Raw genomic sequence first — 71,497 nt, forward strand, 5'->3', positions numbered from 1 at the left:
AATTTTACGCAAATAGAGGTAAAAAAAAACACTCAATGGGCTTTTAAAAAAATGTTTTTTCCACTGGTCTGAAAGAAGACATAGCCCAAACACATTTAAAAGTGATGCAGCATGAACAAGTTCGGTAGAGTTAGAAATAAATGATATTCTTACCTGTACGGTCAGTAGATGGGCTTTCCTTGAACATTCAGGCTTTTATTGTGAAAGACCTAACGGAAGTTGGTCTTACTCATAATGTGCGAGCTTGACCCGGTCATAGCTTCAGTGGAGGAACCACACATTACTCACACATAATGACTATTAAAACAGCACACTGCTGAATCCACGCAGACACCCATTCCGCCAGTTTGGATGACTACCTGAAAACTCGTAAAACGTTATTTATGTAGACGACTGAGTTGCGCGTGCGCCGTGATCCTACGTGTCCCCCCAGCTTGAGGTAACGCTATGTTGCTTGGCTTTAAAACCAGCAGCTGCACCAGGAGCAGAGGCGCAGACCCAGTGCAACATCAGAGCCAGTCACACGGGGAGGACAGCACCACAGCTCCGGGCAGGGGATCGTAGCGGGGCTCCAGGCGAACATGCAGCCATTTCTGTAGAAAAACGACCTTTGCGTTTTTTATATGGAGGGCGCACTCATGTGGATGATCTCCCACAGCCAGGTCCACACAGTGTGATGATCTATTTTTGTGATGGCGAAGGGTCTGTTTCCACGGGCTTGGGTGAAAAAGTCGTTCTACTTCCAGGTAATGTAACTGTTTGATAATTGATTTTTGATTCGGTTTATGTGTGGGGGGTGTTTGCATTGAGATCCTGTGTATAATGTGGGGGTCTCATCAGACTGACAGCTGGCAGCAACTCCTCCCCGGGCCGCCCTGATGCCTGGCTGTTTGAGCATACCTGAGGAATGTGTCTGCTTATTAAAGCTTAAGTTGACCGTCTCCCTGCAGAACCTGAATGGTGAGTGCATAGCAGAGCTCAGGCCTGCCACTGAGGGTGTGAATAGCATGTGAGGAGGAACTGCTAATCCATGCCAACACCACTACCCAGGCCTGGGAAGGATTTCTGTTTGCATGACTTTATTTTATTTTCCTCACAGAGAAGATGGCCAGACTTCCACTCACAGTTGTTTCATCACCTCTGATAGTGCCAGAGCAGCAATAATCCCTTTTGGGTTCCAGTGGTTTACTGCCAGCCATTCCTCCAGTACAGTAAGGAGATTATGAATGAGTACATGGTTGCTTTTGTTCTAGTGAAAGTAAACATATTGCCACATTACAACATACAGTACAGACTGCACACAACTCTGTGCCCGGTCTAAAGTCCATGGACTAGTTCAGGAGGTGATGGCTGGGCTGATTGAATCTGGCTTCAGACAATATTTAACTACACCGGCCAGGGTTTCAATTAGGCTACTCTACTCTGTACACAGACACACACAAACACACACACACACACACACACACACACACACACACACACACACACACACACACTCCTTACAGAAGTGGTTTATTTGAGTCCTTTCTATACATAGAAAAAGCATCACTATTCTTTTTTTATGTTGCTGCGTATTTTCTTAGGGTTGTTTTCGGTTCCTGTTTTGGTGCAGAGTATGTAGGACAAGGACACATCTGGCTAAGTATATTCAGTGTTGATATAATATTTGAACAAAAGTGTTTATTTTTGTTCCCTACTGACTTTTAAATCAATATTAAGACAGTAAGTGCCGTCATATTGAGTTAAATAAATAAAACAAATACATTATTTTAAGTGACTCTGGAATAGATGAAAGGAAAGACCTTTAAAATCTATTTGAGTAATAGAAATACAAATAAGGACCTTAATAAAGTATAAGGAAATTAAACTCTAAGCCAAAGTAATTATGTAAAATACACATTACTAGAATTGAAATAGGATGCAATAAAAGATGGATATTGCCCTAAGGATAATGTGACGTAGGTTTTAAATTATTTGCATGTTGTTCCATGTCAGGTACATAAGGAAGAAAAACTGTAACCAGCACCTGCAACACAATCCAAACATTAGAGAGGGTTCCATAAACTGCTGCTGAGCTTGTTAGACGTGCTGGTTAAGGGCAACACACCAACCTGTGTTTGCAGAGGAGGAGTATCACAGTGTGTTCAGGGACATGGTCGACTCTACAGGGTTATCTGAATCACTGTGCAAAGTAAAACACAGACCGTTTTATTTCCATTATCTGGATTTCATCAGGTGTTCCATGTTTTATTTATACTAACATTATCTATTTTCGCCTGCATGTGTTGCCTACAACTTATTTTCAGGACTAAACTCTGCGTCCCCGTAACCTCTGAACATTTGTCTGACTCAAGCAGGACAAAAAGGCATTTGATTTCCACAGTTCTTTTATAGTCCGGGTTTGATAAGTCACATGAAACTACTCTTACTACAACTACGGGTTCTGCTTCAGCTACTATTACTACTACTTCTACTGCTACTGCTACTACTGCATTGGCTTCAAATAAACCAAACATTAATAGCAGAGAAGTGAGAATTGGTATTGGCCAACTTGCAAAACGGATGGGTTTTCACTCTGCATTGAAAATATGTAGACTTTCAGCTGTCCTGTTATCAATGGGGAGCTCCTTCCACCATTTTGGGGCCAGTATAGCCTACAGGTGTTTTTGTTGAAAGGGTACCTGGGTGCCACTCGCAGTGAGGGAGAAGCGAGCCGATTGGCCAATGAGGGCTGTGTGCACATGCTGGAAAGTATGGTTCCACCATGTCCTGGATGTTTTTAGATGGACTTCTCTATCAGTGCTTCTCAATGTGGGGGTCAGCAGGGCCGGTCTTTGGCACAGGCGACATAGGCGGCGCCTAGGGCGCCAGATCTGGGGTGGCGCTGCGCTGGTAGTTCTGGGAGGGAAAATAAATGTTTGACTGTTTGGCTCATCCTAATTTTCAGCCTTGATGTTCAACATTCATAATTAAGTCAAGGTAACACCCTTTTCTCCCCGGTTACACTTTTCATTTGCCATGTACGATGGGCGAGCAAGAGAGAGAGAGAGAGGGGGCGTGCATCGGTACCGCGGATTGTTGTTGGATTTAGGCTGATAACTACAGCTCAGTGAGGTAAAGGACTCTGAGTGTTTAGATAGTTCACTTTAGTCTCAAACGGTTTGGTCACAATTTATGTAAACAAATATTTCCAAGGCACTCCTTTTATAATGATTAGCAGTGGTGGCACCAGGGTATGGCTGGTGTAGGCTACAGCCATACCAAGAAATGGCTAAGCCCCACCTTAGCCCCACCATGAAAAATTATGTTAAAGTAAGCAAATTAAATTAACCTGTTCTACACCGCCCCCCCAATACAGGGGGGAAAACCGCATCATCTGCAGGAAACAGCGTCTGAGTGCATCTTAATATTCAATAAACTATGAATGTTTTATATCCATGTAACGGGAAGAAACTCAGCTAACTGATTTTTATTTTATTTTTATTTTTTAAAACCCCACAAAGCTAGCGCTGAGCCTATGAATTAGCCACGAGCGAAAAAATGCTAATGCATTACTGCACAGAAACTCACTCATAATCAGTGTTGTGCTAATTACTGAAAACCAGTAACTAGTTACCATTACTAGTTACTTCATTACTTCAAAAGTAACGCTTTAGTTACTTAAAAAAAGGGCTCCCATTAATGCCCTTATAGCCTTCCTTTCAGTACTGTTATTGCATTAGAGAATAATACAATCTGTTGATCAACTTGACATGCATTATATGCAATCTGGATTCCATCGATATTAGCTGGCTTTCCATTTTTGTATATTCTTTCTCCAGTTAGTTGGAAAAAGTTTTCCGTCCCATGTGCCGTGTGCCGCCCGGACATGGTATCATGCTAACTAGACAATGGCTTTATCGACTTTTCCCTGGCTAGCAGTCCCTTGGTTAAAATCCAGCCGCTGTTGCTTAGGTGGAGGTGGAGTGGCGTCGGCTGAGTCTCTGTGGTCTTAGCTACTAGCTTCGTCCCAGCATGTTGTTTTTGCAGATGTTTTAAGAGATTTGAATTACTGGTTTGGGCAGTAGATAGGATCTTTGACCCGCCAGGACACAACTTACATTTAACAGAAACTTTCTTTTCTTTGTGCTCGACAAAAGTGAAATAGTGAGAATATCTCCAGGTGGAGAAACTAGACTTGAGCTCCGCCGCCGCCATGATAGTCTTGTTAGTAAACAACACAAACACGCCCACAGCCCGTCTCCGCATGTGACACAGGAAGTATCTAAGTACATTTACTCAAGTACTGTACTTAAGTACAGTTCTCATCTCTGTTCGCCTGGCTGTTGACTATATAAAAAAACTAACGGAGTAACGCACCATGTAGTAACGGTAACTGAGTTACTGAATTTAAAAAGTAATGCGTTAGAGTACTAGTTACTGCCAAAAATAACGGCGTTACAGTAACGCGTTAGTCCCAACACTGCTCATAATACCCTTATTACTTATCGTAGCTGCATGTCCAACCGAACCGCGTTAACCGAATATTTTCCGTCAGTGACGGATTTTTTCTAACGGCCCGTCCACACAACAGCTTTTGGCGATTTGTCCACCGCTTCCAGCGCGTCTCCGCCCATTGACTTTGAATGGGGATGACGTCACTTTCCCTCGCTTGTCGCCGAACTGCATTGTGGGGGGGCGAGGCGAAGATTTCCAGGATTTCCAGGATGTTCAGGATTCCAAAGTTGAACATTGTTCAACTTTTGAGGCTGAGCTGGAAGCGACAGCCAATCAGATCCGTTTATGCAAATCTGACAGTTCAAGCACTAGCCAATCAAACCGCGTGCAAGCTGGGAGAACGAAACCCGCAGTTCATTTCTATATTCCACAAAAATGGAGGAGAACTTAGTTTTTGCGGTAGCAAATCACCCGGTTCTTTATGACCAGTCCCTATTTACTTACCGGGATACAAACCGGAGGAACCAGGCATGGGGGGAGGTGGCAGAGGCTGTGGGGGAAACTGGTAGGTTTTCGCTCGTTTGGGGATTTTATATCCAGTTTACTTCGTTGCTAGTTTACTTCATTGCTAGCAAGCATAGACAGTATCATTAGCCAACATGGAATGTAGCATAAAATAGCACCATAAACATTAATCTCATAAATGTTCAAAATGTTAAAAAAATAAATGTTCATCATAGCCCTTCCTATTTGACAATAGTGTAGAAGAACTGGGTTTTTTTGCTTTGTATGTCGGGGGCGGGATATTCATGTGATATTCATGTGATTGGTTGTTGGTTGCGAAATCCCCAAGCTGTCAGACACGCCCAGCTCCAGGATTTTCAAGATTTGGTCAAAGCTGCTGTGTGGACACACCGTAACAATGACGGAACAATCTGAAAGCAATCCGTCATTTTAACGGATTAGAACACAACTCGGAACAGCGCCAAAATGTCCACCAACGGCCCACATTATATTACATCCTTAGTGGCCAGGTAGACTGAGGGCGATCTACTGGACTCTACTGTAGTCTGTAACTAACGGCTTTAGCAATCGCAAAATGTCACGGCAGCTGATCGTCCGAAGCTTTTTTTAATAAGCCCAGTAATTGTGATGGTGTAGATAAACGAGGTGAAAAAAGGGATTGATGTGGTGGAGGATGAAGGACAAGCCACTAAGACTGACAACGTTCAGCCAGCGGCAGAGGGGCAAGCAAGTGGCAAGGAGTTCAAGCGGGAGTACCAGGTTCAGTGGGAGCAAGAGTTTAAGTGGCTGAGGAGGGAAGATGGTTCTGCGACATCTGTAGAAAAGCTAAGATGAGTAACGGATTTGTCTGAGGGTGCACGACGATGCAGAAATCAGCGTTCAGGCTACAGCAGGTCAATTGAGTTGTTCTTGTAAATGTTTTGTTCATATTTTGATTGTAATTGTCTCATTTAAAACGATGGCATTGTTCATATTAGCCTGTTTAGGCACAATGGTCGTGGTGTTTTTAGCGGCCTCTGCCCCCCTCTGCTGTGCTGTCAGTGCAGGAACAAATAAATCATTCATGTTCGTGTTGACATGAAAAGTGACCACACGGTCGGTGTCTCTGTTCATCTTTTTTTTTCTCCATGCCCTTAAAAGTTCTGTATGAATCATTAAAAAATAATGAATGAATGAACATTTGCTGCTCAGTACCCAAACATAAATATTAAATATGTCTCATCTCATCATTAAAACATGAAAAATAAAATGACGGGTAATAATGGATTATGAGGGAAATTTTACGATCCTGTCTGTCAAAATGACGGACAACGAAAAAGTCTAACGCAACCACTGGTCATCGATCTGCATCGTGAGATGACACAGAATCGATCGGTACATACATCATCACTCCATGATAAGAACTCGCGAAGATATTAACAAGAACAGACATCAAAACATGTGGCGCTAGGTAGATAAAAACAGCAAAATGGCTCACCTTTGTCGTTGTCTGGTCAAAGGTGGTCTTCAATGGCATTAAAACAATAAAAACGCTGCTGAAGTTAATCCAATGTGTCTGTGTCACTTTGAAATGATTTCTGATAATCCATAAGCAATAAACCTGCTTTTCCGTTTCCAGATGTCAGAGCGAGAGATAGGTTCGCTCTCATGCAAAACTGTGTATGCATAGCTCTCATTTCTCAATGGTAAGGTGTGTGTTTATGTGGAAATCCCCCCTTCGATTCTATTGGCTCTAATGGTCAAAAAGAGATGTCAATCACCAAAATCGACCAATGGGTTCCAGAGAAATGGTAAAAACGGCCATTTCCACCCAAATCACCTCAGAGGTGGAGTTTTTTTTGCTAAACCTCTCTAAAAATGTCAAATGTCACTTGTTGTGTTGCATCAATCTTGATGCAGGGTACTTATTATATGTTGTACTTTGGATTCCTAAAGCTTTTAGTCTACCTTACCATCATCCAAGGGTAGTTTTTACTATAAGTACAAAATAATTTTTGGACGGACACTATAATTTACAGTTTTTTACTATGTTCAATCTGAATTTTCTTTAAAATAAAAAACATCTATATTGATTCTGACTTCTCTACATCCAACTCACAGGTTTATCATTACTTTGAGAAAAAAGATTATTAATTTCCCCCTTTTTAGAAGTGTAGTTATGGTCATTTGTTCTGGAAATGTCATTTTCGAGCCTGAGACCTGAAAAACAGGCTCAGTGCTTAACAGGTTAAATAATTATGGATATTTTACAAATCACCCTTTTAAACTTTATTCTTTTTTTACTGCCATACAGTATTTCATACCTGTTTTTCATGTATTCTCTTATTATTTTATAACTATAATGATCATATAAACGTGTGCCTCGGAAATAATTGTTTACATTATTAGTGACCAAAACGTTTGAGACCCACTGAGATAACACTGAGAGTCCTTTAGCTCACTCAGTCTGACAGGAGAGGACTCTCCTCCACTTTGTTGTTGAAAAAACTCCTTATATCCATTAGCGTAGCTCGCTAGCACCAGAAGCTAACAACAACGATCTCCGGTCCCGGTGCGCTCTCGCTCGTGCAAAATGGCTGGTTTCACACACACACAGAGCCGAGTTTTAATGAAACACAGAGACCCAGACGTAATAGTACTGTACTGTATCATATTATTTTCGAATCAATAATTTTTCAAATTATGATTTATCTTTTTTTTTTTTTTTAAATAACCATTTTTCCTCCTGGTCCCTGTCATGCCTCTGCGCTTCCCAGGGGGGGCGTGCCCCCCACTTTGGGAACCACTGGATTAGACCATTCAGGCTTATGCTAGAAGAGGGGTGCAAGGAATAGTCTAAGTAGTGGGGGAGTTTTATACACTAAAGGTGTGAAAATTACAGGCTGTTTTTAACATTATTCAGACTCAGCTTGCTGAACTTAAGCTTATTTTAAATGTTGATAAAACCAAGGTAATGCTATTTTCAAAAGCTAAAAAGACACCAGAGCCTGTTTTGGATATTGTTACTATGCAAGGACAAGTACTTGAAGTGGTTACCAGTTATAAATACCTAGGTATCTGGCTTGATGATGGTCTTACTTTTAAACTTCATGTCAATAACCTGCTTAAAAATCTGAGGGTTAGACTAGGTTTCTTTTTCAGAAACAAGTCCTGTTTCTCTTTTGAAGCCAGGAAAAGGCTAGTCACTGTGACCTTTTTACCTGTGCTGGACTATGGTGATTTGTTGTATATGAATGCACCTGCCCATTGCCTGAACAAGTTAAATGCTGCCTATCACAGCGCACTGAGATTTGTCACAAATTGTAAAGCACTTACTCATCACTGTGCCCTGTATGCCAAGGCAGGTCTGCCATCACTTACTGTAAAGAGGCTCAGTCATTGGTACACGTTTATTTATAAAGCTTTGGTGGGTAAACTCCCGTATTATATCTGCTCTCTGATAACACAGAGAGTTGCAAGCAGCTATTGTCTTAGATCGCATGATGTAGTATTGTTAGATGTGCCAAGAGCAAGGACTGTCTTAGGTAAGACAGCTTTTATGTGCGCAGCTCCACTTGCTTGGAACAGTCTTCAGCAAGAATTGAAACTGAGCAATCTCATTCCTCTGCATGTTTTTAAAGCTAGGCTAAATGAAATGCTTGTTGATACTATGGCCACTTGTAAATGTCTATAACTATGTAAATATAATGTATGATGTCCTTTATTGTTTTATGTTTCATGTGGAACCTAAATGCTGCAGGTCTCCCTTGAAAAAGAGATCTATGATCTCAATGGGACCAATCTGGTTAAATAAAGGTTTGAAATTAAATGAGGGGGGGGGTCACAAGGTCTTGTTTATCCTGGGTAAATTGACCTACCTGTTGACAGATCGACAGTTTGCCCCACAGGCTTTGTGCTATGTGGGCTTTGCACATTTAACTCAATGTTAACATTCTTCCTGCCTGCACTAACAAGCTCCCTCTATCATCAGTGTTATTATCTGCTCTGCTGCCTCAGCTGTGTTACTGCTCATTTACTTTAGGGGAAGAGGTTTTGTTGTTCAAGTATTCCACTTTTCTTAAATTGTAACATTTCTATTCCTTATAATAGCCTATGTACTTGACCTATTCAGTTCAACTTCTGGGCCATTTGTATACACTTTATATACTATACTTAGTATTAAACTGCTATTTTGACCCTTCAATCAGGAATCAATTCAGTTTATCTAATGTTATCTTATGGCGCTTTTCCACTGCAGGACCTAGAACGGCTTAGCACAGCTTGGCCTTGGTAGGCCAGGCTCACTTTAAGCTGCGTTTCCATTACAGTTTAGTAACTGGGGTAGTTACTATGGTAACGCAGTGTAGGCCCTAGGCGGGACGATCGGCTGTTCGGCGGGCGGAGCGACGCTGCGTAAAACTGCTGTGACGTCATCTTCAATGTGAAACACAAAACCAACATCAGCCGTTAGCTGTTAGCACTCAGAGCTCATATCTGTTCAGAAACTAGACAGAAGTTAAACGAGTACAAACCACAGACTGTCTGTGTCATGGCGGATACAGTCGCTGGTTTATTTATGTCTGTAGGCCGTTGTTGTGAGTGTGGACGGAGCATATACTGCGTTAGCTTAGCCTGATCAATCCGATCTCCATTCAGAAAACACGCATTTTAAAAGGTTTTTCAACTGCCGTCTTGTCTGCAGACCGGTATCAGTATGTTGTTACTTCGGCATCATTTTGAAACGTGTATTACAATTAAATCACGGTAAAATATGTTCATTTTGTTGTAGTAGTAGCCCCCTTGCCAGCTATTCTCTCTGACCATTTAGCAGTCGAGAGTGTTTACATCACTAGTTTAGCATATTCAGCCCGGTTGTTGGCCCGGTAAGAACCTCGATTTTGGAGGGGCAGAAAAAAGGTGAAAAAGTAGCCCTGGGCCGGAACTACCCCTAGTGGAAAAGCAAAAAAATACGTGCCGGGCCGCTACGTGCTGCAGTGGAAAAGCGCCATGAGTTAAGACAAACTTTATGTATCACGTAACATGGAAGAGGACGCAGTGTAAATTACTAAAGTGTTGCTCAAGTTTCACTTCTTTAACTCGGATGCTTTATCATGGGTTTGCACAACCATGCTGAGACACACAGACAACATGTACATGTGACTTTTACCCCACCATGTTGAATGTGTGTGTTCGTTGTATGCATGTGGCACCTCCATGCATACCAGTGGAGTCAGATCTGATGTGTGTAGTTGTTCTTTACTGCCCTGATACTCCTGGTCCCTCCCTGGAGGCCCACTGTTCATCTCTTCAGGACAGACGGTGTTAAAACTCCAGCAGCTTGGCTCTAACACAAAGCTGTTGTTAAAGCTATAACAGAAGGGCAGTTTGATGAAAAGCAACAAAGGGAATTGGAAGATTCTAGTTCTCCTGTGTTCTCCCTGCAGCTCAATGTGGTGATGTGCAGAGTTGTGAGGGTTACTTTAAAAAATGTGTTCAAAGAAAAAGCAACCTCTTAATCCAGATATCTTGCCATGACTCGCGCATGCATGCATGTGCACGGTGTGGCATGAACACCAAAACAGAAAGATATTGACACAAGATGTGTGCAAATGTATTTAGTTTCCTATCCATGTGAACATGATTTAAGTGTACCTAACCTCCTCTAGGGGGGTCCGGGGGGCATGCTCCCCCGGGAAGATTTGTTTTTAAATGTTGAAGTTAAAAGCATCAATCTGGTGCACTTTGAGAGCAACACTAGGAGATCTATGGATACATCTCTCAACATCCATATGAAACAGAACTGTAAACAGATTTTCTTTTTCTTTATGGATATTTTACAAATCACTCCCCTTTCAAACTGTATTCTTGTTTATTAATAACAACTTTTTTTACTGTCGTATAGTATTTTATACCTGTTTACTTTATTCTCTTATAACTATAATTATCATATAAAGATGTGCCTTTACCTCACTGGTTGTAGACAAAGCTTCTTATATTCGTTAGCATAGCTAGCTAACCAGATGCTAATAACAACAAAGTTATTGACTGTATGATCAGTATGACAGATGAGCAGATCGCCAATGGTCTTACAACTAAAGACACAGCCACGCAAAACCTGCAGCATGTGTACGGCGCCTTATGGGTACTGCAATTTTTGGAAGTGCCGGAGCGGAGCTGCGTTCTGGTGCTCCCCGTCAGAACTACACCCCTGTCAGAGATACCAAGTGATGACATGTAAGGCTTGTGTTGTGTTCAAGGACCCTGACCTTGGCCAGGAAAAACAGGCACTCACTTGTTTAATTATCTAGATTTCTTTAATTTTTTTCTTTTTTGCGTGTGTTTATAAAGTACCTCGAGGGCCACACCAAATTGTCTCGCGGGCCGTATACGGCCCGGGGGCCGGAGGTTCCCCACCCCTGCCTTAGATAATGACAGTAGCCTATATGTTTACGTATTTTTCTATGTAACTGTAGGGGAATACAGTTAGCCTACCTTTTTTTGTATCATGTTTGCGTAATCTCATTATATGTAATCCGTTGCTCCCTAAACCTGGGTATGTGTTCCAAATGTGTTCTGGACAAATTCTATGATATGTTTTTTCATAAAGTTTCAAACCAACAAGAACTTCACAATGGTAAAATAATCGATGACGGTAGATAGAATGTCTGAATATGTCTCTGTCACTTTAATATTTGGATTTGGATTTGAAGTCGCACATATATCAGAAAACCAGAGCTGTTTACCAAGCGCAGTAATCACAGCACATCCAAGATTACAAAAAGAAAGGCTTGTACTTGTTCCCTGCGTCATTGGGCCATATTTCGTTGGGATTTGGAAACTGTGCTTGGTCTGAAGTGAGTGGAACAGCAGGCTGCCAAAATATACAGAACATAAGCTGTTCCTGCCGTGTGATCAGAGCGAGAATCAAATGACTTTATCCTCCCAAGTGCAGTTACAGTCCTCGGAGAAAAGCTCTCTGCAGTTCAGTTTTAAGTGAAAGTCTAAGACTGTGGCTGACACAGCAAATCTGACCCACATTCTTCTTCACTGCTCCTTCCAACAACGTTCCTTCTTCTATTTATTTTTACTTGCTTACGTTGTAGACACTTTCTGATAAACTGATCATTGGGATTTGTCAAACAACGGAAAACGTACTAAAAAGTAGTACTTAAAAACAATCCTTTTGGTAATTCAATTATAAAATTCCAGTAAAGACACATTGAATGCAGCTCTTATCTGTGTATGTCTTGTTCTGTTTTTTAATTGTGTTCTATAAATCTTCAGATTTCTGTTGTCACTTTTTCCAAAGTGTAAATAAGTCTATGTTTTTTTCACTGCATGCCTGTGCTTTATAACTGTGGAAAATAAATCACATACCGCACTGAATTAGAAGCATCTCTGTCTGCAGACATACTGTGGGACATGTGATCATGTGTGCATCCTGAGACACGGCAGTAATTACATTCATTCCATTAAGAGGCATAACTAGAAAGGCATGTGACACTGTAGCAACTGAATTAGCACCTCCAAAGAATGTTCCAGCTTAATGAGCTATTGTTGCATATGACCACCTATCAGCGAGCCAGGGACTCGTTATGGGATAACCCCATGATGTCACCGTGGTAACCTACTATTTACAGAAGCGTTTAAGGCCCAGGCAAAAGGGGATACATTTAGTTGTTTCCTAAAAAGGGGCCCTTTTTAATGCTCATTTTCAGGTTCACATCTGTATGTAGTGCCTCTACTGGGACATGTCTCCATGCTTTAAAGTTCAAAAAGCTCTTTATATTTCTCATACTGCCTGTGCTGCAGCACCTCTTTTCACCCTCTGTCTGAAACCAGAGCCCAGTCTGCTCTGATTGGTTAGCTGGCTGTGTTGGAGCCTGGTTGGAGCGTGTTACATAGTGATGGCACTATGTTACTGAAGAAAACAAAGGGATTTTTGCCTATGAGGACAATTTACATGCACAAAAACCTATACAACACATCCAAAAAGCATAATGTGCTTAATGATGTTAAAGATGTCATTAACTGTTAATGACCTGTGATGTGTTTTTGTGTTCCTTATGTTTGTTGTGTTTATGTGGAAAGGGTGTTATGTGTGCATGAGTATTTGTGTGTAGACCCCAGGAAAAACGAACGGGTTTAATAAAGACCTGAGATAAAATGAATCGGAGGAGAATAAATGTTTTGCATTTGCAACAACACATTTGCCATGTGAAGATCAAAGTCACATTTTAGAGACATAATCAAAGTGCCAAGTGCATTTACTGAAAGTTTGACTTTACCCGCAACAATTCAAATGAACTCTAGAAATACAAAAATAAATAGTGTCCTATTTTTTTCCCCTTATTCCAGGCCACGGTTTGAAGAGATATCCCTTTTGGTATTACGTTTCTCCAACATGATAATACATGCAGTGCATCTCCGTCTGGATACATAGATCAATGCACATTGAAAAATGACTAGATATGTTCAGGATTGCACAGCAGGCTGAACATTCTTATATACATTGTTGGACTAATCTCATCTTGACTGTAAATCAGGCTCTTTATTTAATTCTAGTTTCTGTTTGTGCCCCCCCTCCGCAGGCTCGGATCTCCTTCGTGCGGGTGAAGTATCTGTTCCTGACCTGGCTGGCGGTGCTGGTGGGCAGCTGGGTGCTCTATGTGCAGTACTCAGCGTACACAGAGCTGTGCAGAGGACACGAGTGCAAGAACGCCATCGTGAGTAATGGCTTTGTTTGTTTCCACCCTGTTATATCGATTATTTTGTAATGGACTTTTATTTTGCAATTACCACTGCAAGGAACACCTAGTCTGAGGTCGAGGATGTTTAAAGGCCAACCCCATGCATTTATCTGGCTTCTGTGTGTGGCAACTAAACATTTTTGTGAATACTCCTTGTCTTGTCTTTTGATAAGATGGAGAAATTAAATAATCCTGCTCTCTGATTATCAGACATGCACGATGATAACATTTTCTCTTTTTCTCCAAGTGTGATAAATACAGGAAGGGGATAATCGATGGGTCTGCATGCAGCAGCCTGTGTGACAAAGACACTCTCTACCTGAGCAGGTGTCTGTCAACGCTGGCTGATAACCAGGTAGGAAGCTCAATTAGGAAACTAAGTTGTAACTCTACTTCTCGAGATGTTTCAGCTTGTTTACTATGTGGGTAAATGTTCTCCAGGTGTACACAGGAAGCTGGGGGGACCACGATGGGATCATCCGCTGTAAGCTGGGGGAGGTTGTGCACTTAGAACTGGGCGAGGAGCCGGAGCCCCGGAGAGAAACCCCCGTGTTCGACAAGCCCACCAGAGGCACCTCAGTGGAGAAGTTCAGAGAGATGGTCTTCAATCACCTCAAGGTAAAGGTCTTTCGTATACAACCAAACATTCTAGTGTGACGGGACGACCCCCTAAGTTTCCGCCCCTCTCTTTCCACCAGTCCAAGCTCGGAGAGCAGACTAACCTCGCCAGCCTCGTCAGCCAGATCCTCACTGTCGCCGACGGCAACACAGATGGACGGGTGTCACTACCAGAAGCCCGCTCTGCGTGGGCCCTCCTGCAGATGGATGAGGTAGAATAAGAAGCCTCTGAAATTAGCAACTGTTATCTGTGGCACAAAATATGGTGTTTTTGTATACAATTTCTTAGCATGGAAAAGTGTCAATGTTTTGGTGGATCTTTGAAAAATATTCAAATTAAAGGTGGGGTAGGTAAGTTTGAGAAACCGGCTCGAGATACACTTTTTGTTATATTCCATGGAATGCTCTTAACATCCCGATAGCAATGAATATCTGAAGTGCTTTGACAACAAATCCATAAAAATGTCATCTGTGGAAGCCGTGGCGCTGTAAAAAGCACGACCAATCATCTGAGCCGGCCCGGCTAAAGTAACTGGATGGCCTACCTGCCTGTCAGCCTTCCATCTGTGCACAAACCTATCTCGTGCCCTCATTGGTCATGTGCGCATTCGTGTGTGTTGGAGGAGGGGCTCTGTAAGGAAGTGGCAGATTTTTTTCCGGCTGTGTATTTTCAAATTCTAGCGCACTCTAGCTGGTTTCTCCAAAATTACCTACCCCACCTTTAATGTTTAAATAAGTTTTAATATGTTTTAACAAGTCTGCAATAAATCTTTAAAAAGTCAACATGCTGAGATATGGTGGGTAGCATTTCGTTTTTTTATCTGACATGCAATTTAAAAATCTCCCAAATAATTGGTATCTTCTTTCTCAACACAATTTACAGAAAGCCTCACACAGCTTTATGTATGATGATCCTCGTCTGCTAGTTACGGCAAAATGGTGAAGGGTCGTATCTAGACTGTAATTCTCATTTAGCAAATACACTCGCAAACTTGCTTCCCAACGACCTCTCGTAACCTTTACCATTAATGGTCATTGCTTCACCTCAAACATCACCACACGACTGAATGTGCAAATGAGAAAGTGCAAATTCAAATGAATGTACCAGTATTCAAAGGCATGGCTTAAACCTGTATTTAGTGCAGGAAGTGTTTTTTAAGTTGGCACGATGAGAATCAAGGTAGTGGAATCCAAGATAATGAGTTATCGTGAACTTGATCTTACATTCCATTTCAATAAAAAAGTATTTAGTCTTACTTGCCTCGATCTGTACTAACCCTAATCTGCAAACAAACAATGATTCTAGCTCTTCAGTGAGACCCATTCCTGCCTTGTTTCCAGGTGCTGCTGGGCCTCCTGCTGCAGGACCGCGGTCACACTCCTCGCCTCCTGGGCTTCTGCGGGGATCTGTACATGACGGAGCGCGTCCACTACGGGCCCCTGTACGGTTTGTCTCTCCCATGGCCCCTGGTGTCCTGGGTCCCCAGTAGCATGCAGCGCTCCATGGACCAGTGGTTCACCCCCTCATGGCCTCGCAAAGCCAAGATCTCCATGGGCCTCCTGGAGCTGGTGGAGGACCTCTTCCACGGCACCTACGGAAGCTTTCTGATCTGTGACCTCGCTGCAGCGCACTTTGGTTATACCGATCGACACGAGCTCCGTCTGACTGACGCCCGGGCGGTGGTGTCTGAGGACGAGTTCAAGCGCACCATGCGGGCGCTGAAGTGCGAGACGGACGCTGACTGTGTGTACGGGGTGGACTGCAAGACCTTGTGTGATTTGTCGGAGAAACGATGCAAGGAGGAGCCAGTTCAGCCCAACCTGGCGAAGGCGTGCGGCACACTGAAGGACTACCTCCTGCGGGGGGCGCCCTCAGGGATGAGGGAGGAGCTGGAGAGGCAGTTGTACTCCTGCATGGCTCTCAAAGCTAGTAATGCTGGACAAATGAACATGGAGCACTCCCTTATTCTCAACAACCTGAAGGCTCTGCTGTGGAGACAGATCTCGCACACCAAGGACTCGTGACAAGGACGGGAAGTCACCTGAAGTTGGTTCCTCACACGGAGTATGAAAGATGCTGTGATTTAGGAATAGCACATTTAATGAAGTAGTTTTTATTTACTCTATAAACTCTTGAACGGTCAGACTGATGGAGACTCTATACACTCTTGAACGGTCAGACTGATGGAGACTCTATACACTCTTGAACGGTCAGACTGATGGAGACTCTATACACTCTTGAACGGTCAGACTGATGGAGACTCTATACACTCTTGAACGGTCAGACTGATGGAGACTCTACCTCCTCTCTCCGAGCGTCAGAAGTTGGGCCTGGAAAACAAGGCTAAGAACTTTGAAATACTAAACTCGACTGAATGTTTGCATGTTACCATCAGTTATACTTAAAGCAGATCATGCAGCCACACTATATTGTATTGTATTGTTCACCACAGTGGAATGTTTTTGGGGGCACTGCTGGAAAAATGAAACGTCTCGCGCTGGGAGACCAAATTGCTGTTTTTGCCACTAAATCATGCAGGTATGTATGGCCTGAGAAGGATTTAAAATCACGGTGTTGTACAAAGCCCCAGTTGGAAGTGTAATGACACCATTATAAGATAGGATCCTTGACTTTGTTATGTTGAATGGGACATATCATGAACATCTCACTTTCCTATTGCTTCTGCACTTAGAGTCCATATCAGGAAAGCCTACCTCTGCACAAACTGAGAAATAAGATAACCCAGTTAGATTCAACAAGTCATTCAGGTTTGGCTTCCCTTCGTATGTCACATGTAGCCTCATTAGAATATACTCCCTCTCCAGCTTTACAAGTACCTTTGCAAAGTTGCGTCATATTCTTTTCGCAAGCCAATTAAAGCAGACTTGGCTTTTTCAAGACGAGGTCTTAAAGAGACAGGCGCTCAAACGGACTGTTTTGGACAGACACTGAGTAGAGAGTTATTTAGAGTGACAGAATGAGAAAAATAATGTGTTTGTTGAACATTGAAGCATGAAAAGATGATCGATTACAACCCATAAAACAAGTAAGAGCCTGAAAATGAGCATGATATGTCTCCTTTAAAGTTGCTTTTGAGCACTATAGCTTAATCAGGGAGTGTACCTAAGGTTAAGATAAGGCTGGTGATATTCCATATTTTCGTTTTACAGAAAATTCTGTTAAAAGACCAAACAAAGGTTTATTTGTTAGTACTACGCTGTCTTAGAGTACGACTTGGAGTATAAATCTTTATAAACGGCTTGCAAAATTGTACTTTCCCTCGTTAAAAGAAAGTGATTTTGTTTTTCTTGTAGACTAAGCTGCAGATTAATTCAAATTTGGTGCATTAGTGAGTATTGAAAGCAGCAGGACAGTGTGTGGCATTGACCAAAATGAAACCCAAGTTCATTCAAATGAAGGTCACCCTGCTGAAGTATTTAAGACTTCCACTTTAGACTTGGCTACAAAGATTGTACAGAATGATGAACTGCTGGTTTTCAGGGGTTGTCTTTACAATAATTAAAGTATAGAATATCACAAGACTTCACCTTTAACACGTAGCCTACAGATAAGTGAACATTTAAGGGAAAAATGAAAAGATTTGTAGCAAAATTAAACAAAGGACATGTCTTTATACAGGGTACAGAGTAGAAGAGGGTCTATGCCAAGAAGCATTGAAGCTTTTCCTAATTGTCACTCATCTGCATAAGGCCGTTTATTACATTCAAAGTGGAAAACTTGAAGGATATGTCTGTCAGTATTCCACCGACAACATTCTGTATGTCAGTGCACTTCACTGCTGTACATTTCTCACCTGTAACACTAGTGACAATATTAATGTATTTCATTTGTGAATGTTATCTACTTGTATTTCTCACTACAAAGAGCATTTGTAGTATTGTGCTGTATCACATTTTTGGGGATTTCAGTGCCATAGAGATCATCCTGAAATCATTTACGAATGTTTGCCAACTGTGATGGTGGAGATCTTTATCAACGTGTGGTCACATCTGAATGCTGTACAAAGAGGATTTTTCATGATCCCTTCTGGAAGTTGTGAAGCTGCTGAGACCGACTCAACATCCTGGCTTGTGTAACCACTCTAAATACAGACATGACCTGTAGCATGTCGAGCTTGTGGTCAACGCTGCTGTTTGAATTTTGAAAATGTAAAAAAAAAGTTGACTTATTGAAGAGACCAGCATGATTTGCACAATTAAACTACATACCACTTCACTGTGACCGTTTTTTACTTCAAGAGGCCTATCCTACTTTTGGGGGGTTTTCCTTCTCCTGTATTATACTGTAGGTTTTAGTGCATGTAAATGGCTTGCAGAGGCTCAAATCTCTGTGTTCCCTCCTGAGGGAGTTTCTCTTACACACTCCCCCCTCTCTGAAAACCCTCCATTTGACTCCTTTATTCACTTCTATAACATGGTGATAAGGGGCCAGACATCTCTAAGCGGTTGACCAATCCCAACAGAGCCGGCCAGATAACCAATCAGAGCAGACTGGGCTCTGGTTTCAGACAGAAGGTGAAAAGAGGTGCTGCATGAAAATGAGAACAAGTCCTCTTTCGAATGTACCTACTACCAACTACTTCCACTTTTGTGAGAATTCACTTCACACATTTTTTTGTGGGCAATAATTGTTGCTACATGCCTCGGCTGGCTTTAATTGATAGACATGATTCAAGATTCTATTGTCATGTGCCCATTAGCTACAGTGCAGATATGGCAATCAAAACTTAAGTCACAGGCTCCTCCAACAGTGCAACATGAATATATGACATAAAAAAAGATAAAATCATGCAAGATAATTTTTTGAGATGTGCAAGTAAATACAAATGAAATAGTGCAAGAAGAGTCTATACAAGTAAATGGAATATGATATATAGATAAATAATTTGCAAGATGCAAACGGATGAATGTCCGTGGATGTTCACTCAGGTGTTTAATAGTCTTATGGCCTGTGGAATGAGACATTTGAAGATAATGCATACACAGGGTTCCTGCAGGTTTCGCCTACTCAAATTTAAGACTTTTTAAGACCACTTTGAATAGAATTTAAGACCTATTTCACGGCAATAAAGTATGAAGGAAAATTGCTATGAAAGAAGAAATACGTCCCATAATTACTTACAAAGTAAATGTATTCATGTTCAACATAAGAACAATGACTGAACATAACAGCATAACAGTACACAGAACTGTGTTAGCGTGTTAGACAAAAAGTGTGTGTGTTAGGGCTGTGCAATTAATCGTATTTTAATCGCAATTACGATTTTGGCCTGCCACAATTACGAAAACAACATAATCGAAAAAAACTGAATGTTGCTTTGCTTGGTTGTGCACTACAACATATTTGATCTAATTAATTTTAGTCTAATTTATTTATCATATTTATATGTTTAGTAGATTGTGGAAGTGCCCTCCAAAATATTTGTTGATCTTGTTTATTGGTATTTATTATTTATATTTTAAGTTAAGAGAGAGAGAAGCTATATTATATACAACAAAAGGTGGAGCGGGCTTCAAACACATTCCCCTCCACTGGTTTCAACCAAATACGGTTGAACTTACTCACACTTCCCCATATTTATTTGTAAGTAGGTTCGAAGATACATGAGTTTCTGACTGCCGCGAGCTGATGCTTGGTTGCTAAGTTACTAGCTGGGTGTTCTCCGATAAGGGGCCGGGGAAACAAAGTTAGTGATTACTGGTTCCATGTTGATTTATTTCAATACAAATTGTTGGGGGGAACTGAAAGGCTATTACCGGTTACTTTGCAGCCCGGACATTTCCCCAAAAACACATTTTAGACGCGATCGCAACACAGAAGTCCCTTTCAAATCCCATCATTTTTAAGACCTTTCTTATTTTTTTGTCATATTTAAGACCTTTTTAAGGCCTTAAATTCAGATTATCAAATATGACTTTTTAAGACCTCACGGGAACCCCGCATACACTAGTTCTACATAACCTCACAAAATGTAATGCATTGCTGTTTTACAAGCAGTTCATTATGGGTATTTTAACCATATCAAAAAAGAGACTGACCCAAATGTTTCTTAAATCTCAATCTCTCCATTCCAGTGTCGGTTGAATTCCAACACAGAAATGTTGTCAGTACTTTAGGGCCTCTTTAAACTGCACTGAGTTGTTACACTTTGAGCATGGTTTCCACACAATTAGAAAAATCAAGAAATTGAAATATATTTGTTTAAATAAAAACATTTAATTCATATTTTTTAACAAGAGAAAACCTAAGTTCTAGCTCTTTAACTCCTTAAATCTGATATAGTAAATAAAGCTCTGATGGAAAGGATTTAAGTTTTTAAAATCCCAATTCAAGCTTCCCATTTTTAACCTTTGAGCTTCCGTAAAGCCTGATAGTTCTCCTTGTAAAAAATGCACTATGGTAACAGTAACTTATATTGTTCCATGTCTAAAAATATGCTGTGTTTGGAGCTTGAATTGGAGCCTGTATAGTCCTTGAAGAACCTTTGGGTGAGTCCCATGAATAGATTAAAGATAATTACTGTAAATAATATTATATATATTATTCATGGGTGTAGTTTAAACAGTCAAGGGCAAAGAAAGCCCTATTAAAAAGTACAAACAACCACTCAACACAACACACACATGACTCATTGAAAAAATAATTGCCAAAGACAAGAGCTTGAGTTTGCAATAAATGTATTTGTTTGTGATTTGTCTGTGATTTGTGTGGAGTTTTTTCAGCGGGGCTCCTAACCGTCCCCTTCTTCTTGCTCTTGCGCTCGTAAGAAGCTGGCCTTTTTCTGGGCGACGCGGTCCTTCCTCTGTGCCAGAGATAACTTGGCGCGATTCCACCTGCCGGAAACAAAACACAACAAGAGCCCCATTAACATTCAGCTCAGCAGAGAGAAGTGTTTGTCCGCTCAGCACTGGGAGCTCCCCAGTACAGAAAGCAGGGGTCCTGCCGCTTTCAACAACTCAAATTTAAGACTTTTTAAGACCACTTTGAGAATGTAAGGGTGCATTCACACCTAATAGTCCTCTTCTCTGGTGCGCACCAGACCACAGTTTGTTACATTGTTTCATTTCTCAGAAGGTTCGATTTGCGTTCACACAGGCAAAATTCAATCAAAACTCAAATGGACTATAAACTTTAAACACAAGTCATGTGCACAGAAATGCTGTTCAACCATTGGTCAGACATTAAGGGGGTAAAAACGCAAATCCCAGCAATTTCTACCGGAGCCTCCACCATGGAGCATCAGCACTTTCGGCAGGTTATTCTCATGCTGCTGTTAATCTGGAGATCAACAGACACTAGCGGCCCGCGCATATGATTATATAATCAGACAACGTCCGTTAAAAAACATTATAACACATATAATGAGAGACGTTCTGCAGTAAGGAGGGGCGTTTCACCGACGACAGGTACAGGTACTTTTATGTAGTTGACGGAGCATTTTTACTTTACACGACACTGTTCAACACTTCATTCACTTCACTCTTTAACTAAACAACCGCGGATGTCTTGAAAGACTCTTTCGCTAAAGATTTTGAAGACATCCGCGTTCTTGTGACACGTAAATACTACGCTTCCTATGTTTTGGTGCGGACTGCGTTCACACCAGCAATGAACCGCTCCAGAGTTCGCAAGCAAGTGTTCCGAGACCACCTATTTTAGCGGACCAGAGTCCGGTTGTTTAATTCACTTAAGAGGTCTCGGACTGTGTTCACACCGACCCAAATGAACCGCACCAGGGTTCGATTCAACCGGACTATAAAAGGCTGGTGTGAATACGTCCCATAATTAGTAAATGTATTTATGTTCAACATAACGATGACTGAACATAATAGCATAACCGTACAAGAAATGTGTCTCTGTACTCTCTGTCTCTGCATGTGTGTGACAAGAGCTATCTTCTGAGCTCTGCTGCCTTGGCTACAATCGTTCATCGTTGCTGTTGTAGGATTGGTGTTTAGCTACAGTATTTAGCGTCCATAGCAGCTCCGCTTTTAGGGTTGACGTAGACCCAAACATCACCCGGAGGTTGTTGCGGGGGAGATGCTGCTAGGGATGTCCCGATCTCATTTTTTAGCTTCCGATCCCGATATTTTCATATAGGTTCCGATCCGATCCCGATATTTCCCGATACCGGTTTTCCGATACCCGATATCACTTTTTGTGTTGGCAAACAGCATTTAATTTCGTATACATTAAGAAATAGACAGGCACCCAAATAATTTATTAGACGACAAAAACCGGAGTTTTCCACAAGTGAAATTGGCTGGTCGTCCCCTGCTATGCACTCCACAATCAGCTCAGTAATCTTGCGAAATCTCTCGGAGTCTCGAGGAAGTAAAGCCTTTCGTTTCAAGCTGTCCCGCAGTGTTTGTTGATGGAGTCCATCAGTCGCAGACGCTGTCGCTTTACAGTATTTTAAGATGTTTTATTAGGTTTGTGGTGTTGTAGGAGACCCTGTTAGCACCAACTCGTGAGACTTCCACACCACAGACTTTGCATGTCGCAGTCGGCGACTCACTTGTAGTTATTTTAAAATGATGCCAAACTGCAGACATTTTAACTAGCTAACGATATGTGTCCGTTCCACTTTTCCAACTCGATAATGGCGGCTGATGCAATAGAACAACAACGACAAACAACGTAACAACGGAATCATGGGAAATATTAACTATGGATCGGCCATGACATTTAATTGGATCTGCCGATCCTTAAAACCCAGTATCGGGGGCCGATACTGGGTTTACTAACGCTACATTTGCACACAAAAAACGCTACATTTCTCTGCAAAAGGTGCAGCGGGCTTCAAACACGTTCCCCTCCACTGGTTTCAACCAAGCACTAAATTCGATGTTTTCCAACCAAATACGGTTGAACTCACACTTCCCCATATTTATTTGTAAGTAGATTCGAAGATACCCGAGTTTCTGACTGCCACTAGCTGAAGCTCGGTTGCTAGGTTACTAGCTGGGTGTTCTCCGATAAGGGGCCGTGGGAAACAAAAAAGTTAGTGATTATTGGTTCCATGTTGATTTATTTCAATACGAATTGTTGGGGGGAACTGAAAGGCTATTACCGGTTACTTTGCAGCCCAGACATTTCCCCCAAAACACATTTAAACACAGAAGTACCTTTCAAATCCGATCATTTTTAAGACCTTTTAAGGCCTTAAGGCGAGACACCCCAGGTGAATAGGGTAATTTTTTTAACTTAAAGGTATCAGCTAGAAATTTTTCCAGTTAATTACTTGCAATAAGGCAATTGTTTTTTGTATTACAAGTTTTCTGAAATAGCATGTTTAAATATGCAAATTAGCCCTTATCTCATTAAATATGCACATATTTTAACAGGAATCGAAATCTGAACTTTGGATAAAGCCAGGTTCAAAATTCTTGTTTCATTTTGTAGTCATATTAGTATCTAAGGCTTTTACAGAAGGGATATTGGATATCTCTTTTTATCACTCCATAAATCAGAAAATACTGTCAACAGCCCTAAAATATCAATTTTCACCATGTTTTTAGGTATACAATGTTGTATAATTCAGGCTATGAATGATATATGAACAAACCCTTCTGTAAAAGCCTTCATAATATTGATAGGAATATAACTGGAAGGTTTGGTGTATGTACGTGCTACTGAAGTTGACATTTCAAACTCAAGAGTAGGAGAAAAAACTCATTTTGAGAAAACGACCTTTAAAGATTGCAGTGAGGCGCTAGCTAAACCCTCCTGTTCTTTGGATGACAGCTTGCGCATCGACGCACTCCGTGAAGGTATTTCATGTTCGGGGTCATTTGTATAACCTTGCTTCGTGCAAGTGACAATTGTTGTCGTCTTCTCTGTGAACGTTTTTTTCGCCGTTCTTTTGCCATTTTGAGATTTTAATTTCTAGCGGAAAGCTAACCAGGAAGTGTTTTAGCACACCACGTGACGCATCTGAACGAATCACGTTGTCAGAAATTGACACCAGCCAATGAGATTTAGTTTCTTGGTTTAAGACCCCTTTGTGCTTTCACGATTGGTTGCTGATACAAAGGCAATGACCATATTTGGATCTGATGAGATTGTGCAGGAGAGACGGAGCTTTCCAGCGATACCTCTGTTGACATGGTGCACACAGCGGTCGCGGTACTTTATGTTACGTTAGAATGCTAACTTTTGGTGAATTTAGGAGAAATCTACAGACGCAAATAGACAAACTATAGTAAAATAAACACTTAAATGTGTATTTTGTACGTTTTCCTTCCAAAAGCCTGAAAGAAAACATGTTATAGAATCAAAATAGCACAAAATCTCAAAATTGACCAGTACTTGCCTGCCGTGTCTCGCCTTAAATTCTGATTATCAAATGTAAAACTTTTTAAGACCCTGCTAGAACCCTAAGAAAGGCAATACCTAGACAGGGTTTTTCCGAGGGTAGCAGTAATGGGACAGGGGTTCTTTAAAGGTTGTATGGTGGATCTAGCTCAAAGATAGAGGAAATTCACCTTCTAATTGAACTCATGTTTAACCGCATAATTAAAGAAGAAAAAAGCAAGTAACAGATGGAAATAAGAACCCACCTCTTCTTCTTGACGTCTTTTAGGGGTTTCTTTTCGAAGACGGGATTTGCTCTGATGCCGGCGTGTGCTTTTTTGTACATTTCTTCGACCTGAAAAGAACAGAAACAAGGAGACAAGTGTTAATGTACGATGTCTAGATCGAGATTTGACTTTGTGCATGATGGTTCGTCTCGCTTCTCTCAGCCCCGTCTTGAAAGGACAGTAAACATCAGCTAGTGCATATGAAGGACCAACTACATTTTGCTCAGTGAGATTTGTAACATCATCAAGAAGCAGAGAACCAGCTAACACAGAAGTCAAAACACTGAAAAATGTATGTAGCCATGCAATGGCTGATGCAATTGTGCCAAGAGACGTGTTGAGCACATTCAGAGTGTGGGTCTACAGCGGTCACCTTAACTGTTGCTATGATCTTGTAAATACTGAAATCCGTTAACCTTATTTCCTGATCCTTTTTGTTTCATTACATAAATGAAACATTTTCAGTATGGCTCCCTTTAACTCCATATTTTTGTTTTTAAGTAAACCCTTGACTGCTCTCTGGTGGACAAATTATGTAATTGGGCATTTTTTTGTTAATTTCTTATTGAGCAAATTGTGATATCTGTAAATGAATATTACAATTGTTCCTTTTTATGCATTAACAAAAAACATGACTACAAGTAGGTTACCATTGAACCAATCACATTCCCATATTTACTAAGGGTGTTATTTTTAGGGATGGTATTGTGGATACAAAATATGGCCAAAATGAGGTACCAAGTTGTATAAAACGTCCTTATTCAAACTATATTTAAATCCATTTTTTTTTAATTACATATTGTCATATTTTTGGGCGATTTCATATAAAGTATTATTAATATGTCGTAATACATCTATTTATTTTCTTCTCAGAGTGTACCAGAATGGGTAGTTTATATGTTAGTATTTCAAAAAATCTCCTGGGGGAGAATCTCCCCAGACCCCTCTTCTGGGGTTAGGTTTTCAGCACGTGTGCCTTTCTACAATTCAGATTTGATTCCATCATCTCATTAAACCTTATTTAAAAGCATTATTTTGTTCTGTGAAGGGATATGTACTGTACTTCACTTTAATTAATATTGTATGCTGCAAAGTGTATATATTACTGCAGGATTTTTTTGTTGAATAGAGTGGTTCAAAATTTCAGGTCGCAATCTATTGACTAAAAAGTGGGTCCCGAGGCCTGACCAGTTGAGAACCACTGGTCTACATTGTGTGTAGCGAGCCTCCATCTTACTGTGTCTGGCGTGACTCCGCTCTTGATGAAGCGAGAGAACTGTTTCTTGTAGGCGTCTTCGTCCTCCTCCATCAGGTAAGACATGTAGTCGGCCACGTTCATGCCCATGATGTGTCTCCGATGCACCTCTGCGTCAAATTCTTTGCTCTCCGTGTCGTAACCGGGGAAACGCTTTAGACTGGAAACAAGGGAGAGCAGAGATCACGTTATTTGTATTGCCAGAGTAGGACTATTCAACATTTACACTTTCCATTTGGTATGTTTTTCTTCAGGTCTCTTGTTATATTGGCTATTCTCCTAACACCCTCTGCCAATTGATGACAGACAGATGTTGGCTGTGGTTCGTCTCGCTTCTCTCAGCCCCGTCTTGAAAGGACAGTAAACATCAGCTAGTGCATATGAAGGACCAACTACATTTTGCTCAGTGAGATTTGTAACATCATCAAGAAGCAGAGAAGAACCAATAGCCACCAGCTGGACCTGTCACCAACCACAGTGGGAATGATAAGTGATATTTATTTGATACGGAAGTTTTATTAATGGAATAATATCGAACCTAGCTTTGAAGTCAATCTCATTCAAATATTAATCTTTGTACATTTGTATTTATATTTTGCTTCTAGGTGACACACCGTAACAAAGAATGGTGTTATTTAGCTGAAAATATTTGTACATTAGCAACCATGTAGCACAACATGAAAGTGAAAGCAGTGATTTGTTTATTCAAATGCATAACAAATATTTTGGCCCTTAAAAGTCTATTCATATTCATGATCTCCTATCATGTGGGCGCGCTTCATATTGGTTGCTGCAGATCTTTATTTGATGCTCTTTGCGCACCTTCAAGACTTGCTTAAAAAAGGGAAAAATAACCTACAATAAAATGCTTATCGGAGGTTGTAATTTCCCATAAAGTACTGACCTGTGAGGAATGGCCAGCCCTCCGTCGACGGCCCCCTTCAGCGCTCCGAACACCTTGTTTCCTGTGGTGGTCCTGGCGAGGCCTGCATCCAGGTAGCACGTGAAGGCACCCGGCTTTCCGTCAATGCTCTCTACGTTGAATTCGTCTCCCGTCACCTCCACCTGGCCCTCGTACACCTGGTCCATGCCAAACTTGTTCAGCAGCTAGGGAAAGCAGGAAAGTACAAAAGAGGATGTTAGAATTAGGGATGCTCCGATCGCCGGAATCAGTATCGGCCGATACCGATCCGATCAAGTGGGCGGGGCCTATGGGGATCTTCCATTTAAAGTGATGCTTAAAACTCAGTTAATGGGGCTCATTCACTGGAGCTTCCACAAACAACCACAAACATAATTATTACATTCTAATGAAGTACATTATTCAAGTTTACATTCACTTTGGATAATAACACGGGAGAAATGAGCATGTATAACTAGTTTAGCTAGTTCCAGATGTAGATAAAATAGTGAGTAAGGTCTCACAGCGGGTGGAGCTGCCGGATTTCTGCCATACCGCTATTTTATTGTCATTTTCAGACACCTTAAAATACTGCCAGACCGGTGAAGCTATTTTGGCACGCTTGTTTTGCTGCACACAGAAAAGTGTCATGTATTTTACGCCATGTGATCAGCTCTCACGATCGGCCTTTATAGAGAGCACCGATCGATCGGCAGAGTGAACATCGGCCGATCCCTAGTTAGATCACACTCTTACTGATTTTGAGGCAATAAATCAGACCTTTCAAAGTGCCATATCAGCAAAAATAACAGAAACAAGTGTTAATAGACTAATTAGACTTTGTGCATGATGGTTCGTCTCGCTTCTCTCAGCCCCGTCTTGAAAGGACAGTAAACATCAGCTAGTGCATATGAAGGACCAACTACATTTTGCTCAGTGAGATTTGTAACATCATCAAGAAGCAGAGAACCAGCAAACAAATCTAAAACATGTGCCAACACCTGCAACTTCCTGTGTGTATGTGCTCTTACCCGGCGAGCCAGCAGCAGGCCCGTGCAGTAGGCCGCAGCGTAGTTGGTGAGGCCTACACAGATGCCATATTTGGGCAGCTCGTGAGAGTAAGCAGCACACACAATCTGGTCTCCTTCGACCTTTGCATAAGCAATCTGAAAAGAGAGAAAAAGTGTTGAGTCAGGGGGTCATCAATAAGTGACCACGTGGGGCTCAGTCTCACATTAACTGACCTGGCAGCAGATGTCCCTGTTGGAGAACCTGAAGATGATTCGGTACTTTGGTGTGTTGTACTTGTTCTTGTCCTGCACAACCAGACGCTTCCGGGCGAAGAAGTCCGTTTTTCCCTCTATAGAGATAGCAAGAAACAATGGTTACCGAGGCACAATTTTTATACATTTTAAAAAGCTTTGTGGTGCAAAAATACAACCAGGCCTGTGACGCTGGAGTAAAGAGAAAAGCCGTACCTCTCCTTCTCCTGAATTTGACCTGATATCTCCTGAAGTATGACTTGTTCTTCACCACTTTGACGAAACCCTGGGTGGAGAGTCAATATGTTAGCATACTAGCTATAAGCGGGAAAATAACATGCGCAAGTAATGCACATTGTTTTGAGCTTCACTCTGTTGACAATTTCATATAAAACAAATGAATGTATTTATAAAAAGCGTGTTGTGGAATATAGGTTAGCTGATGTTTCGTCAGGCATGGATAGGTGCCACGCTGGAGCTCAGAAGCTCGCCGGCCATTTACGACCGAACAGCCGCAAACATCCACGAACATCTGCCGATCAAACCACTGGAAACACTTTTCTACCACCAGACATATATCTAAACACCCAGACTGTGTGCACTGGGTACATATTTATGTATTTTACTCACCATTTTTGAGCGGATTTTGCGCCTCTTCCTCCTGGACTCAGATGCCTCTACCACTGGCGGAAGATTGCCTTGGCTCTATAGTCTCTACTCTTCGACGTGTGTGTGAGCACGAGCGCCCTCTGGTGCCCAGGAGGACACCACGCATGCGCCGACAGGGGGCAGCAGCTCTCATAGGAATGACGCTGTATCCAGTTCTTATTATTCATCCATGGGCCTCACTTCCTCTCTGATAGACAGACAATGTATTCATCCCGAACTTGGTATTCCTTTGGTCACAGCAGCAGAGTTCAACAATATTTAAAAGATGGAATAAAAAACAAATATAATAAAATAAAAGTTAACATTAACAGCAAATACAAACAAATTAACAAAAGAAAAGACATACAGTATATCACTAGAGATTTTAAATAATACACAAGAAAATACGAGATACATTTGAATACACTACCATATACAATTTCACTATAGGCAACAGAAATGTATAGAAATATACTACAGAAATATATTGACACTGGATAAAAATACATTACGACTGTGCAGCAGTGATTTAGCTTCAGGGAAGGAAGGTTATCACTTATAACACAATATAAGGCACATTCTTATGTTACTTAATGATATTTTCATGAGGAAATAAAAATAATGTCCAATTTGCTGTTATGGTTTATGGGTTTCTGCTACTTAAAGCTCTATTAATACATGCTTGTTATTATGTATTTTCTGTTTGATAATTATAATGCTAATACAATAGTTATATAACACATTATATACAATAATTGCAACTTAAAGTACAAGGACAAGAACTAAACACAGAGAAAGCTCACTATATTTGAGCACTGAATCACATCTTAGACAGATTTAGTCTGACTGTTAGTCTGTACATTTCCCCGCTGCGTGACTGATGAAGGAATTCTGATACTGACTTCACTCCCAAAAAAGTTCTGGACTCATTTGTTCCTTTGCTTAACATTATGTTTTAATGTTAAAGATCATGCAGTTAAAAATCTTTGCGCAGTTCACTTTGAAACCTTGTATGGGTATTACAAATGTAGAATGTTAAATGTAGTCAAGCTCCTATTCTAAACCCTGCTTGTGGGTACAATGATCCCTAATTTGTGAAACTGATTCAGTAAAGTATAGGAAAGAAGAAAATCAACAGCAATGTCTCTTTACAGAAATCCATTAGTCCACCTTGTTATCATCTTCTTCTTGTAATCACTTTCAGATGAAACTGACACTGACGCTATTTTCAACATGTCACACATTATAGCACAACCTGGAAGACTGCCGTGATATACCAGTATGACTTACACACAACGGCACATCTCATCTGAGCTAACCTTCAGTAGCAGTGAAATATTAAAAGGCATACGCTTCACTCACACTGTGGATCCATCTATTTCCAAATACCAGGATGTTTTTTCTGCTCATCCACACATTCTACTCTGCTGTGGTTAATAAGTGCAGTGAGCGTCATGATGATGGTGTCAAACAAAGGGCTCAACATGACCCCACAGGTCTCACCGACATGGACATGGACAAGGACAAGAATATATTCTGGATGTTTTTGCCTAGTTCATCTGTGCTAAAAAAAAAGCTTAGTATATGTCAATACATCAATACATAGCTGGTGTTATTTGAATTTAAACAGCGGTGGATGAATAAGAGTGATTCTACACTTAGAGCAACGTTTTAATAAAATTAACTCATTTAAGAGTTAGATGAGAAGATTGAAACAACTCAGCTTGAGACAAGGTCACAGCTAGGACAAGCTTAGTTTAGCTGAGGATGGATACAGCTCCCCTAAATCCCTTCTAAAGCTAAATAATTTAGTCTAAATTAACATATTAGTTATAGTTTGTTTATTTTTACAAAAACCTAAGTGTAAAGAAATAAGTTGGTGTTTTAAAGCTTGTAAGTGCTAAACAATTCCGTGGCTTGTTGCAGGGACTTAGCTAAGCTAACTGACAGCACTACACTCATGTTTAGCCAACCATACAAACATGAGAGCCTTACTACTACAGAAATAATAGTGACATTAATATTGTCCTCCTATTCTCCGTTATAAAGTTAATAAGTGTATGAGAAGAACAATTGAATCACAATTACCCTATTATTTACCACCAGATCTTCAGAATGACAGGGAGGGATATAGTCAGAAGTTTGCAGAACGAACTCATATAGACTATACATTTCATTGACATTAGTTTTACGTTACTTAAGTCTGTTTTATTAAATGGTCAACTTTACATTTGACACATTTTGTTGTATGGAGAAAAATCATTTACCAGTAGTGTCAAAAACCAAACCAGTTCAGTGTCTATCTGTGAGCTCGATCAACAATATTGCCTTCTTAAAAAACGGAACCAGCTCTTCTGCTTTTCCGTTAGAGCACAGATAGATAATATCCCTCACAGTCACTCTCGGCGCAGATGTTCTCAGTGTTAGATAAGAAAAGTCAAAGTCACTATGTGGACAGCTTTGTTGCAGCCGATCAAGCTCTGTTTCTGCAGAACTGATTTCACAATAATGAGAAGCAACTGTCCAGTCATGCAGCCGCGCTCCGCGGTGATGAAGGTTCCCACTGGGGGAGGAGGGTGTGGTGGGTGGAGTGGGTAACACTGCTAGCACATATTAACACGTAAAATGGTCATTCCCTGAGCTTATTTTGAGCTTGACTTTGCCATGCTACATTTTGATATGCCGCTCACTGCCTCTCGTTAAGATGTGATATTGACAACTTGGAGATCTACCACAGATTTTCTTATCAGCTGATAATACATGTTTTTCTCCAAAAAGTCACAAAATATAATCGAAAGAAGTCGGCTTTGAGGTTGGACTAGAAATGACTTGCAGAAAGTCACACATCAAAAATGTGTTAACAGGCACGCCACAGATAAGAACACGGCGCTTTGTTGACAGGCAACACACTTCCCTGCCTCTTTTTCTCACTTCTGAATGCTTTTATTTCTCATGTGTACGCAAAGACATTGTAGAAGTCAGCATTGCCGTTGGCACATGAGTGTGATTACAGCTGCAACATGCATGTACCTCATTGACCTGCCACTTGTTTTATGTGCTACAATACTAAGTTATGTGTAAAAGTCCTGAACTGAAAATGTTACACAAGTGTAAGAACAGATAAGTAAGCGAAATGTAGGCCTACTTAAATTATAGTAAAAATACCCATAATGCAAAATGTGTCTCTTCAAACTATTATATTATGTTATTCTGTTTTTATCTGTAAGAGCATTTAACTTTATTGGAGATGCAGTATAACTTTAATTGATGTTTGTATATCTTATTTGATCTTTTATTGCAAATGTGCACCTTTGTATGTTTATATAATATCTTTTATTTTATTGACTTCTAAAATGTCACGAAAACCAGTTTCCCTGTGGGGTTACGATACGATACGATATATTTTATTGTCCCCGTAAGGACATTTGTTCTGGACTCCGTCCTGCAGTTCAGCATACATGTACATATACAAACATAGTGGACATTAAGAGACATACACATATCATCAAACAGTCATACACCGTTTGAACAAACACAATACACAGACGCACATACTGACAATGGAGACCTATTGCACAACCCCTCATGGCCAACATTTGTTATTGTTGATATATATATCAATATAACTGTTATTGAAGTATTGTTGATTCTGTTTTTAGGTTTGCCAATGTTGAGCCAAGGCTAGTAGGACAGAACAGCATCGTATCATGTAAACATATCGTCTTTATTATTCATTTAAAAAAGGTAGCAAGTAACCTTGAGCTAACCAATCAGAGCAGACTGGGCTCTCGAGAGGTTCTGCAGCACAGGCAGTATGAGACAAATAAAGAGCTTTCTGAACATTAAAGCATGGAGACATGTCAGACTAGAGTCACAACATACTGATATGAACCTGGAAATGGGCAGAATAAGGCCCCTTTAAGTAGCATGAAATTGAAATACTTAATTAAAGTACACATTTGTACATACTTAAGTTAATTAGTTATCACTGCCTGTATAGTGGAACACACAGAGAAGTCATTTTTAGCAAAATGCAAATCAGTTCTGCTGAAACTGAGTTCTGCTAACTTTAACACCAGACAGAATATTCCAGGAACAGCAGAAATGGGGAACAGATGAAGTTTGTGTGTGAAAGCCTTGCCATTTTTCTCAAACCGCCAAAAGCGACAGCATCATCTCAAAGTGGCTTGCCTTTTTAAGAAATTCAGGAACAGTGGAGGAAATGTTTCTCTCTGAAAGCCAAGATTAGGTACATATCTCGAGTTGAAAGCATGTGTCAACGCTACACAGTTATTAAGAACATAAACAACACCTCAATGCAAACTCACATATGAACTGCAGGCTTATTCAGGCTTGACTGTGCCTGTTGAACTTTGACCTTTCAAACAGCCGCATCACCCCCCAGTCGTGCACAGAGACACAATGACCAGGAAGCACGGAACAGGTTTCTTCACATCCACACACCAACGTCCCCTGATGAAATGCTCAGTATTTAGGAAATACATTTACAACCAGAAACAAGCTGTTTGCAAACAAGTGGAGCCGCTGATCGCAGTGATGGATGAGGGAGGTGATTTGTGTCTACAGCACAAATCCAAGCATCCGTTCAGTGCAACATGAGGGTTTCTCCGGGGTTTGCCACTCTCAAGGTTTTGCTGTTGCCTAGCCTTGCTGAGGTTTTAGGATGTAAGTGTTGAATCAGAATAATTCAGGTAAATTGACACAACAAAATCAATGAACACAAGACTTCTGTTGGACCTAAAGATTTAAAGTGAGTGTAGGCGAGGTAAACAAGACGTTTGTGGAGCTACTGTGTGAAACAAGAACTGTCTTGCGGTCAGCAGCGTCCAGTAAATCATTCATTGTGTTCACACTCTGTCCCTATCTGGTGGCTGCAGTTGGGGCGCAGAGCTCGATGACATTCAGACGGCCACCGACAGCAGAGGGGGGCTGCCTGCAGTTGAACCTAAGGAAAAAGGACTAAAATCAGATTGTAGCTGGAGGGAAAGGGACGGAGATGGTTTATAAGAAAACAGGGAGGGGCGGGGGTTGTCACACTGTGGTTAGGGTTCTGGAGCCAGAGGAACCTGTGAGGGGATGAGATAGCATGATGTGGTTTTCATTGAGACGCCACAGCGGAGGGGAGGTTCAGAGGTTAACGCTCACACTCAGAGCCTGGGAAAGTCAGTTTAGCCACAATAAGCTATCACGGCATGAATACATTGCATGTAGAATATGAGACAAAAATGATCACTGGTTTGATATATTATTGCTCTTCAGTCTGAATATCCTGGAGTATAAACTGCACAAATGTGGCAAGAGGAATCTTTACACACCAATCTTTACACACCATATGAAAACCAAATCTGTTAAAGTTTCACTTGTCAGCAGTCTGACTTGAAGTGAGACTTTGTCAATTTAAAAAGAAGAAATAACACAATTATGCAGCCAAAAAGAGTACAAGTAAAAATATAATCAATCTGTGCAACAGTTTTATAAATCAACTCAACTCAGACATGTTATGTCTTCCAAACATACACTTCCTGTGTTGCTTTTCTCCCTTAAGTACTCCATTATGTTGTTTGGGTCCATGTTCAAAAATTAAGTTAGACAAAATAACAATCGTACATGATACTAAAACACACCAATAACTTTTCCTGCTACAGTTTTATGGTCTTTTATGACCAGTAGCCTACTTTAGGAAGGCTAATGTTAGCAACTGTTAGCTAACTTTTGTCTGTTCTGCAACAGAAGCCAGTGAGCCACTTTCTTTACTTTTGCACCTGTTTCATTATCCCTTACTGTCACATATAGCCATTTTTGTTAGCTAATGTCATTTTATAGGAGTAATGTTGACCTGCAACACTTGCAGCACTTGGCAGCTCCAGGACACTTAGCCCGTTCAGTGGGAATGTCTTTACATTTATGAATGTTCTATCTTATAAATAAGAAAATGATAAAGGGCACTGGAGCTAACATTAGAAAGTTGACTCATCTGACAGTAAGTCCAAACGGTCCCCCTGAATCAGGCCCCCGGTGCTGGGTTTGCTCTTGCTGCATTTGAGCTAACGGCTAACTGAAGGAGGTCCTACTTCTGGTGAACAGCCTCCCGACGGCGGGAGAAAAAAAGGCATGTGAGCGAGTCGCATTTTTGTTTTCTACTTCAGATTTAATAAAAAAGAAATGTTGAAAGCATCCACGGGCCCTACTTCTTCTCTACTTCTTCATCTTTTGTTGAACTGAGGGCAGACTGGCAGGGTATATGGTATTATCAGACAGGCCAGGGCTAACTGCTTAGCATGCTAATTTCAGAAGATATCTCTAAAACACCAAGACAGTTTCAACATTATGTCAAAACTGTAACCTCTTCAAATTCTGTTCCTAATGTTGATTTTTTGCGTGTTTTAAATTCAAATCTTAACTGTGCACCTTTTAAACAAATTAGGGTCAAAATCAAGACAGCGTTTTCTTTTGACAGGCTGGGCGAACTCTGCTCCTCTTGTCAACATTCACACACATGCGGTATAAATGCTGCGGCCTCTGGTATATTAAAAACTACGAGGAGTGTCCACAGTCTCTCTCTATCCTCGTGCGGGTGCAGAGAGGGGCCCAAAGTTGAGCTTGACAAAATAACCTTAATGGCTCAACAGCACAAAAAGTCTTTATTTAACACCCCGGTGGTGATCCGCTACTTAAGGTACTCAAGAGCTGCTGCGAAAAGCAAAGCAAAAACACAAGAACCCCCCCTCCTTCTTTCCTCTGTCTGTGATCACTGCGATTGGGCTTCTATTTCAATCACATACTTGCTGTAAAACTGAAAGAGCGAGAATCAAGGCCTGCGGGGGAAGAGGTGGGGGGGGGGGGGGGGGGGGGGGGGGGGATACAGACACAAGAGGCTGTGGCAACACTGATAGCGTCTTTTCGACTCTGCGTTGGGTTTCCTGTTCTGAGTCAGTGTGTAACTCTGAGTTTAAACCTGTCAAAAACACTGTCCTTCTCTAACTCACTGCTTATGATTGAATTGAATCAGAATGCTGTCAATCAGCAGCTGGATTTGTAACCTGTTATAATATTTAAAATGAAAAGCATTTATTTAATACTGCACTATTTTATTTCTATTGTAACTTATTTCACTATTTGTATTGGTTCAATTGGTTTTATATCCTATATTTATGTTGCATTGTTGGAGGAGCCTTGGACTTAAGTTTTTCATATACACTGCAATAAAGCCTTGACTCTTGAATCTAATTATGTTTGTGTGTCTCTTATGAGATGTGATGTAGGATAACATGTGGCATTTATTGTAGAGATAATTTGACTTTAGCTTTAAGATTGTTATCTGCTAAATAAACCTAAGAATTATTCTTCAAAATCCCAGTAATGTCAAACTTTATGGAGTGATTTCTCTTTCATTTTTTACCCTTTTCGGCCAGTGAAACATTTCATAAAGCTTTCTCATGAAAGTTAAGTGCTGGCATGATTGTGTGAGTGAGTTATCAGAAAAATAAATCCATCATTTTTATTTAGAAGTCCACATGGAGAGTCATATTGAAAAATCTAGCTTGTAATAATGAAAGAAAACAGTTTTAAAAGCATCAAGTGATTTATTTTTAGAATGCAAATGTCCAAAGATAACAGAACCAGTGGGCTCCTTTATCAAAAACATGAATCAGTGTTTGAATGTCATGGCTGAATAACATGACAATTAATGTCTGAGGGAGGGGGAGGGAATGGAAAGTGCGTGTGTGTGCGTGTGTGTGTGTGTGTGTGTGTGTGGCGTGTCTCTGCAGCCTGTGCAGATAGACAGTCTGTGTGGACAGAGTTCCGGGCAGTGTGTGTCCTCAGAGCTGGGAGACAGTGAGTATGGGACATGTGTTCAGCGTTATGGCTCGGCTATCTGCTTGCAGCTCTGCCACTTGTTGCAGCTGCACCAAACAAACCCTGTTCCCACATGGGAGAAAAATCGATAGCCTGTCGCTTTGCTTTGACCTTGAACACAGCCCAAATCTTCGCTATGATTTGTGACAGATTGGAAAACTCTATGTTGATTCAGATTATCTTGTTCTCAATATTCCACCTGACACTAAAGTATCCAGTCCTGCATTTCTTTCAGTGGACAGCCTAATTGCGCCTGAGTATAGGGAGGGGGTTTTAATGATGTAAAACAATCAGGCTGAAGCAGTGTGTCTGTAAAGGGACACCCGGCTCCCCAGCAGCAGGCTGGTGTGCGGAGCGCCCGCGCGCGTCTCTTTAACAGGATCACTTTACAAGCAGCCAAACAAACAGGTCATTATCCATCACAGCCTCTCTACCCGCACAGATCCAGGTTTAAAGGTCTAAAACACTCAAATGAATGTTACCGGCACGTGTTGCAATGGTCTGGCTTGATGAGACTAAATTACCAAATTGTATTGTCAAGTCGGCTTTTAAAATACATTCCAACGAGCACATTTAATCTCGGTTTCAAATAAAATGAATTTCAACTGACATAATACACGCACTTTTTCTATGCAGGAAAACCAATTTGAAGAAACGGTGGAGTTATTAATTATTGTATTATTATTGGGTTTTTTATTTATCTTTTTGCTGATTTGATACTTAGTTATTGCACGTTGGTTTGTTTGCTGTTTTTGGGTCGCTGAAAAAGATTTACCGTCAAAATGCTAGCCTATATAAATATGTGACTGAATTCAAAAACAATAATTTCTTGAGTTTTAGAAAATAACTTTCAACAACTGGACACCAATCGAACAATTTGTATTAGGCTAGAAAAACATATTTCTGCGTGTAAAGAAATGTCGTTTAAAAAAAATAGGTTTTCCCTTTTACAAACACTCTACATTGTAATAATAATAATAATAATATAATAATAATAATAATACATGAAATGATTATCCTTTAATTGAATCACACTATTCCCCTTTACATTAACCAGGTTTGGTTTTAGTCTATAATAAAACATCTCTATAAAGTTCCTTTTACGATTCAGCCTTCGTCAGCTTAGAATAAAGACTTACAACAAGTCCTCTTGGTTCCCATCTCTACAGGGACCATTCGGGGGGCGGTGGTCGCGCTTTTGGCCACCTGCCCTGCGACACCTGGTAAACGATACAGTCTCTCTGCGCATGCGTAATAGCTGGCCAAAAATCCCAACGCAGTCTCGCCTGTCAACCAATAGTGTTGCAATCTGTCCAGAGATAAACTCAGAGCAGCGTGGAGAGGGTGAAGTGAAGTGGAGGATTTTCAGAGCCGCAGCAGACCAAACACTGAAGGAGAGTAAACATGCCGAGGTCTTTCCTGGTGAAGAGTAAACGGGCCCACAGCTACCACCAGCCTCGGTACCTGGATGATGACTACAACAGGCTGGATACGATTCTGGCACACGTGTGCGCAGGTACGTTCACTTGTGCGTAATTACGCACATAAATGATTGCATAACGCCAGAAAGAGCGATCCGTGGAATGTATATGTTTTCCTCATCAATATAGCATTCATTTCATTTCAAACCTTTATTAAGTTTCATTGCTCTCCTCTGTTGTCACTAGAAACCAAATCTCAGGCGGAGTTTGAGTCGAGCTTGGAGCCGCAGGAGGATGTGAGCGGCGGCGCACACAGGCTGCCCGCCGGGGCCAGGCTGCTGTCCCCGGGGTCGCTGTCCTCCAGCTCCCCGCTGAGCTGCGGAGGCAGTGTGTGTGACCGATCCTCCGACTGTGATTACTGGTGTCCCCCGTCCCCGTCCTCTTCACCAGGTCTGTACATATGTGTCTTTCAGATTTGTTTGTTAGAGTTGTGTTTGTCCTATTTGACTTGTGAGGGTCTTTTGGACAAGATAGTTTAAAATGACATTTTTGTTGTCATGAATCCATATCCGCGTTATGAGTGGGTACAATCTTTAGAAAATGTTCAGCACCGTTAACTTTATATCCTGGTAATGTTGGATGATCATAAAGCAGAACCAAGATAAAAACATGTGATAAATCATAACTTATAAATATATTGTTAAATATTTCAGTCATCATTATAACTTTTTTCCCACAAAAGTGTTGTTGATAATGTGCAACGTTATTTTGACGCGGAGACCTGAGGGTTTCATTGTTGTTGTTGTTGTTGTTGTTGTTGTTGTTGTTGTTGTCTGAAGTTACTAATACGCATGTCCCCTATAGCCTTTTCCAATGAGGCCAAATGCATTTGAAAATGATCCAAGACACTGTTTGACCTTCACATAATCTCAAATCAATAAGATTGTCCACTCACATTAAATCCAAATTATTCTCCAGATTCAGATAAATGCTGCACTCCAGCTGAGGACGGGAACCCCTTCGACTCCCCTGTCTTTCCTTACTCCTGGACGGCGTACTCGGGCTCGGAGCTGAGGCATCTGGTCCAGGGGCCATATCATCGCCATAGAGAGCTTCACTCACCGGGTGGCCTCTACCGTGCAGAGGACAGCGGCGCAGAGCCTCTTTACGCACAGCGGGGCCCGGTGTCCGAATGCTGTCAGGACTTTTCTTCAACGGCCAGCCAGATGTGCAGGATGCGGGACGGGGACGAGCTGGATGTAAAGCAGAAACCTCGCGTCGCGGAAATCAAGTCTGAAAATGATTTTGTCTGCTCTAACATCGATTCCAGTGGATCCTTTAAATGCATGAAATGCTGCAAGGTAGGCCCGAAACCATATCAGTCATATTATTTTAATATTTATTGAGATTGTTGATATGTTAAAAATGATTTTAGTCGTGTTGTATTGGTTATCATTGTGCCAAATGTATATTAAAATGTATTAAAGATGTCATTCCACACATAACAAGTGTTTGATCGGAATACATTCGGAAGTTTTTAAGTTTAATGTCGAAGTAAAAATCACTTTATTCTTCCAAAGTCGTTCTCCACGCCCCACGGGTTAGAGGTGCACGTGCGGCGGTCACACAGCGGCACGCGGCCGTTTGAGTGCGGAATCTGCGGGAAAACCTTCGGACACGCAGTGAGCCTGGATCAGCACAGGGCGGTTCACTCTCAGGTAGGCCTCTCACTGGAGATAAAGCTGCTAACTTTAAGGCCCACACCCCGTGCGTAAAGGGCCCAGATTGCGTAATTCCCAACACAACCGCACACATTTGCGGTTTTTACTGTTTTTCTGCATTTAAATATTATGTATTTAAAGCCTTCTACAATGACATGTTGCATTTTTATTTTTACAGGAGAGGAGCTTCAGCTGTAAAATCTGCGGGAAAAGCTTCAAGCGCTCCTCCACGCTGTCCACGCACCTGCTCATCCACTCTGACACGCGGCCTTATCCGTGCCAGTACTGCGGGAAGAGGTTCCACCAAAAGTCAGACATGAAGAAACACACATTCATCCACACAGGTAAACACCGCAAGAACACAATAAATGCACAAAAAGTGTTAAATGCCTCTTCGTGCGAAAACGCGTAAAATGCCTCTTTGTGGACAATTTATAATTGTGTGATCTCGTTTGTGCTGCAGGTGAGAAGCCGCACAAGTGTCAGGTGTGCGGGAAGGCCTTCAGTCAGAGCTCCAACCTCATCACGCACAGCAGGAAGCACACCGGCTTCAAGCCGTTCGGCTGCGACCTGTGCGGGAAGGGTTTCCAGAGGAAGGTGGACCTGCGGAGGCACAAGGAGACGCAGCACGGACTCAAATGAGCAGGCTGCCATGCTTCAGCACTTACTGAACTCTGACTATTTATATGGTCTTGTTTTATTGTTATTCTATTGTTTGTTGTTACAACATTTTAGACTGTACACATTGCTTCAAGAGGAGAATGCTCTTTTTGTTAATAGTTTCAAAAAAAGAATGATCACATTTTATTTAACCGATATGCCAGGAATTAATCATACATTTTTGGAGCTCAGTTTTATTTGAAAATAGGAATCGAAAAGCCTTTCTACATTTATCATGTTTTCAAATGATAAGACAATATCCCACACTGAAAAAAATGAAACGTTGATTTACATTTATTATGTCAACAGATTACACATGATTGTATTAGGCTAGTTGAAAGCAATGCTATTAAGTTGAACCTAATGTTTTTTATTTAAACTTAATATTATTTTCAACAAACCTAGTGTAATCTGTTGACATAACACATTTACATTAAGACAATGTTTCACCTTCTTCAGTGTACATCATGTAGATATCTTTAAGGTTTTGACAATAACATCTTTAAATAATGGTTTGAATCCTCCTTTCCCCGATCCACAGATTGTAGGAACGTTGTAAAAAACGAGAAGCTGTGTTAATCTAAGCAGGCCATCAATCACGTCCCCAATCGGCACGACAGCACAAAGTTATATCTCCTCTGTCGAATAGAAAAACGTTTTGCTGCCTGCGCACCTGCTCCAAACCAAATATCTTCAGACACACATTGTTAACATACCCATATAACAAATGTCATTACAGTGTCATAAAGTTCCACGTGGAGGAAGTCTGAGAAACTTTTATTACAGCACAGGCTCAATAAGTAGAATGTCCATATGGTGTTTTCAAGGGGAAAGCTGGGTGTGATTTATTTGGCTCTGCAGAGGTTAAACATCCAGAGCCCTAAAACTTCAAGGATGTGATTTGCACACGCTGTACGGTAATGCTGCGGCACAGAATCAACAGTAAAACAGCCTGCAGAGCAGCAGGGGGGGTAATCAGAAACTTTATCCTGTATAGGTATGCAAGTGATCATAAAAGTGTACTGAAATTAAAATGCACTAAAGGCCCCTGTGACCTTTTCTATTATATTCTTTGGTTAATAAAAATGTATTAATATAAAAAGCAGGATACTGCTATTGTTAGCAATTGCACATTACTTCCTATCATTTTAAACTACTTCCTAATGCTTTTTTAAATGATACGTTTATTTGCAAATTATTGTCTTCTATTGATTGTTTGGGTTGTAAAAAATAACAAATAAAAGTGAATGCTGTCAAAAATGATCAGATTTCACCGTAAAAAACAAACAAAAAAGCAGATTTAAATGTGAGAAGCAACAACCACCAAACTATTAATTTTCGGTCCAGTCATTTACTTGTATCTACAGATGGGTAGTTTAGTTTCTAAAAATTAAAGAGGCCCTATTTAGCTTTTTGGGGTTTCCCTAGTGTGTTCTATAGGTTTTAGTGCATGTAAATAGTCTGAAAATGCTAAATCCCTGAGGGAGTTTCTAACCCTGAAGGTGTTATGAGAAAAAGGAAACCAGAATACACGCTCGAGTCTTGCTGAAAAAAATCCATGTGGCAATATAATAATGTCTTATTGCAGTGCTGTCTTGTTTTTAAATGACATTACATTGCATTTAGCTGACGCTTTTTTCCAAAGCGACTTACAATAAGTACATTCGACCAGGAAGACACAACCTTGAAGAAAACAGAATCATATAAGTACATCAGGTTTCATAGAGCCAAACATTTCAAGTGCTACTCCACTGGCTTTAGATAAGCCAGTCCTTTATTAGTATAAAAGTGCTTTGTTAGTAATTAGATTTATAAAAATAATCACATTCCTTGAGCTCCGTTTGTTTGGTGAGCAGAAACCTTCATTTATAAAGTAACTTGAACTGTCCGATGATTGTACTGCGGTAAAGCAGAATATTTCCCTCTGAATTATAGTGGAGTGGAAGAATAAAATGGCATGACAAGAATGAACCTCACATCTGTACTTAAGTACAGTACTCAAGTAAATATACTTGTAACGCTGCTGGTGGCTGTAGCCTAGATCAGAAGTAAGTAGATATGGTAAAATAATATGCTTTTGTAACAAAAGTAATTATCACCAGGTTTTATTTTATGGAAACAAACATGATAGTAAATGCAGGGTACCCACAATGATATAATTCAGTCGGTGATCCTGAGTCTGTATTTGTTATTAATACGTCCATGTCTGGTTGTGTGTGTGTGTGTCAGTGTGCGGGGGCTTTAAACAGCTGCACTAGGTCCAGCAGGTCCTGCCTCTGCAGACCGAGCTCCTCCATCAGTGTGTTCAGGTACACCTCTGATGCGTCCGTCAGCAGGGCCTCCTGCACCACCCGAGACACCCCCGACAACCTGCAACACAACATGATACACAAAACACTCATGTTATCAGTTTTCTGCAACAAAAAGGAACATTAATAATAATAATAAGATTCTTTAGGACACACTCCAATAGTGAAATCTATGTCAAGTGCTAAAAGTGGCTAACGTTGTCCGAAAATACATCTGGTTTACGGAGTCATACGGATATCTCATAAAACACAGATCACATCTTATAAAAACAGAGGTTGAGGTGGGTTCTAGTTTTTCACTCAGTAAAGGTACAACTCTGCCCACTGCTTACATGTGTCACAGCGTTTACCATGGTGTTTACATTAGTAAGCTGGTTGCTCAGGAACATGAGGAACCAGCTTACAGATCATCTGTTTGCAGTAAGCTGTGTCATGGTTCCTCACAGCCATGATGAAGAGAGAATGTTCAGAAACAAGTGTATATGTCACAGTGACCTGCTAGTGGGGAACTGCAGCCAGAATGTTTAAATAATACTTACACAAAAAGAATGAAATAAATGAAAATACCAAAAACAAAATTGCATTGTTAAATGAAACTTCTAGAAAAGCCAATTGATGCCGCTGATGTATGCGCAACAAAGGGATCTGACTTCAGGTAAGCACAGGAAATGTGCATTACTTTGAATACAATTACAGCTTTCTCAAAGTTTCACATTTTTGGGAAAAAAACAGGGTGTGTCAATAGCATTTCTAGTTTTAGTCGTTTTTACTCTATATCATGCAAAACATATACATATTACATCTTTAATGAAATGGTCACAGTACGATTCATTTTTGCTACTGTAGGTGTACCTACATTCCCCCGGGATAAATAAAGTATTTCTGATTTGAAGTAACCTCATGAGCATCTGATCAGTGTGATCATTCCTGCAGCAATGTCAAATTTGAACAGAAAAAGTGCCACGATAATAAATCAGCACAGAAACCTCTTGTGTTTATCTCCAGCTCTAAATCCAGCTAGCACCCTTCCACCTGATCTCCGTCACCTCGCTAACCCCCCCCCACCTTCTCTCTCCTGTCTACCTGTGTGGAGGCTGCCTGATCTCCGGTTCAGCCCGGGGTCTAGTGTTGCAGGGGGGGCATCCATTATTCAGCCGGCCTCAACAATAGAGGCCAGACCAGCTCCACAGCTGCCGTGCAGCAGATAGATGGAGTGGCACCAAATTATTCATGATGGAGGAATGGAAGGATGGAGAAGCTTGAATCATAGAGAACCAGCGGGACATGTGACAAAGAGAGTAAATGTTTCCAAAAGGGACGATTATTAAATAGGTAAAAAATAACTACGATTTGTGACGGTAGTAAGTCATCACGTGGCTCGTCACAGATGTAATGAGTTTAGGTTATTAAGTGGTGCATAGATCAGACAAGTGTCTATGTGTCTTTTAATTTGTTTTGTAAAGCACTTTGAATTGTCGCGTACAGAAAAGTGCTATATAAATAAACTTGCCTTGCCTATGTTTCTAAAAGTGGCCCTGTGTGAGGGGGGTGTCCGGTGCCTTGCTCAAGGGCACCACGGCAGGGCAGGAGGTGAACTGGGACCTCTCCCAGTAGAAGTCCACACTCCATATTTAGGTCTGCTCGGGGACTTGAACCGGCGACCCTACGGCTCACAGTCCAAGCCCCTACTGACGGAGCCACTGCCTAGATTAGAAGTTATAGATGTATAGCCCATGTGCTGGGGCTCAGTCCCTGTGCGGAGGACCCAGGGTCAGATCCGGCCGGGGACCATTTACACATGTCTCCCCTTTTAAAACTGTCACTCTGCAATAAAGGCTAATGTGGCCCAAAATAAACAACACTTTATATTAGTGTCTTGTTTAATTGCAAACTGACCCAGAGCCAGTGATGGAGTCATAAATCAGAGTCAGCTGGGCCTCAGGTGAACGTTTTCCCAGGCAGAGCAATTTAAAAAGCAAGGATGTATACAAACTGAGCTGTGTGTGTGTGTGTGTGTGTGTGTGTGTGTGTGTGTGTGTGTGTGTTTAAAGGGCTGCTTCTCTGTGTGTGTGCTTTCTCTCCTGGATCACGGATCTGGAGGGGGGGCAATCAGGTGGAGATAAGGCCATGAGGCGTCTGTGTGTACTCAGGAGGGAGCAGCACGGAACTGTCCATGAACTGCCAGCAACACACACACATTCACATACACACACATGCGCAATCACAATGACCATATGGCACGGGCAAAAATAATTCCACACCATAAAGTGTCTCGACAAAAGCCCCATGAAGCTCTGAGGCTGGAAGAGAATCACAGTCACAGTTGGGACAGTTTCCTTTGAATGAAGATTAGAAGCTTTGGTTTGAGCATCAATATGTATAAGGTAACATTTCAATATTAAAATGACTATTATAATGTTCAAACTAAGTTACCTTGATAAAAAGGACACATTTCTCTGTTTCTTTTGATTGCCTGTAATGGAGACCAACACACACACACACACACACACACACACACACACACACACACACACACACACACACACACACACACACACACACACACACAACACACACACACACACACACACACACACACACACACACACACACACACACACACACACACACACACACACACACACACACACACACACACACACACACACACACACACACACACACACACACACACACACACACACACACACACACACACACACACACACACACACACACACACACACACACACACACACACACACACACACACACACACACACACACACACACACAACTTACAGATGGAGAAGTATGACGGCTATGAGGGTCCACTCTGGAGTTTTGTGGATGATGTTTTTGTTGGTGAACCTGCGGTGTTAAGACAAAACAAGCAGAAGTCAAACATAGAGATTTATGTCCCGTAAGGTCACTTGTGTATATGTTACACATATCTAACCTCAGGATCTGTGTTAACACACACATAACTCTAGCAACCTTTCTAGGCAGGCGTCAAAAATCACCCGATTGGGACGATAAGTAGAACAGGGAAACAAAATGTGCACCAGGCTGCAGCAGCGCCACACACACTGCCTGTAATAGAGCTGTGATGTGTGTGTGTGTGTGACAGCGCTGTGTATTTCCTCTGGGTTAGCCTCTTGTCAGCGGGGCCTCTGGCAGCAGAAAGGAGAATTCCTGGAAGCAGGACTCTGGAGGTTCACTCTCTGCACAGTGATTTAATAGCTCTCCTGTTGAAAACATGCTGAACAGCCAATAGGAACGCAGAGTGCTTCTATGGCAGGAAGTGTTCAATTCTGGGGAGAGTTTTAATGAACCGCCATACTGACTAATACTGGGCAAGGAAAATAGAAATGCCATTTCTATTGAGGCTGCTTGATATAAGGGAAATATGCAATAATGTTGAATATACATATATTACTTGAAATATATAATATATATTAAAGCGTATGTGTAGTTAAGTGCCCATCTGTTGCTTTCCATATACTGTGTGAACAGATTACTTGTTCAATTAAGTCAAAGGAAAGGAAAAGATTTGCCATTTTTTATAGTTGAAGAAATGGAACATTGATCTGAACCGAAAACATTTACACAAATATTGTACAGTAAATACATTATTGAGTGGAAACATGGATTTATTGTGGAGCCCTAACAGCATTTATATAACCAATGCCATATATACATGCTATAAGGTTTTGAATACAACCCAAACAATAACAAAGGGCAGGAAAGAAAGACTTTGGTCCACTCACACGGATCTACTCATTTGTCTAATGAAATCCCTTCTAATGAATATATCACTTTTACAGGCCTTTTGTATTGAAAGCATTCTGTAGTATCACAGTAGGAAATTAAAATTGCACGTAAGGAAATTGATAATATGTTAATCTAATTTAGCGTCTTCAATTAAAGTGTGCTTGTTCACTTTCGATCATTATTTAGATTGAAATATAAATATACCCTAAGCTTTGTTATTAACCACCTTTGCTTTACCTGCAGTGACAATTCCAAATGAAAGCTGTGGATAATACAAATAATTGATTTATGAAATGTGGTGAATTCATGTTATTCCAGCTTAGGTCTAACCATATTTCACCTGAGCTGAAGAAGCCTGAAGTGGTATAGAACATATCAATACTGTTTGAAGTGTATTTAACGACATTTAACACAGAGTGTGTGTTTTCTAAATGCTTCCGCATCCATCTGGTACTATATCAAGTAGATCAGGCCAGTGTGGTTTTTTTGTAGCTTCTTGACAGAGCTTAAATTGTTATGATAACACAGGACAATAGTACGGCAAGCCGATACATCTATTTCATATGATAGAAATGCACTCTCCAAAAGGCCTTGTCAATAAATCCTGAAGCGTGACATGTTATTTTTTTTAAGTAGACATTATGATTTTTCATTGTAAGGGAAAGCACAGCTGTATTTAGTATCATACATTACGGCTCTGTAACAATCACGTTTCCCAGTAAGCCAAAATGCACAATATGAGGAATCTGGAAAGAAAACAACTAAAGAGAATATATAAACATTGATAAATAATGTATGTAACTAACTACAGCTGTGCTTCAAACAATTCTATAAGAGGGCCTTCTGTTATTTTTCATGCTACCTGTAGGGGGCACCACAGGTCCTTTTCACAGTTCTCAACAATGTTGAGGGATTTAAAGGTCCCATGTCATGGCCATTTCCACTGATCATAATTCCATTGTTGAGGTTTACTAGAATAGATTTATACTGTGCAATGTTCCAAACTCACATTGGTTTCGCATACAGCATCTCTGTAAAGTACGTGTATTCACTCTCTCCACTAAACGGCTCGTTGCAGCTCTTGCCCCCCCCTCCCTGTGAGCCCAGTGTGCTCCGATTGGTCGGGACCCGTCGGGACGTTGTGAATCGCGCTGAGCTCCGTGGAGGTGTGATTTCCTTGTTTAGCGAAACACAGCGAAACTCACCCTGAGCACACAAAGTCACAGCCGAAGTAAAAACAATAAGTGTGGCTTGATATTGAGTAAGAAAAAGGTTGATAAACGCTGTGAGAATGGGTCTGCAGAGAGAATGGGTCTGCAGAGAGAATTTCGCCGCGATCCCAACTGTCTGTTATCAGCCTGCAGCCAGGGAGGAGACATCAGCAGAGCTGCCTGCACTGAGTGTGTGAGGAAGTCCGTGGATTGGTCAATTTGGACCAATCAGCGGGGGCTTAACGTAACGGCTCCGCGGACGTTCGTAACGGCTCCACGGATTGGTCCATTTCGTTCCGGGTACGGATGACATCATGCGTACCCGGAAGAATCAAATGTTCAAATATTTTCTGTTTTAGAGTTGTTCTCGCTACAGCGCGTACTTTGAGGGTTTGTGACTCTGCACACCATTTACATGCAGAAAAACCTTCATAACACACAAGGGGACGGGTAATAACCGGAAAAGCATGACATGGGACCTTTAAACAAACTCCCATAGAGTGGCGAAGTCCCTCCCCTTCCGGTGGAGCTCCATGGGACCTTATTTCTGAAAAAGTATGTATTGAAGTCAATGGGGAGAGAAAGATTATCTTTCGACCCCGTTTGAATTGTGCCACGAATTACACATATGATGTTTGTCAATTTAAAAGATAATTTTCAACTCAAAAAAATAAAAATGTGTTGTAAAACTGTGAAGTAACACTTTTTTTTGTGTGAAACCGCTCAATGAACTACATCTCCCGTCTCGCACCACACACCAAGACGGCCGTCACGTTGGAACATTTCACTTCTTTCTTTCAGAATGAGGCGAAAAGTATTAAAAGAGGAGAAAATCACTCCAAGTCTGGGCACGTTGAGAGCTGTGCATACACACAAGGGGAGTTAGTCGGTTCCGTAAGAGCCAGCATGCGGGACCGGGATTCTGGGATTTGTAGTCTTTCTAGTTGCGTATTTTTCATAGTCTTATATTTCAACAGTTTTACGACAAACTGTGACTTTTTTGACATGGAAATAATTTTTTAAGATTGACAAACATCATATGTGTAATTCATGGCACAATTCAAACGGGATCGAAAGATGATCTTTCTCTCTCCATTGACTTCAATACATGCTTTTTCCTAAATAAGGTCCCATGGGTCAGAAGTAGATGGGCGGGACTTCACCTCTCTATAAGCTGTGGTTTCTCTAGGAATATTACAGTGCTCTCAGGGAGATGGATTGCCATCTTTGTTTTCTGCTAGCAGACTGTTCCAAAGGTTTACAGATAACACTTGCATACAAATGAGTTTTCTCTGGCTTTACACCAAAAAGGGAATAACACAGAAATGTTTGTATTTATATTAAGCAAAATGTTGCAATACTTGGATCATAAAAACAGTCTCAATTAAGATAAATCATATATCAAATGAAGTATATCATCTGATGATGTGGTGTAGGCCTACTTTACAAATGGGGCCTCTATAAAGTACATATCAATTTCATGAATAAAGCATGTGGTATTTGTTCATTGTGATGCATGCAGATTGTTGTACTGTTCCTTAATGTGAATATATTATTTATGCCTTTTTCGAGATGTTACAAATACATGTTTGTGACAGATTTCAGGCCTCTTCAGCATGCTAAGATGATCCTGGGTGCTCAGTGTATCTGTGTGCTGCACTGACCTGAAGGTCTTGACCAGGTTGTTCAGGGCGCTGGAGACGTCACTCATGGTGAGCTGCAGAGAACCAACGATGTTTCTGAGGCTGCAACACAGCACAGACACAAAGATGAGGCACAAAGACAGAAACTCTGCATCATATCTATACAACTAATACATAGTCCTGTAAAAGTGAATGAAACTTCCACAGTCCAGCAACTTGATAACTAATGAGCTTTAAGTCGTTATGTAGAAACAACATGGATGCTAAAAAGTAAGCGTTAAACAACCGCGGATAGCTGGTCCTGATCATTTCTTATTTCGATATTTTTCCCAGTCAGTAACATATTATTTATAAGACCATATGAATATCGCTGTATAACAACATTGAAAGTGATTCGACCTGTGATCCAGATATTATTATTTAATGGGTTCCCCTGGCCATACTAAAACCCTTTACCAAGTTTAATTCAGGTCACCCTTGAAAAAGAGATCAATGATCTCAATGGGATTCACCTGCATAAATAAAAGGTTTGAAATGAAATTCAAATCAGGCTGTCATTTTTTAGGTTATCCTGCTGACCGACAAAAAACAGACTAAACAATCCCAATCCCTCCTTTGCAGCAAACACAATTGTAATGCACAGAGCTTAAAAAGATTCAGAAGATCCTCTGAACACACACCAGCTGCTGAGCTTCTCCACTGCGATCCGTTTCTGGATGAGGTGCTGAGCCTGAGAGTCGACGAGCGGCAGAGTGGGATACCTTTTGTCCTCGTCCTCGTCCACCCCCTGCTGAGAGAGCGAGCCACAGGAAGCAATAATCAGTTAACAACAAACCTGATTACTTAGATAGACATGTCAAATCAGTGGATTGATAATGATTTCATCCTCTAAGGAACATTACAAAAAATCAGACCATTTCCAACCCCCAAAAGTCTGAAAACTGTTATCCATGCATTTATCACTAGTAGATTACTGGAATTTCGCTTATTATTACCCCCCCCATGCAAATGAGCCATCATCTCGTTAAATATGCGCATATTGTATACATTTCAGGAACACAATTCTGAGCATTGGATAAAGTCAGGTTCGACATGCTTGTTTCATTTTGTAGTCATATTAGAATCTGACGTTTTTAGAGAAGGGATTTTGGATATCTCTTTTTATCCCTGTTGAACTTTCCTGTCGGCTCCCAGAGCGTAGTCGAGGAGACAGGGGGGATGACTCTGTCGTCTTCCAGGGCAGAAGCAACACGCTTCGGGTTCAATAACCCACTTTATCAAATGACTGGAGAGAGGCGAGCTCTTCTTGGGAGGTCGTTGCATTTATTTAGTTCTTCTGTTTCACAAGATAAATCACAGACCTAAGCTTTTTCTGCTGCCTCGTTTCCCTTCCAGAAAACATATACCCCGCTCGCTCGCTCACTCTCGCTCTCCCATACCCACATCCCTCTCTTAAAGGGATAGCGATCTCACTTTGCATGACCCTAATGTCATAACACTACCCCCACTCTGGATGGCAATTGCACACAATTCTAATCCAGCACAGTAAATTACATGACCCTTGCCTAAAATGCATACCGATAAACATCCACATTTGCATTTGTCAGAGAATATTTTAATCCGATCTCTTTGTGTCTTGAGGTTCTCAGCTATTCTGAGAAACTGTTAATTTACAAACATATGCTTTTCGTTAAGTCGCATATGCTCCTGCCTGTAATGTGAGAAGGACACAGGTCAAGAGGTCCCCTTTCCCTACCCCCTCTGAGACCTCTCTATATTCGGATTCAATTAAGTTGGATGAGCTTTGCTGTCACGCTGATGTTTGTTGCGAGTTCATGTTTGTTTGTCTAATTGCAGTGTTTGTTTTATTGTACTAACCGTTAAACATGGGTAATACTGCCTCCACAAACGATTCAGTTGGTAAGAGGAAAACTAATTCACGTACAAAGACACTTTCTAAAAATCCAATTGCAAACAGCCACTACACTCACATGTTTTCCCCTAATATGCCGTCTGGAATTGTCGGAAGAAGCTTGGATTGGTCTAAAGTTATGCCGTTTACCTCGTTACTTTGTGAACACTCACAACAGAATAATCAGAAAGGGAAGATTCAATTTGATTGGCCTTTAACCGGTACTTTTCACATGGGCGTGTTGTGGCAGGCATTCAAACTTGTTGAAAATGATCCGAATTGCTCATGGGATATGGGATACATGAAAGAATGTGTTAAAGCTTGGATGACTATTGCAGAGAAAAGAGGATATAATGAGCGAAAGAATGAAAAATCAGTTGACGCCGAGCGAGGCTCCATTGAGCTCAAAGCGTTGATTGTTAGGGTTTCTAAATGTGCGGCGAGTTGTCATTTGCTTAGCCTAGAGGCTGCTTTTGATGTTAAATCAGAGAACATGTCCAGAATTAAGGAAAGACACGGAAAGGATGTTGCAGCCATTGCTAAGTCAGTGATGTACGATTGGTTGAAAAGACAAGGGAAGTCTCCCAGCCCGTCTCAGCTCATTTGCATTTTAACAGACGCTGGGCTGCTGGAGGAAAAGCAGGCTGTATCTCTCTGTACGAAAATAATTCCCGCGACAGAACTCTCAAATCCTGTTGCGAGAAACTCCGATGATGATCTGTTAATGACAGCTGCAGCTATCATGAATGAAAATAGGTTGAGATATCAGTCAGAACATTATAGACAAATAGATTTGGAGCAGCAGGAGCAGAGTGCAGCGGAGGGTGAAGGGGATTCTTCAGACAGCAGCCTGTTACAAAACCCCCCTCCTCGTCCTCCGCCACTCCGTTTACACGATTACCCAGGGACGCAGTTTTCCAAAGACTGTCCAGCGTACAATGATCACGAGAATGCAAACATCTCAGAATAATAATTCTGCTGAAACTGTGACCGCCCGAAAATTCTGATAGGAGAGGTTCCAGTTTTTAAGCCATGGACACCCGCTGAGGTCATTGATGTCACTAATCACGCCCCCAGTCCCACTAAAAGCCCAGATGAGTATCTGTCATGGTTGACTAATGTCTGCTCAGTTTATAACTGTTTGGTTCATGATGTTAAACAGCTGATAATCTTAACATACAAGGCAGATTGGTCCACGTACAGAGACAAGTTTACATTTCCTGAGTGTACGCCTGCAGGTGATTGGCCTCTGGCACAGACGCGCGACATGTGGATTCAGAACGTCGCTGCTTTGGCTATTAGAGCATGCGCTAAGACTCACACAGATTTTTCCCAAGTGATGGCTTGCGTACAAAGCCCAACAGAAACTGTCCCAGAATGTATCCAGTGTTTCATGACAGTGTGGGATAATAATGCGGGCATTAAAAAGGGAGGGCAATGATTTGTTCGCCATACAGAGCTTGTTACATAACTTAATCCCAGAGACAGCTCAAGCCTACATGATGGCGACTCCTGACTGGCAAGTTCAAACCTGGACACTCACGATCGCCACAATGCGTGCCCTGCATAGGAGCCAGATATTTCTGACCCCCAGAAATGCCCAGCTGCTGCAACAATTGCCTCAAAATACACAAGCTTATCAGAGTGCAGATAACACACAACAGTTTCAGGGACAAAACCGCACTCAGCAGTATCAAAATCAGGGAAGATCACAGGATTATCAAGACAAGAGCAGACAGCAGCAGAATAAAAATTCCAAAAAGTTGATGCCAGTCATGTTTGCGGAGCAACGGACCACTGGGCGGGGCAGTGTGATAAGCGGTGGGGAGCTCAGCAGAACACACAATCCTTGCCTGCTCTCCCCCAGCCATCCCGCATTATTGCCGCCCCCACGTTATGACAGACAGGCTCAACATGGCAAAACGGTCAGCAAAGTGGATTTAATAGAAGATAGGGGTGCCATGGAGAAATAGGATCAGATTCACAGCATTTCCCCATTCAAGCAGCAACAATTCGCCTTTCCAATAACCTGCGTGAAGATCCGATTATGCCCGTTGATTTTAGTGGTACGGCTGTAGATATTTTGATTGACAGCGGAGCCACCTTGTCTGCAGTACGTACTAAGGAGAAAGTCTGTGAAGCAACTAATGATTTTGTTACAACAATGGGCGTTTCTGGCATTCCTAAGTCCGAGCCCATTTCAGAGAGTACTAATGTTTCAATCGATGGGTCAAATGTGCAACACTCTTTCATTATTTCAGATGGAAGTCCTATTAATTTAATGGGCAGAGACTTACTTTGTAAATTACAGGTGCAACAGCTTCTCTCCCTCACACACACACACCTAATCTAATCAGCCTTGGAGAGGAGCATGACATGCTGCGTTTCTCTGAGCCCATTTCTCTCCCCCAAAGCACATTCCTCCATTTACAACCACCTGCTGTCACAGAATATGGACCCCCTTCGGACTTCTCTGAGGTTCCAGCTACATTATGGGCCAAGCACAAGAATCATGTGGGATTTGTTAGTTCAGCTCCTCCACACAGAGTGACACTTAAAGCCAACGCCAGATTGCCAGCTATCAGACAGTACAATTTACCCCATAGAGCCATTTTGGGAATTGAAGGAGTCATCCAATCTCTGCTCGATCAGGGCATGTTAATCTATACAACCAGCCCGTGTAATACTCCAATTCTACCCATACCTAAGCACAATCGCCCTGATGAGTGGCGCTTTGTCCAAGATTTGCAAGCTATTAACGCTATTGTCATTCCGACAGCTCCTATAGTGCCTGACACTAATTCGATCCTTGCTTCTCTGCCCCCAGACTCTAAGTACTACACAGTGATTGACCTGTGTTCAGCGTTTTTCTCTGTTCCTCTGCATCCAGACAGCCAGTATCTGTTTGCATTTACTTTTAAAGGTAAACAAATCACATACACGCGCCTCCCACAGGGGTTTGTTGAATCGCCTACTGTGTAAGCAGCTGTTAAGAGAGATCTGGACACTTTGGTCCTGACAGGAGGTAGTACCTTGCTTCAGTACGCAGATGACCTGTTGTTAGCTTCTCCCAACATGGACGCCTGTCGCATCGACTCCATTCTGCTCATGAAAAGACTTTCTGAATGCGGGCACAGAGCATCCCTGGCTAAGTTGCAGTACTGCCAGACTGAGGTCACGTATCTGGGTCACATTCTGAGGGATGGACACCGCCTCCTCTCTCCAGCAAGGATTTGCCTGTTGAACAAAGTACCACCACCTCGCACAAAGAAGGAAATGCTTTCTTTCTTGGGCATGGCAAACTACTGCAGACATTGGATATACGACTACGCTGCTATGGACTCCGTCCTGCGTGCTGCCACTCTGCAGGCTGCCCCTAACATTGTTCAATGGTCTGAGGACATGCACACAGCTTTTCAGGACTTAAAGCAGGCCCTCTAATCTGCTCCTGCCCTGGGGCTCCCTGACTACCATCAACCTTTTCATCTACACGTCCATGAGAAGGGGGGCTTTGCAACGGGCATCTTGGTGCAGAAGCATGGCTCTAATTTCCGGCCTGTTGCATACTACTCATCTCGACTCTCCCCTGTGGTGCTTGGTATGCCTTCATGCCTGCGGGCTGTAGCCGCAGTTGCGATAGTTGTAAAACAATCCTCTCCCATTGTACTGGCCAGTGACTGTGTAGTACATGTCCCACATGCAGTTTTGCATATTCTGAACACCTCTGCTACTCAGCATATGACGGCAGCAAGGCGATCTGGTTATGAAGCGGTAATTCTTTCAAGTCCACACATCACTCTTAAACGGTCCCCCCCCCTAAACCCAGCTACACTGGTGCCAATTCCAGATTTTGAAATAACACATGACTGCGTCACAACGATTGACATGTCTTCCTCCCCCAGAGCTGATATGTTGCAAACCCCTATCCCTAATTCAGATATGATTCTGTACACAGACGGGTCTGCGAGCAGGCCGTCTGACACAGTACACTTAGCAGGCTACGCTGTTGTGAATGACTGGGAAGTTTTAGAAAGCCGGGCCTTGCCAAATGGCACGTCAGCTCAGGCTGCAGAGTTGTATGCTCTGCTCAGGGCGTGTATTTTGGCTGAAGGTAGAGTTGCAACCATTTTCACAGACTCCAGGTATGCATTTGGTGTGTGCCATGATTTTGGTGTCTTGTGGAAAATGCGCGGTTTCTTAACATCGGCTGGTAAGCCTATTCAACATCATGCGTTAGTAGCTGAGCTATTAGACGCTATCCTGCTCCCTGCACAGCTAGCAGTAGTTAAATGTGCTGCTCACACAAATTCTAATGATCCTATTTCGCGTGGAAATGCGTTAGCCGACACCGCGGCTAAACAAGCAGCAGTTTCCTCCTCTTCTATGGTGCTCCAATGCCCCTCAACACAACCCGCAGAAACCATTTGTTTGCCTTCCTTTAATGATGTCGCGGACATGCAAGCCCGCGCTGATGTTAGGGAGAAAGATTTATGGCTAAGACGAGGTTGTACACTTGACGCTGAGTCCAGCTTGTGGCTCCACCCAGACGGACGGATGGTTTGTCCCCGTTCATTCCTCCATGTTTTGGCACATGTTGCACATGGCAAATCACATGTAGGAAAAGGAGGGATGAATGGGATTATAAAGTCACAATGGTTTGCTCCAGGCATCACACTAGCTACACAGACCCTTGTAGATAGATGCATGATATGCCAGCAGACAAGAAGAAGAAGTGGTCCAGTTCAGCATGAACACTTACCGCACCAAATGCAACGACAGGGCTTAGCCCACACGAAGTATTGATGGGAAGGGTAATGTTCACAGGGTCTTGCCCCCCAGTAACACCCCACAAACTCACTCTTTTGTGGACAGATGATTACATGACTAACTATGTCAAATATCTAACTGACATGTTGAGAAAGTTTCACAGGCAGGTGGCTGACAGGCTCCCTCAGCCTGGAGAGGAGCGCACCCACCCTTTTAAGATTGGTCATGATGTATTAATCCAGGTGGAAAGGTCCTTTCCAGGTGTTAATAGTGACCAGAACAGCCCTGAGAGTACAAGGTAGAGCGGAGTGGATTCACGCCTCCAGATGTCGTCTCTCTCCTCTACCGGATGCTGGCGTGTGAAGGCAGTCATCATCATCGTCATTCTGGGTTTACTATACCTGGCCAAGGACGCCCTGCTAGATGAAGCTGTGAAAATCCCAACGACAGGTGGCGGGGGCTCTCGCCCCTCTGAGGGAGAAAATAAGGTGCTCTTATCTAAGAGCGCAGACGACTTGACCACTCAGGGCCCAGACCCTGAGGGCAAAACAACACCAATGGGCAAATCAGTGCCTAGCGACAAGGACAGGTTGTATCCGATCACCACACAGACATTCAGTATGGTGCGAGAGACACAAAGAGAGAGAAAATGAGGGAGAATAAGGAGGATTGTCTCCCTCCCTGATCATGAATCAGAGACTATTTCTTTTAACTGCCCAACTTCAATATGTGACTCATCCAACTGTGTTATTGTGTTTCCTGTGCTACTGCCTTCAATCAGCGGTGACGGTTACCCGACGTGGGTGACGTATCCAAAGAACCAGTACCAGCGGTTTGGGGTCTCATCAGAGTTGGTAAGAATGGCTCTCAACACCATTGAAGAAATGCCCCCAGAACTGTGGTGTAGCACTATAGAACAGTTGGCCTAGGCCTTGTATTTCACAGTCTTGAGCAAAAGGGTTTGTGCTTGAAAACCTCGGCCGACTGGGCTCATTGTCACATATGAAAGGGTTAAAACGACCAAACACTTTATTTATTTCATTAACATTGTCCATTTTAAATTCCACCTGTGTCTCTGTAGCAGTTAGACTCATGAACGGGTTGGAATAGCTTGTTAGCTCGTAGCAATCCTCCGGCTTGTTTACGTTAGGGCCGCCATTTGGCTTAGCTTGCAGCCGCATAAACTTGCTAATTAGCACGGCAAATCTCACGGTTTATCTCCACCGTTTATTTACTCTGTTTATGTTCTCACCACTGTCTTTATGTTGAACATGAACAGTCCCTTCGTGGTCGCCAATGTTGAACTTTCCTGTCGGCTCCCAGAGCGTAGTCGAGGAGACAGGGGGGATGACTCTCTGTCGTCTTCCAGGGCAGAAGCAACACGTTTCGGGTTCAATAACCCACTTTATCAAATGACTGGAGAGAGGCGAGCTCTTCTTGGGTTGCATTTATTTAGTTCTTCTGTTTCACAAGATACATCACAGACCTAAGCTTTTTCTGCTGCCTCGTTTCCCTTCCAGAAAACATATACCCAGCTCGCTCGCTCACTCACTCGCTCACTCACTCATGCGGCTTTCACACCAGCGCTTTTCCCTTTCTAGCTCCGAGCGGGAGCTTTTCTGGTTCAGCTCCGGTTTCCCTTTTCTGCTCCCGCTCTGTTCACACCGCCCAGAGCTGTCGCTGCTGCGTCATGACATCACCGTTTACGTGCCTGCTTCATAAAATCCAAACCGTGCGGAAATCCCACACATCGACAACAACAACGGCCGATTGTATTGAAGCGCTGTTCGCTTTGGTTATCCTCTTACGAAACGAAATGGAAGGCATCGGACGACTTTACAAGGGACGACTTTACTTGGAACAAAACATCATACGCAAGCATTTTGTTGTTGTTCAGGAGGCTGATCCCGCCCATGCCCCTGCCCCCGCCTCGACGTAAGAGAGACGTAAGCAACGCCGCCTCTTAGCTCCGAAGCTCTTGCCTCTAGACTGACAATTTTTTGGAGCTGGAAGTGAACCGGATTCCGGAGCTAAGAGGCGGCGCCTCTGCGGTGTGAACAGGAAAAAAACGGTACTTTTCAGGCTCCAGCTCTGAGCCGGAGCTGAAAACGCGTTGGTGTGAAAGGGGCATCACTCACTCTCGCTCTCCCATACCCACATCCACGCGCCACACCCCTCTCTTATACCTCATTCACACCAACGCAACTCAGGTTCAGAACCAGTTCTTCGGTTTAGCTCTGGCTCTTTTCACACCGCCCAGAGTCCGACTGGTAATGCGTCGTTGCGTCATTGTTTACGTCATGACGTAACCGTTTGCGTACCTGCTTCATAAAGCCAAACCACGCGGATGAAATCAGTTGCATTAATTTCTTATGGCTCTATCTGCAGCTTTTCCGGAGTCATTTCTGTGGTTTAGTTATATTCTTATAAAAAAGTGTACTCGTGTCAATAAAGGTTTTTTTAAAACACAACTGCTTTCGAGGTCGGTCTTATTTCTTAAGGTGGACTGAACCATGAGTGTGGAGTAACGTTGTATCTTTCATTTAAATGAACTGTAACCTTCACCCAGGTATGTAACAGCTGTTCTCAAATGAACACGTGAAGTAAAGTTTAATATTTATAGTTTCATAATGAGAGGTGATCAACGTGAATGCTCAGGTTCCACCTTAACACGCAGACACGTTGCTTCACCATGAGCAGACACCTTTATATATACAGTCTATGGCAGAAACACTGAAACTCTGAAACTCTGGTTAAGTTTCTCCATCGTTGTACAAACTGGATAAAACGCGGGCTTTTTGTTGTTGTTCAGGAGTTGATCTGTCTCTGCCCCCGCCTCGACGTAAGCGTGACGTATGTGGTGCTCTTGCTCTGGCCGGACAATTTTTTGGTGCTTGAAACGAACCGGATTCCGGAGCTAAGAGGCTGTTGGTGTGAATGAGGTATTAAAGAGCAACTTGCAGGTTTTTTTTTTTTTACTACATTTACGCGTCGCTTAACCTTGCCTGAAAATTACAATTAAAAAAGTTAATGCAGGATTTGATATGTTTTACAAGACATAAGGGCAGGATTTCAGAGGGAAAGGAGCCGTTTTGAGCTCTGCTACTAAAACCTGCTTTTTTCTTTTTACGTCATACGTCAAACGCGTCATATTACGTCACATGGGGGAGCAACTTTCTCGGACTCCTTTTCTGCCAAATCCGCGGTAGTAGTTTGTAGTTGGTTTGAGCGGTTATGGTTTAGTGAGCTGGTATTTTTTCGGTAATTTTACATTCAAGCTCAACATGATTAAAAATGGTGAAATGCAGTTTGTGCAGGTTGCACAAACTCGAGTCTGTCAGGACATCGAGTCCACAGTTTCCCTAACAGGAAAAGGACCGGAGCTAGCTTTCGTTCCTGGATGCATTGTGCGAGGTGCATCCACCTCCCTGCAGCACATACTCTCCACAGCTGAAGCCTATCAAACAAATCGTTTATCAGGAAACCATATTACATCTCTCTCCCCCCCCCCTTCGCTCCTCTTGCTAAAAATGTACCTGCATTTACTAAATGTCAGCTAAAAGAGGAGTGATATTAAAAACCTGTATAGATATTAACAGTACTTAATGTCATCTTAGTAAAAAAAAAAACACAATTGTTATTTACAATGGACTACGTGTAGCTAACAGACACATTTCCACCACTCATGGACCACACCCACATTTTCTTTGAAAAACTGGGTGACATACTGTCGCCCTTTAGTCCCTCTCTCTTGTCTTTCTCTCCTTTCTTTTCTCTTTTGAAAGCCTGACTTTGTTAGTCGTTGAGACATGGTTCACAAGTAAGTATTAGCATCCCTGCTCCGAACATGCTCTCACTCTCTGCTAGAAAGTGCCACGGTGCTGCACCACGTTTGGAGGCAGGACCGAACCATTACATGTAAATAGAAGGGGGTGTACAGAGGCTTTGGATAATTAACTTTTGGAAGAAAATAAAGTTAAATGAATTGTAAGTTTAGTGAGTACATTATCAATATAACGTCCTATTAATGTTAATTCTTGATGAACTTAAACAGGATGAACTTAAACATTTTTTTCTTAATGTTCTAAAATTGTTTAGGCCCCCGTGGTGAGGGTGTTTGGGGTGGCCAATAAGGTGACCAGGATTCAGCTGGCCACCCCCCTGCTCCGCCACTGTGTAGCTAACACCAGTCACTCACCAAGACAGCTGCCCTGTTCTCCACATGTTCTCCTCACACCACAGCTCCATTTCTCACCGATGGCCGTTATTTCTTCTAATCCTTGGCTGCTCCTGGTCTCTTGGGCGCATAGCAGGCTCATAATTATAATCCTATGCATTCGAATATATATTTTCAACCTCTTCTGTGTCAAAACTAGCATTGTGATCCATGTTTATTCATACGTTAGACCGGCCGCTCTCCCCCATGTTACGTCACACGTGGGAGGTCACATGGGGAGGCTTTTTTTATGCGGAAGTAAAAATGTCTTACAAAAACGACGCCAGATGTCACTGTAGTGTATATTTCTGTATATATTTTTGAAAATCGAGTGTATACATGATTTTCCTACACATTTATTCACTGGTGCGTCTAACCTGCAAGTTGCTCTTTAAAGGGATAGCGATCTCACTCTGCATGACCCTAATGTCATAACAACTCCATGAATCAGAAAATACTGTCAACAGCCCTAAAATATCAATTTTCGCCTTGTTTTTAGGTATATATAATTGTATCTATGAATGATATTTAAACAAACCCTTCTGTAAAAACCTTCATAATATTGATAGGAATATAACTGGAAGGTTTGGTGTATCTACGTGCTACTGAAGTTGAAATTTATCACTCAGAATAGGAGAAAAAACTCATTTTGAGAAAACAACCTTTAAAGATTGCAGTGAGGCGCTAGCTAAACCCTCCTGTTCTTTGGATGACAGCTTGCGCATCGACGCACTCCGTGAAGATATTTCATGTTCGGGGTCATTTGTTTTTTGTCTAACCTTGCTTCGTGCAAGTGACAATTGTTGTAGTCTTCTCTGTGAACGTTTTTTTCGCTGTTCTTTTTCCATTTTGAGATTTTAAATTTCCAGCGAAAGCTAAACCAGGAAGTGTTTTAGCACATCACGTGACGCATCTGAACGAATCACGTTGTCAGAAATTGACACCAGCCAATGAGATTTAGTTTTTTTGTTTTAAGACCCCTTTGTACTTTCACGATTGGTTGCTGATACAAAGGAACCATATTTGGATCCGATGAGATTGTGCAGGAGAGACGGAGCTTTCCAACGATACCTCTGATTACATTGGTCGCGGTACTTTATGTTACGTTAGAATGCTAACTTTTGGTGAATTTAGGAGAAATCTACAGACGCAAATAGACAAACTATAGTAAAATAAACACCTAAATGTGTATTTTGTAAATTGTCTTACCAAAAGCCTGAAAGAAAACATGTTATGGAATCAAAATAGAACAAAATATGAAAAACTGTGTTTTTGCCTGCCGTGTCTTGCCTTAATGAGTGAGACACACCGGTTGCGTTGAGGATCTGTGGGGTTTGTATGTCGATGTATGGGAAACACTGTTATTTGTATTACTATTATTAATAATGTGTGCATAGACATTTTTCAGGGGCGGACTGGCCATCTGTAGAATGTCTCCCCCCCCCCCCGTTGACAATTCACATGGCGGGGGGTAGCCAGTCTCTGGCACAGTTATTTTGGGGGACGCGGGCTGAAAAGTTTGGGAACCTCTGCACTAGCCAATAGAGGCGCAAGTGTTACATAGTGATTTCAGTATCAAAGATGTTTCATACAGTGCCTTCATGTGGCCACTGACTCTCACAACAACACCCTTCATTAACACCCCTCCTCTCTCCTTCCCTCACCTCGTTTCCTTGCTGCTCCTTCTTCTCAGGTAGAGTCCGGCTGCCTTTATAGAACTCCCTGACTCTGATCTCCGCCTGCTGGGTCTCCTGCCTCAGCGCCTGGTAGTCTGGAGCTGCAGCAGACGGTCTCTCCTGCCCCCCATCATCATCCTCATCCTCAAGGTCGTCTTCGTCCAGCTCCTCCTCTTTATCCTCTTCTACTTCTTTTACACCATGGAAAGCTGCGCTGTGTGAGTGGTCAGCGCCGTACAGGAACTTCAACGTCTCCTCGGTGCCCCACTCCTTCAGCGTTCTCCTCAGGCTCTCCAGCTGGTTGAGCCTGATGGAGTCGGGTTGGGCAGCAGCAACAGCGTGGTTTTTAAAGAGGTCTCGAAGCCCGGCAGCACCTCTCTTGCTCATCCCCACCTGGGTGATGTTGAGGCCTGGCTGGATGTTCGATGCTGTATCATCCTGATTACTGTTGATCAGGGTGGAAAAGGGGAGGTGTTTGCCTTCTGTTGAGCTGTTTGAGTCTTCACAAGGTAGAGAAGCAAAAAGATTTGCGTGTTGTGCTTTTGTTGTTGAGTGAACAGATGGAGGAGCAGCGTGAGTCTCAGATAAGTTGTATAAATTCAGCTTAGCTATAGCCTCTTCCACACTGGCTACTTCCTCTGGTGCCTGCTCGACATGAGGTGTGTCTGTGCGTAAAGATGACGGCTGTTTTTTACCATCAGTTTCAACTTCTGTTCGTGATTCCCGTTTTATTTTCCCCTCCCGTTTCTTTCTCCTCTCCTTCTCTTCTTTGTGCTCTTCATCTGTGCGTTTAGGCAGGTCGCCCCAGTGCACCCTGGGTCCCTGCCTCTGGGACACCACGCTGGAGACAAAGTCCTGCTCCTGTTCGGTGTCGCTGCTCTCACTGTGGGGGAGGCCGTCTGCAGGACCCTGCTCAGAGCTGAGGGGCTCCTCGGCGGGAGCAGCATTTTCAATGTCTTCCTCTGTCAGACGCTGTACCTTCAGCCTCACCTCCTCACCAGAACTCCCGCTGGACAGACATGGGTAAGAATGAATGATTAGACTTATATTACATTTAGAAAATGAAACAAAATGTGTCTATTAGTTAGTCGAATCTGCTCTAAACTATTGAGATATGTTGCAAATATTTTCATGTAAAAACTAAAAATGCATAATATTGCATTTTTTGTCAATATGGGTCGCTCAATCTAAAAACACAGAGTTGGGTGGTGTTGTGAAATAGCGTAGCATCATGGGAGTTTTTCAGTTCAGTCAGCTTCTCCCAGAAAGGATTATTTTGTTCTTCATTCAATGAAAAAAGCTGTTTCACTTAAGAAAAAATCGGTGCTTTTTGATCACTAATTGGTGGATATAGGGTGGAGGGTCTGCGAGCTAATGAGAAATGTTTGCTGAGCCTGTTTCTCTCTTATTTAAGGTGGAGATGTTTAGTACGTTGAATAATGCTGAATAAAGAAGTCTAAAATGAAAAATCTGTGTTTTCCTGACATTGTTTGGCTGCTGCAAACATCTGCTGAGCTTGAATCAAATCAAATACTTCATATAATATATTAATAGTAATAAAATGACAGAATTGTTTAGGTCTAAACATTGTTTGAAAGATGTGGGATTATACACCTTAAGAACTATGTAATATAAGTCTAGTTGGGAGGCTGTGGCTCAGTGGAAAGTGTGCTCGACTTCGAATCAGGAGGTAGCAAGTTCGAGTCCCACTGCAGTCAGCATGTCGTTGTGTCCCTGAGACACTTCACCCCAGATTGCTCCTGCCCACAGTACTGAATGTACGTAAGTCGCTTTGGATAAAAGCGTCTAACAAATGACATGTAATGTAGTTGTTTCTATAGTATATTTAATAAAATACATACCCATCTCCTTTCTTCATCAATTTAATTTCTGGAGGACTGTCAGTGATGAAAAACAGTAATGATGTTTTAGTATGTACAAGATGATTATTATAATGAATCATCAATGAATAGAAGAGTACACTTACGTCTCATGCGGCCTGAGCCACAGAGGTGAAGTGGATATCTGGAGATCAAACTCTTTGGAGGCTTTGTAGCAGAAGTTACTGCAATAACACTGATCACAAGAGAGGGGTGCAAAAAGAACAGTTTCTTAACAGTTCCTTTCAAAATAAATGTTTAGGATATTTGAATATTGAATCCATGAAGCAGCCCTTACCTTGCGCTCTGTGATGTCATACACCTTATTGGTCTTTGTCGATATTTGATACCTTTGAGTTGGGATCTATAAATGAGCAGAGTCAGTTAGGAACACGAGACACAATGACGTTTAATGCTCATGGGATTGTAAAGTCTGATGTGAAAGGCTCTTACCTTGCCCAGTTTAATCGAACATATTGGATAAGCACACATTTTAGCGATGAACCTCTCCTCTACGACATCTTTGTAATTAGTAGGAGTTATGAACTTTGCCTGTGAAGAAAGGAGACAAAACAAATATGACTATTTAAAACAATACAAAACAGAGAAAGTCCACTGCTTTCACCACTTCAGAGATATTGCCTGTCACTGAGAGAGCTAAACAATTACACATCAGTATTTGACAGTGAAAATGACATAAACAGTAGACTGACGAAATATAATACATAACACAAATACAAAGTCAGTCTTAACCGAAGGCGTAGGTTTCCTTTTAGCATGAAGTGATGGGTTTGGACATTTTTAGAGCATTAACATTCACCAGATTGATGGTTAATAAATAAACAATTCAGGCACCAGGTGATCATTCAAAAATAGAATGAATGATGTAGCAGTATGGGTCTCTGAATGTTATCCCTGCTGAGTCCATACAAGTCAATTCATCTTTTGGTTGTCAGCCCTTATACACAACAATACTGTTTATTTGAATTTCACTTCCCCTTGACATGAATAGCTCATATGTGTCTTTAGTCAGATTTCTCCTAATGTTGATAACTTACTACACATTCAAAATAAATCCCACATGTGTAATCTCTTATGACTGTTTCCCAGTAGTTAACCTGGTAGAGAGCTTGAACCATGTACCCAATCAGAACCCTAACTATATGCTGCAAGTCATGTATCATATGTATAGGAGGCGTGTGGTGCAGTGGATAGAGCGTTAGTGTTGGGATCAGGGGAGCAGGTTCAAACCCCACTGCAGTCAGCATGTCGTTGTGTCCCTGAGACACTTCACCCCAAAGTGCTCCTGTGGGGATTGTCCACAGTATTGAGTATGTAAGTCGCTTTGGATAAAAGCGTCTAACAAGTGACATGTAATGTAATGTATCATAATAATGGCTTTGACTAAAGGATAGCATTTAAATCAGAAATGAACTACTTCACTGTGTATTGGAAGAAAACCTCAAAGCTGAGAGGAGATTACATTTAAAATGTTATGTCAATGCACTATTATCTTTAATGTCACAATTGTTTAAGCCTCACTTTTAATGATATCGACATAGTTCATATTTTAAAATGTTGAGAGACACATGTTTTTGACAGAAGAAATGTCATAATCAACAAAGGAAAAGGCCCATTTCATCCGGATGGAAATCCGTGTGAAAAGAACATGAAAAGATCAACATTCACGTGGATGTGCAGTGACATAAGAGTCATAGGAGCAGGGTGATGTCAGGAAGAAACATCACATGATATGGCAGGGAATACTGTTCAAAGCTTGGGCAGTGGGTGCGTCTTACTTCGGTTATTTTCATTTCCTCGCTCCTTGGTCTCGGTCTCACCGGAAGTTGATCTGTCTGCGCCATCTTGAGTACCGTCCCAGTGGCCTTATTTGTGCCGGAGGACCGAGGATCGAGGAGCGATAACGGAGGAGCGATAATCGAGGAACTACCAGACCATCCTCCGGTGAAATCCTCAGACACTCGCCCCGCCCCCTTACTGTGTATCGCTCACTGATTGGACAATGCAGCGCATGCACTGATCTGGCTGCTGTCAGACGATCAGCTGTGCGGCGTCATCACAAACGGACGTCGCTTCACGTGACGCTCCGGAGGAAAGGACGTCCCATTGCTCTTAAAACTCATTTCCCTGCTTCTCGTGGTTTCCTTGCGTCTCTCCATGCTTCCCTGGTGGGAGGGACTAGACGCAGGGAAACGACGCAAGTGAGGGACGCAAGGAATCCATTTAACCGAAGTGAGATGCAGCTCATGTCCGGTAGATGTCTCACTAACACTAGAATATTAAGGGGTGAGCTGTGTGCTGGAGTTTCTGTTGATTTAGTACAAAAGTGAACTCAGTTGATACTTACACAGTCAACCAGGAAGTCTTCCGTCACGTTGTCCTCCAGGAGACGCTCCACTATCTTCAGGGCTCTCTTCTCCAGATCATACTGCTGCCTTAACTTGTCCTTCACCAACTCTCTCCTGACAGAGGACAGTTCACACATTAGAGGAAGTGCTTTTACTGAAGACATGTTTCACTATCATTTTGGCTGTAAAAGAGGTTAGTGGAGGAGGTAGAGAAAACAATCAAAGTACAGTCTTAAAGATAAGTGTCTGAGAAGGTACACTCTCTAGGAACACTAAGTTCAACTCTATCTGGCATCCTCCAAACAGGGACTTCAAATGAAAATAATATGTTATTTCTCACCTTCTTGCTTCTTCTTCAGAAGCAGCCGTTCTGACGCCTGTCCGCCCTGCCAGCAACACCATTACATTATTCAAATCAGAGATTGAAAAAGTATTCAGATCCTCTACTTAGGTAGAAGTACTAATAATACACTGTAAACACACTCCATTACAAGTAAGAGTACTCAATTGAGATCAGAACTTAAGTCAAAGTATATAAGTATGATCAGGAAAATGAACTGCAGAACATTTTCACGCTTTAGATTAGAACTTTAAAAAGTTGTTACATTAAAAATACTAAAACAATTTGCATTCACTCTTTTATTTTTTATAATCAACATACATACATATATATATATATTATTGTTTTTTATATGTAAACATTAGATTAGTAACTTAAGCTGCAAAATAAATGTAGTGAAGTCAAATCTAAATATTTCCCTTTGAATGATAGTGCAGTAGAAGTATAAAGTGGCACGGATAGAAAATACTCAAATAAATCCGAAGTACCCTAATTGTGTACTTAAGTACAGTGCTTGAGTACATGTACTCCGTTACTTTCCACCACTGATGAAAACACTAAAGGCCTGTTGAACTTGTGTTCCAGTCATTGAGAAACTACACATGTATACATATTTTAACTCTTTCTGACACATGCCAGGATACACACATATTCGGAAAGCCTGATATGGATAAGTAAGAACATATTATTAGTGAAAACCTACCATTTTTAGTAGTTTTAGCAGAGCCTTCGCTCCTTCTCCTCTCCCCCGTCTCCATGTTGTTCCTGTTTGCTACAGCTTGAACTCTGACATATGACGTAGTTCCTTCTACGGCAAGCCTAACGGACAAGTCAGCCGTTCGCGCTTTAATCATGGCTTTAATCCGGAAGCGTTAGCATGGTATTGTCACCGGGCTGTTTGGACATGTAGTGTGCTAAGGTGGGGATCTACATTTCTGTTCATTTTGTTCCGTTTTTCACTTTTATATTCGGAAACAGGGAGTGTTGTTTTAACTGTGTTTGTATAGCTAGGCTAGCACAATAACACGTTGTAATGCCTAAAGGCTAGGCTAATTCAGATGTATTCAGTGGCATTAATTCTCTTTTAGACTTCTATGTTTACAGCAGGCACGTTGTTTATCTGACTTTAACAAATCACAATCAAAATGTTTGCACATGCAGCTGTGGGAGTATGCACTTAGATTAGGAGAGATTTATACTTGATTATTATATGTTTTGCATTACTTTTGACAGGAAGCATCCTGTTTGTGTTGGAGGAGTTTCTGTGTGAAGATAACCCAAAGACAGAGAGGATGGCTCTGGAGCAGCTCAGCGATGTGGTCCAGAGATGTGTGAGTCACCACACCCACCTCCTGACATGCACACACACACACTTTACAACTATTCATGTCTGGGTTCTCCAATGAAATATTTACATATTTTGCATGGACTATGGATAACTTCAATATCTATATTGTAGAGTGGACTGTGGTGCTTTCAAAAAATACACTGACATTTTTGATGAATTATAATGAGTTATGTGGATGTAATGGGTTGGTAAAGGCAAATAAACATACAGTCTAGTAAGTTCAGAAAATGACATCTCTACTATAATGTATTTTTAAAAACCAGGTAAGAAACGATGCAATATGACAATATCAGAAATCTAAGATGATATCTCGTCCTATGGCACAATATTGATATATTAGTGTTATACTGCCCACCCTACCTCAAATGTATTCACTCTACAATCAAATAAAAGCAGCAAATTGAGCAGTTGGAAACAAGCATTTTGACCATATCAAATGAATTTATTATCATGTCCTACAAAAAAACTCTTTACATGTTTGTTTTTAATCCTTCACCTGTCTTTCTTTAATACAGCAAGCCCTCCCTGATGACAGCTACACCTCAGAGGACCATGACGTATTCACCATCTCTGGAAGGACCTGCATCGAGGAGGGTGACAGCGCCCAGGTCCTCAGCATTGTACTGGATGAGAAGAACCAGGTACTGAGGCTGATCCCTGTTCCAGCACTTAGACTTGTTCACGTGTGTGTTGCACACTGCATTAACTCTCCTCTTGTCCCCCTCTCTGCAGGAGATAGTGAGGTGTATGGGCTGGAACCTGCTGCCTCCTCTGATCCAGGTTCTGATGAACAAAGACAGCGAGAAGCTCTCTCAATGCCTAGCCATTTTCAACCACCTGCTACAGGTCTGTTCATAAAATATATAGGATAAAACATAAGTTATAATTTGATAAGATCCACTATCCAAACTAGCACAGTGTAGATGCGTAGTAGGTACGATTTTCATTGATATAGCACTTTTAAAACAATGTTACAGAGGGCTGTAGAAATAATTGAATTTATATCAAAATTGCACTATGGACTAGTGTTTGTTTTGTTTTCAGACCTGCAGACCCAAAGAGCTTCTGATTGGCCTGCTGGAGCAGCTGGAGCAGGACGACCCCGTGGCCATAGCAGAGAGCCTCCACCTGCTGCTGAAGCCTCTACAGAGAGGTAACACATCTGTACTGTCAGGGCTGCTGCTGAAGATGATTCATTATTCAATTAAATTCAAAACCTTTATTTATCCAGGTAAAATCCCATTGAGATCAATGATCTCTTTTTCAAGGGAGACCTGCAGCAGTAGGTTCCACAAGAAGACATAAAAACATAAACAACAGAACAACAAAAGGACATCATACAGCAAAATGTACAGGGATTACAATTTACATATTTAACCACAAGTACAGGTACCAACAGCATCTGATTGTGTAGCATCCAACCGAGCTTTAAAAACATGTAGTGGTACTAGCTTGGTAATTTTCCATTCTTTTTGCAGACTGTTCCATGTTAGTGGAGCTGCACATCTAAAAGCTTTCTTCCCTAAGACAGTCCTAGCACTTGGCACATTTAATAAAACCACAGCATGCGATCTCAGGCAATAAGTACTTTCAATTCGCAGAGAGATCAGGGAGCAGATATAAGATGGTAGTTTATCCAACATGGCTTTGTAAATGAAAGAGTACCAGTGACTGAGCCTCCGTACAGTTAGTGATGGCATAACCGCCTTGGTATACAGGGTACAGTGATGAGTAAGTGCTTTACAATTTGTCAAAAATCTCAGTGCGCTGTGATACGCAGCATCTAACTTGCTCAGGTAATTGGCAGGTGCATTCATATATAACAAATCACCATAATCCAGCACAGGTCAAAAGGTCACAGAGCCTTTTCCTGGCCTCAAGCGAGAAACAGGACTTGTTTCTGAAAAAGAAACCTAGCCTAACCCTCAGCTTTTTAAGCAGGTTATTGACATGAAATTTAAAAGTGAGACAGTCATCAAGCCAGATACCCAAGTATTTGTAACAGGTAACCACTTCAAGTTGTATTCCTTGCGTAGTTACAATATCCAAAGCAGCCTCTGGTGTATTTTTAGCTTTAGCTTTCGAAAAGTGCATTACCTTGGTTTTATCCACATTTAAAAGAAGCTTAAGCTCAGAGAGCTGAGCCTGAATAATGTTAAAAACAGCCTGTAATTAACAGCCTCGTTAATCGAGGGACCTGCACAGTACATAACGGTATCGTCCGCATAAAAATGTAAGGTTGCTCCTTCGACATTTTCACCTAAACTATTAATATAGATAGAGAATAATAGCGGACCTAAAACTGAACCTTGTGGTACACCATGTTTAACCACTCAGAAGACAGCCCATCAAAGTGAACACATTGGGACCTTTCAGAGAGGTAGTTTACAAACCAACCCACTGCATGGCTGGACATGCCTATACTGACCAGCCTTTGCTTCAAAATGCAATGATCGACAGTATCAAAAGCTTTGGATAGGTCAACAAATAGAGCTGCACAACTCTGCTTATTATCTAAAATACTCGTAATATCATTTACCACTTTCATTGTGGCAGTGATGGTGCTGTGTTGCTTTCTGAAGCCTGACTGATGTTTAGACAGGATGTCATTGTTACATAAAAACACCTTTACCTGTTCACTCACGAGGCGTTCAAGAACCTTGGCCAGAACTGACAATTTAGAGATGGGTCTATAATTGTAAGGTGGCCTCCCCTCCTTTTAGTAGTGGCAGGACATAAGCTGACTTCCATACTTTTGGGATTTTGTTCGTGCTGAGAGAGAGGTTAAAAAGAGTAGTAAGAGGTGGAGCAATAAAATCTGCAGCTATCTTTAAAAAGAAAGGTTCTACGTTGGATCTAGCTTGGTTAAGACTTCACGAACAACATCAACAGTAAAAGGAGTAAAACTGAAAGGGTTTTCCAGACCACATTGTTCTGAGTCACCGACTGTGGTGTTCACAGAAGCAGAATTAGAAACAGAATGAAACAGAGAGCCACAGGACACAAAATGCTCATTAAAACAATTTAGTATGGTGGCCCTATCCAATATAGTGCCAGATACTGTGGTAAGGCACAGTATGGGTTATGTATTACTTATGGGGCCGAAAAACTCATTCTGTGGGGACATGGGAACCGGCGAGCAAAACTGTGGACTACTTTGTTAGTTGCCAGTGAAAAATAATTTTTTTAAAGTATATATATATTTTTTTATATATATTTTTTATGTCTATGATAAGAGGAATTTATTACATATATTTATCAAATATATAAAAACATTTTCATCCCGGTTTTTAAAACTCCAAGTACATGTTTTCAAAATCCAAAGATATTCACTTTATTGTGATACAGAGCGGAGAGAAGCATGACATATTCTGTTAAGCTTTTTTTTTTCA

At 41.7% G+C, this 71,497-nt stretch overlaps 5 protein-coding genes across 6 annotated transcripts in view; 3 read left to right on the top strand and 2 right to left on the bottom strand.

Moving 5' to 3' along the window:
• The first annotated feature begins 219 nt into the window (after positions 1–219).
• dipk1aa (divergent protein kinase domain 1Aa) lies at positions 220–18,546 on the top strand. Its single transcript, XM_034215500.1, has 6 exons — positions 220–746; positions 13,533–13,667; positions 13,939–14,046; positions 14,133–14,309; positions 14,390–14,521; positions 15,651–18,546. Exons 1-6 carry the CDS (start codon positions 693–695, stop codon positions 16,332–16,334), a joined length of 1,290 nt encoding a protein of 429 aa, XP_034071391.1. The 5' UTR covers positions 220–692; the 3' UTR covers positions 16,335–18,546.
• A 2,445-nt stretch (positions 18,547–20,991) lies between these two features.
• On the bottom strand, positions 20,992–29,099 carry rpl5a (ribosomal protein L5a). The gene is made up of 8 exons (XM_034215385.1): positions 28,963–29,099; positions 28,549–28,618; positions 28,315–28,430; positions 28,102–28,236; positions 27,074–27,276; positions 26,152–26,329; positions 24,894–24,982; positions 20,992–21,164 (listed from the first exon to the last, which is right to left on the bottom strand). Exons 1-8 carry the CDS (start codon positions 28,963–28,965, stop codon positions 21,062–21,064), a joined length of 897 nt encoding a protein of 298 aa, XP_034071276.1. The 5' UTR covers positions 28,966–29,099; the 3' UTR covers positions 20,992–21,061.
• A 9,088-nt stretch (positions 29,100–38,187) lies between these two features.
• gfi1aa (growth factor independent 1A transcription repressor a) lies at positions 38,188–41,920 on the top strand. The gene is made up of 6 exons (XM_034215373.1): positions 38,188–38,374; positions 38,526–38,729; positions 39,258–39,640; positions 39,860–39,997; positions 40,179–40,344; positions 40,464–41,920. The coding sequence occupies exons 1-6, from the start codon at positions 38,263–38,265 to the stop codon at positions 40,640–40,642; spliced, it is 1,182 nt and encodes a 393-aa protein (XP_034071264.1). The 5' UTR covers positions 38,188–38,262; the 3' UTR covers positions 40,643–41,920.
• A 478-nt stretch (positions 41,921–42,398) lies between these two features.
• Positions 42,399–67,536, bottom strand: rpap2 (RNA polymerase II associated protein 2). Of its 2 annotated transcripts, none has more exons than XM_034215372.1 (12): positions 67,461–67,536; positions 66,758–66,803; positions 66,417–66,531; positions 64,502–64,600; positions 64,347–64,412; positions 64,156–64,244; positions 64,031–64,066; positions 62,157–63,177; positions 50,278–50,384; positions 49,619–49,699; positions 45,772–45,840; positions 42,399–43,030 (listed from the first exon to the last, which is right to left on the bottom strand). In XM_034215372.1, the coding sequence occupies exons 1-12, from the start codon at positions 67,513–67,515 to the stop codon at positions 42,886–42,888; spliced, it is 1,929 nt and encodes a 642-aa protein (XP_034071263.1). In that variant the 5' UTR covers positions 67,516–67,536; the 3' UTR covers positions 42,399–42,885. The 2 variants fall into 2 exon arrangements, with proteins under 2 accessions (XP_034071263.1, XP_034071262.1); XM_034215371.1 differs by having other exon boundaries at positions 50,278–50,387.
• Positions 67,537–67,570: 34 nt separating this feature from the next.
• Positions 67,571–71,497, top strand: part of glmna (glomulin, FKBP associated protein a) — a 27,054-nt gene continuing 23,127 nt past the window's right edge. Inside the window, exons 1-5 of the mRNA XM_034215466.1 lie at positions 67,571–67,676; positions 67,991–68,088; positions 68,621–68,746; positions 68,838–68,951; positions 69,150–69,258. Of these exons, the coding sequence (XP_034071357.1) occupies positions 68,050–68,088; positions 68,621–68,746; positions 68,838–68,951; positions 69,150–69,258 (388 nt within the window). The 5' untranslated portion in view covers positions 67,571–67,676; positions 67,991–68,049. The remainder of the gene's footprint in view (positions 67,677–67,990; positions 68,089–68,620; positions 68,747–68,837; positions 68,952–69,149; positions 69,259–71,497) is intronic.

This window comes from Gymnodraco acuticeps, unplaced genomic scaffold, assembly GCF_902827175.1.
Source record: "Gymnodraco acuticeps unplaced genomic scaffold, fGymAcu1.1, whole genome shotgun sequence".
NCBI classification, from domain to species: domain Eukaryota; kingdom Metazoa; phylum Chordata; class Actinopteri; order Perciformes; family Bathydraconidae; genus Gymnodraco; species Gymnodraco acuticeps.

Bases quoted from the DNA above. Each gene is read 5' to 3' on its own strand.
- dipk1aa (XM_034215500.1), top strand. From the start codon at position 693: ATGGCGAAGGGTCTGTTTCCACGGGCTTGGGTGAAAAAGTCGTTCTAC. The intron at 14,047-14,132 runs GTAGGAAGCTCA...AATGTTCTCCAG, and splicing joins CAACGCTGGCTGATAACCAG to GTGTACACAGGAAGCTGGGG. The intron at 14,522-15,650 runs GTAGAATAAGAA...CCTTGTTTCCAG, and splicing joins CCCTCCTGCAGATGGATGAG to GTGCTGCTGGGCCTCCTGCT.
- rpl5a (XM_034215385.1), bottom strand. The intron at 28,431-28,548 runs GTACGGCTTTTC...CTATCTCTATAG, and splicing joins CAAATTCAGGAGAAGGAGAG to AGGGAAAAACGGACTTCTTC. The intron at 28,237-28,314 runs GTCAGTTAATGT...CTCTCTTTTCAG, and splicing joins ACAGGGACATCTGCTGCCAG to ATTGCTTATGCAAAGGTCGA.
- gfi1aa (XM_034215373.1), top strand. From the start codon at position 38,263: ATGCCGAGGTCTTTCCTGGTGAAGAGTAAACGGGCCCACAGCTACCAC. The intron at 38,375-38,525 runs GTACGTTCACTT...TGTTGTCACTAG, and splicing joins TCTGGCACACGTGTGCGCAG to AAACCAAATCTCAGGCGGAG. The intron at 38,730-39,257 runs GTCTGTACATAT...ATTATTCTCCAG, and splicing joins GTCCCCGTCCTCTTCACCAG to ATTCAGATAAATGCTGCACT.
- rpap2 (XM_034215371.1), bottom strand. From the start codon at position 67,515: ATGGAGACGGGGGAGAGGAGAAGGAGCGAAGGCTCTGCTAAAACTACT. The intron at 64,245-64,346 runs GTAAGGGCTGCT...TCTTGTGATCAG, and splicing joins ATGACATCACAGAGCGCAAG to TGTTATTGCAGTAACTTCTG. The intron at 49,700-50,277 runs GTGTGTGTTCAG...GCTGTGTTGCAG, and splicing joins GTGGAGAAGCTCAGCAGCTG to CCTCAGAAACATCGTTGGTT.